Source organism: Periplaneta americana, chromosome 15 (assembly GCF_040183065.1).
Source record: "Periplaneta americana isolate PAMFEO1 chromosome 15, P.americana_PAMFEO1_priV1, whole genome shotgun sequence".
NCBI lineage: Eukaryota > Metazoa > Arthropoda > Insecta > Blattodea > Blattidae > Periplaneta > Periplaneta americana.
In genome coordinates this window covers 66,021,217-66,093,305 of record NC_091131.1, presented here as the reverse complement: position 1 = coordinate 66,093,305, position 72,089 = coordinate 66,021,217, and the positions used below count along the sequence as shown (strand labels likewise).

Genomic DNA, 72,089 nt, shown 5'->3' with positions numbered 1-72,089 from the left:
AGATCAATTTTACCTCTAACATGTGCAGCGCCGTCGTACGCCCGTCCAGACGAATGACGCGGCGGGGCTCTAAGCGGCGCGTCGCCCACTCCACCGCAGGCAGCGCTTCCTCACGGTAAGAGCGCAGATCGGCGGAGACCGGTGCAGACGTGTCGCGGCGGCGCAGTACCAGATCACGGCTCCAGAGCAGCTTGGAGTGCCGAAGGTCTAGATCCAGATCGTGCAACGCCGCCGCGATGTCGCCGTGCACAGGGAAGAGTGGCTGCACTCGACGCTCCACTCCTTCCAGCTCCAGACTTACTTCGTCTCCAGACTCCGCATCCAATCGCCGACGCCTCCGTTTCCACAGCGCATCCTGATCCGGACATGTGACGTACAGCACTACGTCTGGTTTTTGCGCCATATCCAGCACTGCTGCTAGTTGTCGCCTGGAGGAAGGTTCCGCTCCCGTGAACGGCAATCCGCTAAGGACGTACCCTCTGTGGGCCACGTCATTGTGTTGAAGCCGCTGCAACAATAGCTCGAACACTACGACACTCGGCACGAGGGCACCGGAGCGCAGGCGTGCGTCCATCCAGCGCCCTACCATAGAACCAGACGCCAGCTCTCGCTTCACCACGTCGCCCGTGTCAACAGACACACAGCCCCATACGGCGCACAGCTTATCTACTAGATTCTTGTAGTCAGGGCCTTCTTTTCCGATTACTAGGAAACAAGCGGGCTTCGATTTTAAATAACGTGACTGCGCCAACTCTTCATCGTAAGGATCATCTGCCACTAAGTGCGAGCTGTGCCCAAGAAGAGAGCTTCCTGGCACCGCTTCCAGCACATCTTCATCCTCGGTGTGAGCATAAAGCAACCTGGCTCGCTCGCAGGGCTCCTCCGTCATAGAAATGGGCCCCCGATCGAGGGAATGCCTTTCTAAATTGTATAACAACGATTGGTCTACCGCCAACTCTGTCTCGCTGCCCCTTTGGTTTTCGAATGCAAGGTCACTCACTTCGGCAGGTGTGCGTCGTGGGACGATTTCGGTCTTCAGGTAACTAGGGAGAACCATGATGTAATTGATATCCCAACGTCGCAGAGCCTGCATGTCAGTCGCTTCTGCAAGTTTTGCGCGCAATTCACTCTCAAACGAGTTCACGGTCTCTATGCGCTGCAGTAGACGGTCTAACATCACCCGATCTACGCACCTCTTCCCAGCGCAGAGATATGACACGATGTCCATGTCCAGAACGTCGCCCTCCACCGCGCGCACAAATAACTCACGTCCCACGCGTCTCATTACCGCGTCTATAACGTCTTTTTCTGGCACATAGTCGCCGAGCCCCCACTCTCTCGGAAGGTGTGCCGCGTCCAGATTCTCATACGACTCGTTGGACACCCGACGTGCCACTCCTTTCTCTGGTCTCTCAGTAGCCGCCGCCTCCATCGCTCCCTCAAGTTTCAGAGTGCGCAGCAACTGTCGCGCCTTGTTCAAAGCCATTTGTTCCTCATCTTGGCCTCTCGGTCGAGGTGCTTCCAGCACCGTCCTCTCGATAGGCCTCAAAGGATGTTCGATTCTGTCCACGGGACGAGGCTCCGCCCTCAGTACCGGCAGCCGCAGCAGTGACGACAACCCGTGCGTTTCGCCACCCTCCGCGGGCTTGAGATTGCTCTGCAGGGCTTCGCGCTCGGCGTCGGACGTTAGCATGCGGGTGTCAACGACATGTTCCGGGTGGTGCCAATCCCGTACGATGACGCTGGGTGCATTGAGCGGTGCCAAGCGCGGCCAGCTTACATGATACTTGAGGGCCTCCGGCACGCTCTCGGCAGCCAACCTCTGTTTGGGCTCGGGCTGCGCCGTGGTCTTACGTACTTCAAACTCCTCCCTCGACTGTAGCAGCACACCATCTGACTCGCCTCTGGATCCCAGCGTTTCATAGTCTGTGACTATCTTAGCCTTCTCTCGTTCTTCCTCGTTACTTTCCGCGTCTTGCCACTTAACTTTCCGTTCGCCGGTTACCTCACCCTCGAGGATTGTGGACATTCCCCGAGCGCGACGCGTTTTGGGCTCGGGTTTCGAAGTCCTGGCTAGCAGCGCTGAGAGCCGACGGTGTATAGTATCCTCCATGCCAATGTGTAACCTGTGTAGATTCTTGCGTTAGCAAAAGCAGTTTGAATTAATTCTTATTCCAACAATGTTTTGTTACTTGAATACAATGTATAATTTTCACGTGTTAAATAGAATACGTGAAAGTTAGACATCGTATTCAAGTGATATAATAGTATACATATATTCATATATGAGGTCTCGCCATCCTCATTGAACAATCAAGAATACTATTTTATGTTAGTAGTCAACATGTAGATACCTATTAATTTGAGAAAAATTCGTTCCAGTACCGGAAATCGAACCCGCTCTGAACGCTCTTTCCAACTTAGCTATGCCGGGACACGTGCCCTTTATTACTACCCTGTTCAATATCTATTTGGAAGAGTTGCTGAAGAACAACTTTCAGAACATGGGAGGAGTGATAGTAGGAGGAAGAAAAATAAAGTACATAAGATTTGGTGATGAGATGGCATTGTTAGCAGAAGAAGAGACTATACTAAGGGGGCCATGTTACTGGAGCTAAATGACAGCTGTGAGCAATATGGGATGAAGATAAATATAAACAAGACTAAATGATAAGCAGAAAAACGCCAATTTGTAGGACTTCATAAAAATATTTAGATAACCTAGATTCTAGAAGATGAAAGAAAACACTACAGAGAGCTTCACGATAAAACATTAATGTTTATTCCATTTGTATTACAGGCCTAGAGAAAATATTGGTATTTTACGAAAACACTCGTAAAATTATGAGCATTTTTTCTGGACCAAAAATACAGTAGGCGTACAAATGGAGTCAAAATTAGTAGGCCTATTTTAGGTGGACCAAATTAGCGATAAAACGTTTTTTAAGTACCCATTATACTTATATTTTCCGTTACAAAACAGATGATTCGGTAACTTACCGATAATTAATGCCAAACGGTACAAAGCAGTAGTACACAAATAAGAAGAATCGCAAAAATATTGCAATTCATCGTAATAAGGAAACCAGCCAAAGATTACAGATTTTGAGTACTTCTTCATAAATGAGATTTATAGCTTTGATAAACCGATTGAAATGGGAGACTGTCAATAAACCGAGAGCTACCGTTTATCACTTACCTTCAAAACTGATTCTATTTCTTGAGGTTCATAAACAATTTCAACAATGCTATTTTATCTATCGGTTCCAATTGCGACCTTGGACACAGCCAACTAGAACGTCATATAAACAGCCTGCTCATGTCGAAACTTCGTACATCATCAATATGGCGTTGGTTACTTGTTTGGCGTAGCTAAAATGGCAGTATATAACGGTTATAGTCATTGTGGTGTTACCAGCTGGTGTTACACCACAGTCTATCCTTCTATCCAATTTCACAAACAACGGCGAAAGTTTACCTACGTAGAGTATGACAGGATATGCCGAGGTGCATCATAGTAGAAGCATCAGTCTGCAAAAGGAAACAGAGTAACTGGATTCGAAAAAATGGACAAAGATGGAAGAGGAATCACTTTTTTTTTTTTTTTTTGGCTTCTCGAATTCATTGTCGCTACGAGTTCAATGACTCTAAAGGGGAGTTTGAAGATTTCACTTGCCCTTGGAAATCCCGAAATGTTGGTGGAATGGGTGGCTTGGGATTTTCAAGTGTTTCCTGGAAAACATCTCTATTGCCTCCTTATAATATCCGGACAGCCCGGTTCAGTCGTAGTTACAGTGGAAATCGTGTAAAATGCGAAAAATATGAAGATTTGTTTAATGAAATATGATAAAATCTGAAATTTTTTGGCGTTAATAGCATACATCGTGAATCTTGAAAATCACTATTCCCATATCGCAAACAAGAATGGTTTAGAATATGAAATTTCATATTTTGCCTCTTTCTAGTGATGACTCTGGGGAGTTAGGTAGGTCTAGATGACAAACACCCGATTCTGAAAACTAGCTATAACGGCTGGGGGGAATTATCGTGCTAAACACACGACACCCCCGTACTGGTTGACTGAATCATGTGGACGTGAGGCCAACAGTCGGTGGTCGGCCTTGGCTCTCTATGGGCTGTCGCGCCCAGGTGCAGGATCAGTTTTGCCAATTCAGCGGTTTTCCCCTAAATCTAGCTTTTTTGGATAACCGTCTAGCGGGTAAAATTATATTATCCCGCTTAGCGGGAATACTAGCGGTTTTTAATCTTTAAAGTTTCTGAAATGAAATTCATATTAGCATTAAAGCGGCCTTCATAATTACATTTAATTCGTTCAGTGTGTGTTTTGTGAAATAATGGGTGTGTCAATGTAGTGATAATTCCATATTATGTATGTTACCGTTAAAACCTGAAATCCGTCAAAACCAGTTTCAACTAGTAAAAACTAGTTTAAGCAAATAAAGATAGAAAGTGAGTTTTCGTATGACCTAGAGTCAATGTCAGGTTAGGTCTGGTTTGTTTAGGTTTTTGTTTGGTAAACTGGCTTTGTTGGATTTTGGGTTTTAACGGTAACATATATAGGCTAATGCAATAAAAATTTAAATATGTTGTGTCTGTGATAAAGTGTTTAAAATTGCTTTATAGCGCCACATTGGGAATGATAAAAGTGTGCAATATTCATTACATTGGAGGGCGGATGTCGTTACATTAGCGGGTGGATGCTCTATCTTGACCATTATTATTATTATTATTATTATTATTATTATTATTATTATTATTGAATAATAAGTATATATTAAAATCTAGAGATATTTGTTAGAAAATCGCGGGGTTTCGAAAGCTATCTAGCGGGATTATACGAACAACTGTTGGCAACACTGTGCTGGATTTCAAAAGAGCAGCTCGGACCAAGCCTTGCAGTGGACCTATGCGCCGAGTTGCAAAACGTAAGAGCCAGAAATTGGCAACAAAGATTTTTTTTTTAAATACCTACATGTTATAAAAACCAATTAAACCTGTTAAACGATGCAAAAATATATTATATTTTGTTTTCTTCTTCAGCTACATAGACAAGTTCCACGAGATGGAATACAAATATTCGATAATACTACCGAATTATAATGCTATATTATTGTATGAATGAAAATTCTTACAAGTTAGTGCTTTCTGCGACCAACATTAAGTGATAGGCTTACAGCTTACAGTTATACAGGGTGAAAGTGATATAACGGTGCAGATTTGTGGGAGCAATAGAAGTTAGTTAGTGGGGTTTAAGAAGGGCGCGTCGGCAACTATGGCTATTTGCGCCCTTATCTAAGATTGTATTGTTCACAATACATGGGAGCAATAGAATACTTTAAAATAAATAAAAAGGTTATTTATGCGTTTTCTAATTAAGTGCATGGAAAGTAAGATATAGTCGGTCGATCAATATTATTTCGGATGAGAAACTAAAGGATGTTTTAAGGGAAACCTTTGAATGAGGCAGTATTAACTAGGTGAGTCTTCATACTTTTTTTATTTGTGTTTGTGTCAAAAATCCGGAAAAACTGACACAATAAATTATAAGCCTACATAATAAATATGTTAGTAAATAAATAAAATAATATTGTTTTGTTTTGTAATGTAACGATACAGTGTTTATACTTATGTTTAATATCAAACAGTCCACACCTGTGGAGTAACGGTCAGCGCTTCTGGCCGCGAAACCAGGTGGCCCGAGTTCGAATCCCAGTCGGGGCAAGTCACCTGGTTGAGGTTTTTTCCTGGGTTTTCCCTCAACCCAATACGAGCAAATTCTGGGTAACTTTCGGTGCTTGACCCCGACCTCATTTCATCGGCATTATCACCTTAATTTCATTCAGACGCTAGATAACCTAGATGTTGATACAGCGTCGTAAAATAACCAAATAAAAAATATCAAACACAAATTAAACTTAATAACAATTGTGTATTACAGTTAGTAGACTATATTAAAACTTTTTTCAAATCGATCAAAGCTCGATTAATGGATTAAGTTCAAATCGTTAATCGATTAAATATTTTGATCGATCGACAACACTAAAAAATATAAATAAAAATCTGTCGACCGCCTATAACACGTTCTCTTAAATGCGAGATTTCTGATGTCTCATATGGGATGCATACGGGATAAGATTCTTTGGCCTCAAATACGGGACACGTGGCAACCATTTATTTCCGCACCTGGCAAGAATATTTATTGTAAGCGCCGCTTCATTATTGTCGGTCACTTGTATTTGTTGCACTTGTTTTCAAACATTGGAGTCATTGCTATCCTCCTTTTGACTTCTTGGCAGCAGCTCATGTTACTACCCCGATATCTTAATCTACTGCCTCATTTTATGATAAAAAAGAAATTAAATTCCACCGAAAACGAGCATTTATTTACCACACAGTGCAACACAAACAGTCCCAGTTTACAGTAGTCATGGAGGCGGGACCATACGGGGTGTTAGAACGAGAACCTACAACTTTTTTAATGAATCATATGGTGAATAGAAAATTTTGTCCATATGGAGCCATACGGTTGTGGTCGAGAGATTAAGTTTTGTACGTGGATCTTAGATTATCTCTCGCTGATGTTTATAAACATAAATGACCCACCTCTACAGCGCTGGAATTCTGAAGCGTATAAAAAGAATGGTCTAAAAACACCAAAGTGCTGCAGATACACGCTCCAGGCTTCATCAAGACAAGTGTGCATCTACTGTGAGAGCTTCAGTGGATATTCTTTAATTCAAGCTTGGTTTACAGTTATTAAAACGTAAAGCAAAACTATTTCTTTAGTCTACTTCCTCCTTAACATAAAGCATTCATCTTATGAAGGTTAGAGGGATCGATAGAGAGAAGTAAAATATATTTCATGGGAGAGAAGTAAGGGGTGAGGTGTGTGTTCAAGACAAAAATACAGTGACAGCACTGGTCCTTTAGATTTTTAGGTTATTTTTCAACTCTATTGTCCTTTCTTCTTTAGACATTGTTATCAAGACCGCATTACACTACAATATTTTTAAACCATCTGTACTGTTCTCTTCCTTCATCCCACACTCACATGCCACGGCACCACCGGCTGCATATCCTCCAGGTTAAGCAATTACATCTTTGGAGTCACGTACTATGTTCTCGTCCTTAAAATAATCGCCTAGAACAACCTTTCTTCCCTAAAAAAATTCTACACTTCTTTCTAAAACACTGTATTTTCTTTAAATATGTAATAAATAATAATAATAATAATAATAATAATAATAATTATTATTATTATTATTATTATTATTATTATTATTATTATTATTATTATTATTATTATTATTATTATGGACGGTCGGCGTAATAACTGAGATTTTTTGTGGTTGACGGAGTAACTGTGGGCAGATTTTCCAAAAGTAACTTATTCAGATTTGGCAGCCAATATAATTCCATTATTGCTCCATTACAGGAATAGCTTCTATAGAGTTTTACCCAAGAAAATAAATGAATAGAAAGTGTAAATGTATAAATTACAAAGTATTCATCTAAATATTATCAACTACAATACATTTGATTCATCAATTCATTTTATTCCTGCGTTTCGTGATTCACGACTTAGTCACGGCTTGGTTGGACACCAGTCCAGCAGCTGCAGAAACTCCTCCTTACAGAACTGCATGGCGCATGCGGCCTGAAGATGTGCCTGTAGAGAAGAAAAACAACACCTTCTGTTACAGGATTACACTTGTTTGTTATGACTCGAGTCTTGAAACATGTTCCGCAATAATTATTCTAATTTTATTTTATTTCTAATAATGATCAAGTTCACTTTTAAAGCAACCACATTGCAATAAAATTGAGGATTTCTTCCGCTATCGATTATTCGCAATTTACGTCATTTGTAGCTTTCGATACCTGGCAGACGACAAAGCGATTATGGAGTAGGTATTTCCAAAGTAGTTTGGATAACCATGAAATTCTTATTAATTATTGCTGTTCTTTCTCAGTATCATCCCATTCACTTCCTTTAAATAGCGTTTGTAGTTCAAAATGTTCGTAATATAAGGAACGTCGTGTCTATCAACAAGAATTCAAATTTCCTTGCAGTTAGCCCAAGAATGATAGAGACCTCTCTTAACTTCTTAACAACTTCGATGTTTCTAATAAAGTTAGCAGTACTGTTATCCTAAATAATAATTAAATGAAATAGAACTCTTTGTGTGCTTAGTGGCACGGGGCTAATTGTACGACTGTACGACTAACACGCCGGAGACCTGAGATTCTGTTCCGACATCGGTACTATCCTAGATCATATATGATCTAGGGTACTATGTTCATTTGTGTACAGTGCTTTCGCGACTTGGTGCATTTCCGTAGGAAACTGACATACTTAAAATTATTCATAGCACTCAATCATTTCTCAGCAAGAATAGCCTACATGATGCTGTCCACACCTGTGGAGTAACGGTCAGCGCGTCTGGCCGCGAAATCAGGTGGCCCGAGTTCGAATCCCGGTTGGGGCAAGTTACCTGGTTGAGGTTTTTTTCCAGGGTTTTCCCTCAACCCAATAACTTTCGGTGCTGGACTCACCGGGATTATCACCTTCATATCATTCAGACGCTAAATAACCTAGATGTTGATACAGCGTCATAAAATAACCCAATAAAATAAATAAAAAAAACCGTGATGCATAGGCGGAGAGAAAATCGTTTCCTTAGGGGGGGGGGGGGCAAATCAAAACCATAGAATCTCCATTTAACGGAGTTATGAGGGACGTCATTTACCTCCTCCCCCCGTTATAGCTTGACCGTGGTAGGCCTACAGTAACGGAATATGATAATTTAATAAAGGTATTTTCGGGGGTCATGTTTCTTACAATGTTACATCCATATTCGCGTTGTTTCGGACGGAGATGTATAGGGCTTGAATTGTAGGTCTACTATACAGAAACACATGCATACATCAATAAAACTATGTAACAGTGCTAACAGAAGCTTTTTTATATGAAGCTTAGCTTGCTGAAGATATCATATGAAATGTAAACTCTAATTATGTTATTTAATCTCGTCTTTAAGTTTACACATTAATCACATCATACCGGGATCACTTTTCTTTTTTCTGCATTGTTGTGCAATATGTTATTCATATTTCTCCAAGTGGCGGCCTGAACACCTGCAGACTTCTAACACATGAGTACAGGCTGTTACAAAAGAAACATTACAGTGCTTCCATTCCTCAAATTAGGTAATAAATTCTTATACATTCAGAAATTTAAAATAAATATTATAGTCCAGACACATGATCTGAAGACATTAATTCATCAATTTAAGCACAGAAACTTAATCATAAACAAAAGCAAAAAAGATCTTTTGAATTCAACATTTTCTAATGTTAATAGAAAAAAAAGAGTACAGATAAGTTTGGGAGAGCAGTGCCTCCAATGCTCCTCCATAACTCCGTCTATGCCCTGATGATGGAACCTGTATGTAATATCGAAACGTTGGAAATGTAAAGTTCCAGAAAACGGTGGAATATTCAAAAACCTAATCGTAATGGGTGCACCTCTGTACTTGTGGTTGGATATTGTGACTACTGTCACACATACTGTGACACGGTATACGAGGGTAGGCCAAAAAAAGGGAATATACGTAGGTAGAACTTAAAAATGAGAGGGATTCAATCCAGTATCGGAACTTGAATCTGATGTGGCTTAATGGATAAAGCGCGGGCACGTAAAACTGGAAACCCGGATTCAAGTTCCGGTGCCGGAGAGAATTTTTCTACGTTCTTCCGATTCTTCACCATTCGGACAATTTTCTAAAGAAAATAATGGCAATGTTTATTTTACCCATGTCCGCGAACAACGCTAAAATATGCAGCTTCTGAAGTCAAAAGGAAGGTTGCATTTACCTGACAAAAGGTTAGGAGCGTTACAAAGTATTGTTGTCACAAACATCGAGCCAGATTTTAATCGAATTTAGAAAATCGGAAAGGAAACTGAATACACAATGAGTGAACACATTTCTTAGGATATTCCATCACTGGAACAAAGAAACGCTGTTATAAAGTAAACACACAGATATAGGTACTCTGCTCGCTGCGTTGACAGTAGATGGCATGCATGGTTTCAAGATTCCAAATCCAATATGGGCATCACTGCCTTAAAGTAAATAATACATGTCACCTTAAATAATGTAATGTAGCCTATCTTTTTTTTTTTTTCATTTACACTTCATACACAACTTTTTAAGTTATTTTTTAATCTCCTTAAGGAAGGACAGCCCTCAAAGACAGCTGCAGGTAGGAAATTGCAATCATTTACAGTTAGATTTAAAAATGACAATTTACTACTACATCCGTTTTCTGTTTGCTACATATTATGCTGATCGTATGAATGGAACGGATATTTCTCTATTTACTGCACAACAACGAATGTTATATTTCTCTTATATTAACTCTGTTCGACAAAAGCAAAGAAGAGTCACAAAGAATTCTCCAAGTCTCAAAATTCTTAGTAGTCCTACGGTGCATAATAATGTTATAAAATTTAGAGACTGCCAGTGTAGGTATAGGCTACAGGACAAAAGAGTAGGAAGAGCTAATACGACATTTCGTTCAGAGCGTTTTTTAAAAGTCACGTATTTTATTTTTATTTTTAATGCAATAACAATATTATTAGTGGTAATGATGAATGACTGTCCAAGAGATTATTTTGCGGTTATCTTGAGTGGCGCATGGTGGTTGCCGCTCGGACAGCTTGAAATGTCGTTTGGTGGTAAGGAATAAAACCGGCATACTGCACTTATGCTACAAGTTAACTAATAGAAGACTTCCAACTAAATGAAAATTATATTACATTTTGAATAATTTCAAGGGAAAAATTGTTCCGGGGCCGGGTATCGATCCCGGGACCTCTTGAGACGGTGTCGGGTGGAGTTCCCGGGTAGCTGAGTTGGTAGAGCGCTGGTACGTTCAACCAGAGGTCCCGGGATCGATACCCGGCCCCGGAACAATTTTTCCCTTGAAATTATTCAAATCTGCTTTACAGGGAGCTTTACCTGAAAGACTAATTTTGGATAATATTACATTTTGTTTGGTATGAGGCTGTATTATGTTGGGCTGGATTGGTTTGCATTGATGTCCTCCAGTTTCCAGTTTTTTAATCGACCAGACAGAAAACAATTCTTTGGACGAAAGGTAGTTAGGCATATGTGCTACGCAGTGGGTACAGCGTTCACACATTGAGGGCATATACAGTACAACAACGCACTGGAATTCCCTGTGTAAAATGTCGTCTCTAAGTGCTAAATTGACAAAATGTTCTCGGATACTGTAGTAAATGGGATTCATATGTTGTTTTACGGACGTACTTCAATTACAGTCTTAAGATGCAGAACAAACGTTCAATCTTGACCCACTATGTTGCTTCCGGTTTAGTCGTCAAAAAGACTGAAAATAAGTATAGTCTGCTTTTTCCTGGCAGAAACATTTGGATTATAATGTCTCTGCCTGCAAGGTAGGCTACCTTCTGCTTCTTGAGATTGTCGATGAGTTGCAGCTGCTTCCTGAAGCCGTTCAGCAGCTCAGCTCGCTGCTTCTCCAGGCGCTTGACTGTAGCGACGGTCTCGTCGCCGCGCCTGCGCAGCTCTTTGTCGTCGCGATCATGAGCCTGCAGCACGCCGCGCAGCTTGTCCACCTCTTCGAGTGCTCGCTGCAGTCGTACTTCGTTGCTACGCGATGTCTGCAGTGCTGTGCGCAGCTCTTTTCGCAGCGCCTCTAATTCCTGCAACAGAACAGTAATAATAAAATTAATTATGAATACTCTAATTTTCTTTCATTAATATTTTTCTGCCCAAGGGCAGATAATTCATTGCAAATGTAGCATTCTCCAATATTTCCTCTTTTCCGCTTTCTCTTACTCTCGACATACTATCCATATACTATATTAATGTTGCCTTATCATCTGATATTTTCTTCTGTTCCTAACTTTTCTCTCGATCACCATTCCTTCCAGTGCATCCTCCAGTAGGCAGTTTCTTCTTAGCCAATGACCGAACCAATTTCTTTTTATCTTCCTGATTAGTTTCATCATCATTCTTTCTTCGCCCACTCTTTCTAGTACAGCTTCATTTCTTATTCTGTCTGTCCATTTTACACGCTCCATTCTTCTCCATACCTCCACATTTCAAATATTTCTCTTCACTTCGTCGCAATGTCCATGTTTCTGCCCCATACAATGCCACTCTCCACACAAAGCACTTTACTAGTCTCTTCCTTAGTTATTTTCCCAGAGGTCCGTAGAACATGCTTCTTTTGACTTCCTGGCAGCAGCTCATGTTACTACTACTTATAGTACACCCAAGTACTTGAAGCTGTTCACTTGCTCTACTGCCTCATTTCGAATTCGCACGTTTACCTTGTTTATTTTTCTTCCGATAACCACGGTCTTCGTCTTGTTTGCATTCATCTTCATCCCATACTACCCACAGTTGTCATTTAGCTCCAATAGCATAGCCCTAAGTATAATCTCTTCTGATAACAATGCCATGTCATCAGAAAATCTTATGCACTTTATTCTTCTTCCTCCTACTTTTACCACTTCCATGTTTTGAAGAGAGCTCTTCATTAAATCCTCCAAGTAGATGTTGAACAGGGTAATTGACAAGGACATCCTTGTCGTTTATCAATTATTACAGCTGTAATTTCTAGATGTTGCGTATTTCATGCTTTGTGACAACAGCTTTTCCTAAATGTGAAAATTACGGAAAATGAATTAAACTCATGGAAATTGAAAACAGAAAATATCGTGGACTTACAAGGAAAAGTTGGTAAGACTCACAGTTTTTCTATTTAAGACCAACTTTTTCCAGTAAGCCCACGATACTCATATCGGATGAAAAGGCAATATCGATGACAAATGAGTGTGAAGGAAATCTAACTAGAGAAAACTTGCTCCACGACCGCTCTAAGCTACTGTATTATCACACCTGACAACTTAGGTGTCGATGTCAAATCTAGAGATTACTAGATTCTTGTTCCTTAGAATCTTTTCTGTAGAATCCCAGGGTTTCTTATAAAATCACATGGGGCAATAGTTTCCCATTGCTTTCTGTACCTGTGGCACGGATAAATTGAGATTTGAGAGAATTTGTGAAAAAATGACTTGGAAATGCGAACATATCCGGAGGAGAATTGTCGCAAATTGTCTTTGTCCTTCATTATTTCGATTTGGATTCGTCGAGATTTGAGTTGGATATCCAATGTCGAAGACGGTGTTCAAATCGTTCCGCCGTTTTGTCCACACAAAATCTAAATTACTCCTGGTTCTGTGCCAGCTGCACCATCCATAAATTGCGTGGCAAGACAGCCCATAGAGGGCCAAAGCCAACCAATCCATTGTTGGCCTCAAGGTCACGTGCTTCAGCAGGAGTGAACGATCATCCAAACAGTACATAGGTAATATGTGGTTGACACGATGATCTCCCTCAGCTGTTATTCAATCTTCTGCGGGCCTCTGAAGAAAGAACTAAGAAAGAGACTAGTGAAGTGCTTTGTGTGGAGTGTAGCGAAGTGAAGAGAAGCGACTAGAAGCATTTGAAATGTGGATATGGAGAAGGATGGAGCGTGTGAAATGGATAAACAGAATACGAAACGAAGATATGTTGGAAAGAGTGGGTGAAGAAAGAATGATGCTGGAATTAATCAGGAAGAGGAAAAGGAATTGGCTGGATCACTGTTGAGAAGAAACGCCTACTAAAGGATGCACTGGAAGGAATGTGAACGGGAGAAGAGTTCGGGGTAGAAGAAAATATCAGATGATAGACGACATTAAGATATATGGATCATATTATGCGGAGACTAAGAGGAAGGCAGAAAATAGAAAAGACTGAAGAATGCTGGGTTTGCAGTGAAAGACCTGCTCTTGGGCAGAACACTATGAATGATTGTATTATGGTAATAAATTATTGAAATAATTTTAGTTTTGTCCTTTAAATGTGCAGAAATTCGATCCAAACAAATGTAACTTTTCGTTCTGAAAAAGAATTTTACAATGTTAAATTTGTTCGGATCAAATTTCTGCACACTTAAAGGACGAAACTAAAACTCTTTCAATTATAATACTCTGCACTCTTAAATTTACTGGCCATATTGGAAATTAAATCAACGTCTTTCTCAAAACACGTCATGAAATGTTTCATATAAAACAATTTAGGGCCTATATCTCGAAAAGGAAGCAAAAACGAGCAAAATTGTATCAAACCTTTTTTTTAATATTCGAAAGAATAACGCCCCTGAAATTAATGACATTACTTACGGTTCACCCTACATACCAAAAATAAGTGAAAGAAGTGCAGATGAATGCAGCAATAGGTGCCGATATAGACGATCTTATTATTTAAGAGGAGGAGAAAAAGAAGTTGGATGTCTTGATGAATCTCTTAATTCTCAAAGTCTCACCTTCTTGAGAGAGGCATTCTCGGCGTCCCTCTCCTCCAGCTTGGACACGTTAGTGGAATTCTGCGCTTCTTGTTTCTGCAGAGCATCCCGCAAGGCGCCCGCCTGCTGCTGCCATTTGGTTCGCTCTTCCTGCGTGGCCTTCAAGTCCCTTTGCAGCTGTCGCCACGCATCCGTCTGCGCACACGAAAGTAGACACTCGTAAACCCTCCCCCCCCCCATATATGCTGGGTAGTATTATTGGGAACGTGCTCGTAAAATGGCATAATTACGGAAATATTGATTTTGGTTCATTGCCTTTCCTGATAGTGGAGTCGCTCCAAACATCGGATGTTTCTGTATCATCTGTGACATTATTTTTTTTTTTAACTATTGCCACCAGGTTGCCTTTCGACAACAGTGGCTTACGTGTAACTCACTTCTGAGGTTGGAGCGCCTGGAAGGCGGAGTTATGTTCCTGTGCTCTAATCGGGAATCGAAGCCGGCACCTCATGAACTGTAGCCCGAAGCTCTGTTCACTAGAACCGGACCATGAGGCTTGTCTGTGACATGTAAACATGCAAAAAATCTCGCTGTATGTTGAACATACGTAAAAGTCTTATAGCCTACAGTATAATATTGTTGTCGAATTTTTAAAAGAAAACAGTATATATACAGAGTGCCGGCGAAATAACCTTGCAGATTGAAAGGGATGATAGGGTACGCTCAAATAAATAGAAAACCTATGTTACGTTTTGTGATTAAATGCACGGTTAATTATAAAATTAAAGTGGAAGTTCCAGGAGTCTGGTAACATCGCCGCTGAAAGTCTCCTTTCGTATCGCAATACAGATGTAAGAGGTCAACGAACTCAGCGTAACTTGTACTGCCTCGCGTTCCCTTCTCTAGCTACAATATTGCGATGTGGATTGCATAGTTCAGTGGTTTGAAATGAATTAATTAAATTTACACAAAAACCGCCCACGTTATTGAAATACGACAGAGGGATAAATGATTCTTTATTACATTTCCTATCGATATGGACAAAATATCATGCTCCAATTATTCGCAATAGTTACTGAATAAGAGGGTGGTAAGCATTTGGGAAAAACATTTTTTTCTGAGAAAACTATGAATTTTCCACCAATATGGTATTATAGTTGTTGTTACATACAATATGAGCTATTCGCTGTAAAAATCTGTAGGGTTATTTCACTTCCACCCTATATAAAAAATAAGTGTGGCTGTGTCCCCAACATAGCCGTGGGTTTTTACGTGAATACGTATCTATAGATCTAGATGAGGTGTATCGTTTGACACCAAAATCAGGGCGCTAGCACATTAGAGTCGTGAGATATAGACCTACTGCTCGGAAATTTTCGCACATGTCCAAAATGGCTACCAATTGCCGCGGGCCTCCATCAAGTTCATGCTCGCATCGTAGTAGTTTACCCGATCGAACGAGACCACATTTATTTCAGACGTGTTATTAGTCACGAAATTATGGTGTCGGAATTGATCACCCTGCAAACGTTACATCGAAGATTTGTCCTGGTGTATATCGGTCTGATTTTAAAGTGAATTATAAAGTGATAATAAAAGAGTTTCACTCCTCCCTCCCATTAATTCGATTTACTTTACAAGTTTGAATCCATCGTTTCTACTTTTTTTTGTGTCACTCAAGCTTAGTTTAATGTAACATATTTTAATATGTGAGGAAGAGGGGAGGAGGATGGCAAGCGTAAGTAAGAAATGATATTTTTTATATTTTGTCAGCATCAAGAAATGGCTTTGTGTGCTATCATTCATAAAGAAAGTAAGTTTGGAGAGGAGTGTGATCAGAAAACATTGCAGAGGCAACCCTGAACTTACAATGAGCCGTCTTTCATATGTACAGATACGGAAATAAAATTTGGAGCTCCCACATTGTATAAGTTTCGCTTACAACACACTGTGCATGTGCAGTAAACAAGAGCCCTATATAAATGCTACTTGTGGACAGTCGTGCGAAATTGTTCCCTACATAAGGGTGGACTCCCATCACAGTCTAGTATATACAATCACGAAGCTCGAGTTTAAGAGGTACTAGGAACAATAGGTCCCGCGCCATGGCGTCGCGGTCTAAGGCATCCTGCCTAGGACTCGCATTACGGAATGCGCGCTAGTTCGAGTCCTCATGGGGGAAGAAATTTTCTCATGAAATTTCGGCCAGTGTATGGGACCGGTGCCCACCCAGCATCGTAATGCACTTGGGGAACTACGATAGATAGCGAAATCCGGTTGCGAATGCCAGCTATAACGACTGGGGGGATCATCGTGCTAACCACACGATACCTCCATTCTGGTTGGATGGTCGTTCACCTCTGCTTCGACATGTGGGAGTGAGGTCAGCAGTCGGCTGGTCGATCTAACCCCTTCACGAGCTGTAACGCCACGGATTATTATTATTATTATTATTATTATTATTATTATTATTATTATTATATTATTCCATGATCATGTGCAATATATTTATACCCATTCATTAAGAATGCTTGGTCTAATTAGATCTATAACTTATTCTTTTTCTACTCCTATGTGTTTATTAATTTTATACTATACATTGGTCAGATCCAAGCTTGAATATGCATCTGTAGTATGGAACTCTATTACTTCCACTGACTCGGCTAAGCTAGAGAATATTCAAAGAAAATTTATTTCCCTGTGTTCTTATAGAGTTTTACCTAATTCTGATGATTATAAATATGAGATTAACTGTAAATATTTTAATTGTTGTAGTTTACTTGCTAGACGTCAAGATCTTGATTACTTATTTTTTTTGTAAAGTTCTTAAGGGTGATATTGATTGTGAATCTTTCCTAAGCAATATCAGTCTTCGTATTCCTGCTAAGGGTTTAAGATATAAAATGTTTTACAATAGAAATTCTAAATCTCTCTCTCCGGTCTGCAGATGTATAAAATATGCTAATTTGCATGGATCAAACTTGGATCCATTTAATGTGTAGTATATACTTTGAAATTTTATATCAGTTTCCATTTATATCCTTTGTTTAAACATGTATTTTAATATTATTCTCGCTATCTTTTATATCATTTTGTTATTTATTAATTTACTTGATTCCATCCTTTCATTTTCAAATACAATTACTTTTAATCTCATTTTGCTATGTAGTTTAGTCATCCATTTTATCCCGTCCATTCATTGTCATTATTGTCGTTGTATTATAATCTTGTATATCTTTGTAATACTATTTTATATGATTCCTTTCTTCATTTATGATTCCATTATTTCATTTGTAATTATCATTTTAATTAATTGTCATTAATTTAATTATTTCTTTGTACTTTTATTGTATATTATTGCCAATGTTTTTCTTATATTGTTTGTACTGAACTGTAATAATTGGCCTCTGGCTGTTGTACAGCACATTAAATATACGTAAATAAATAAATAAAATAAATTATTATTATTGTTATTATTATTATTATTATTATTATTATTATTATTATTATTATTATTATTAGGAACAATAGACTGTGCAGGTACCGGTACTATTTCGCATTGTATGTAATGAGGCGATAGCAGCGATCCTAGTGGTTAGCAACTATCTATAGATGCATATTTACTACGTATTGAGCTTCGTGACTATATATTAGACTGTGCTCCCACAAGACTCGCTTCAAATTTTAATTCCGTATCTGTGCATGTGAAGAGTGATATTCACTGTATTCATTATACCGGGTTGGCCACTATGAATGGGCAGTTTCTAGTCCTAGTAATGCATACAAAGTAACCTGTATGAGTGAAACCAACTTTATTATGCGTCATTTCTTCTCATTATGGCATTAACACCTCGAAGTCGAGCCTTAACCTCAATTTACAATTATTTCCATCTCTCACTATCATTCTGTGCAGATTATTTTTTTGAAAATGACCTAAGAGTTAGATGGACCCATCACATAAGTTGGCCACTGGGTATGGATGGATTTTCGTGGGTTGTGGAAGGAAAATTAATTTCATGTTGCTACGGTGTTGCGCAATTTAATGAACCACTGCATTTTTTCAGTAAATCAATGGATATTTTATGTGGAGCTGTTGGGGTTCTTCTCGGGGTGTTTTATTTTCAAACAAGCTTTAACTTCTTGATACCACACTTTATGAAAAAATATTTCAGCAAAAGTTACCCGGTTTCTTTTAGGAGAACCATAATATCCAAAAAAGATTTCCATCATTCCATTTAAAGTATCAGAGCTGTCCCCCATGCTCAATGAAGTGGGACCCAACGGAATGTTGTCCATGACGCACTCTTAAAGATCCACTCCTTTAATCAGATTTAGAAAAATCAGCATTTAATTTTACTGATACAGTTAAAAGAAAGTAACTTGTAACACTTCATGCGAGTCACCTTTTTTATATAATAGCAACTCACGTTATGAAATTAAATCCATACTGTAAGCATAAACGAAAGAAATGTTTTCAAATATTTTCACACCAAGGGTGGGGTCCCAAAGTTCCGGATGTACAGTAGCTGCCTCACACCTATTTTAAAAAGCCTAAATAATTAAAAACAATCGCTAAATAACGCATATGATTGTCATTCAATACAAATTTCATCTTGAGCTCACCGACTTGAAACATGGATCGATTAATGTGCAGAAGTCGAGGTGTTACATACCTATTTTATCATTTTTGCTCTGAAATAACTCTGGAAATAAGACACGAAAAAAATAAGCAAATAAAGTCCCTGGGACAAAAAAAATTGTACTTTCCCTTGCACTAAATAAAATCAGCGAATTAAGGGCAAGTATTTCCATTGTGTATCAACTCGGGTTCTCTACTTTTTATCCATGGATCTCCAACACGGAAAGACTCTTGACCGACCCACTATCATTTTACTCACCCGCTGTTTGTATTCATTCTGCATGGCTGACACCTCGTCCTGTAGTGCCCTGACCTTCGCCCGCAGACAGCGCACCAAACTAGCTTCCGGAAGCACATCGTCAGCAACAGACACTTGCACGCTGCAGAAATAATAATTGGGGTGTGAAATGGCAAGAAATGTAATTACAATTTCGCCGGAAACTGAAGTACTGGAAAAAAGTCTAGAAAATAGTTTTTGGTAAAGCTTCCAACAGATACTTACCCCTTTTCTGCTGTCCCTGAGCATGGAGCCGATCCGTAATTCTACCACAGTCTAGTATATACAGTCACGAAGCTCAATATGTAGTAAATATGCATCCATAAATAGTTGCTAATCACCAGGATCGCTACTATCGCCTCATTACAGACAATGCTAAGTAGTACCTGCACAGTCTATTGTTCCTAGCACCCTTACAACTCAAGCTTCGTGACTTTATATACTAGACTGTGGTTCTACATTCACGGCAGAGTGTTTAAATTTCGAACCAAGTTGAACACTGTGAAAATCTTAAATCATACTAGAAGAAAACCTTTTCTATGACAACTTTTTCTTATCTGTTCTGACCATAGGCGGAGAAAGAACAGTTTCCTTCGGGGGGAGGGGGGAAGCAAAACCATAGAATCCCGATATAACAAGGTTATGGGGAACATTATTTACTTTCTCCTCCCGTTATAGCTTGACCGTGGTATAGTATATCGGAATATGATCATTTAATAAAGGTATTTTCGGTGGGCATATTTCTTACAGTGCTACATCCATATCCGCGATGTTTCGGACCGAGTTGTATAGGGCTTGAACTGTACCCATAGATCTACTACAAATTATAATAGGGCATAACTTAAAACAATCTCCCTAGTTTTTTCTCTCATGCACAAACACATGCATACTTCAATAACACTATGTAACAGTGCTAACAGAAACTTTTTTATTTTAAGCTTACCTTCCTGAAGATATCATATGATATGTAAATTCTAATTATTTTACTTAATCTCTGGTCTTTAAGTTTACACATTATACCGGGATCACTTTATTTCTGCATTGTTATGCAGTTATATTATTCATATTTCTCCAAGTGGCGGCCTAAACATTTGCAGACTTCTAACACATGAGAATAGGCTGTTACAAAAGAAACATAATTTCTCAAATGAGGTACATTCAGAAATTTAAAATAAATAGCCTATTATAGTCCAAACACATGATCTGAAGATATGAATTCATCAAGTTAAGCACAGAAACTTAATCATAAACAAAGGCAAGAAAAGTCGTAATTACAATTAACAAACACGCCAAACGAATTATCTTTGCACCAAAAACTGATGTTCCCTGAACCAAATGATTATATTTTAATTGTCTGAATGCAACATAAGTCACAAGTCTTGGTACAGATGTTGTTGCTAAAGCGCTACGAAATAGAGTTCCTATGCTTATGATTTACCGAAAAATCTTTTGAATTCAATATTTTCTAACGTTAATAGAAAAAAAGACTTCGGACAAGTTTGGGGGGCAGTGCTTTCTCATGCCCCCCATAACTTCGTCTATGGTTCTGACAATATCTCTCTGCCGAATAATGAATAACAAATAGACACACAAACACATCACAAACTCTACAGAAAAAAAAAGTGTTTACAATATCTGCTTATTACGAGTTGTGTGTACTTGCCTGCTAATAGGATCCATGGATGTGGAATGTTGTGAAAATTCTTGTCTATTATTCTTTGTATCATGTTTAAATGGCTGGTTATCGAATCTGGAGCTTCCAGTTGAAGTTCGTTTAGCCGCTTCTTGTAATGATACAGTCTGTACCTTTGATAAGTCATCAGAACTGCCAAAATGGATGTTAGAACACGTCTCATATATTTTTCTCACTTTAATATCATTCCAATATAATTTATAAAAATAAACATACCTGGAGCTTGTTTGAAGACTGGCATATGAATTTTTGTTTCTCTTCGGAATTTTGTCTTGAATATTCTAGAAATCAAAGCAACTGTTATAAATGAGAAATGTTGATGGATTGTACAAATAGATGCAGTAAAAGAACATTACGTACATACCATGACTCCTTCTATCTCTTTGAGTAGCTCCTTTGTCTTCAGTTCTAATTCTGCGTTTAGTTTATGGAATTCTTGTTCTTTCTTCAATAGATTATTTTCCATTATGAAATTTCAAATTGTAATCACTTAAGAAGAAATTACAGGCATGAAACAAAGGCACTGCTTCTGCGTTACGCGTATTGTTGTTACACGACATCTTTCCCCAGCATTTTTCACGGTTCAATGATTTATGGGAACACCTGCTTTTTCAGTAACCCCTCTAAACAAAAACAAAACGTATGTGACTGCCATCTCGTAACATTCTAAGTAACCACTGTGAGTAAAGAAGTAGGCCTACAGTAGTTGTAAAATTTGAGTCGGTATGTGCAATAACGCGTAATATGTTAGATTTATATATTACTGTACGCCTGTATTCATACCGTAACGAGTGGGTGAACAGGGAAGCATGTCATAGGAATCTAAATGTTAAAATTTATATAGGCTACAGAAATACTAATTCCGCTAATTTGTTTTACTAGGTATTGTATCCTTATTAAAGTTCTCTTTGCAGAGAGAGAATTTCTATATATTATCCTTCCGTTTTGTTGTAATTATGATTATATTGGCAGTCACTGGCTGATATGAGTTAAACGATATTGTTGACGTTGTTGACATTTGTTATTATAAGTTTCTTATTGTTATAAAACAAATAACTGTATGAAAGTCTTAAGTCTTAACTCATTAACTTTATTATTATTATTATTATTATTATTATTATTATTATTATTATTATTATTATTATTATTATTATTAGCTCCGTACGTAGATGAAATTATTGGGGATCATCAGTGCGGTTTTAGGCGTAATAGATCCACTATTGATCAGATTTTTTGTATTCGACAGATAATGGAGAAAAAATGGGAGTATAAGGGTACAGTACATCAGTTATTCATAGATTTCAAAAAGGCATATGACTCGGTTAAGAGGGAAGTATTATATGATATTCTTATTGAATTTGGTATTCCCAAGAAACTAGTTCGATTAATTAAAATGTGTCTCAGTGAAACATACAGCAGAGTCCGTATAGGTCAGTTTCTATCTGATGCATTTCCAATTCACTGCGGGCTAAAGCAGTGAGATGCACTATCACCTTTACTTTTTAACTTCGCTTTAGAATATGCCATTAGGAAAGTTCAGGATAACAGAGAGGGTTTGGAATTGAACGAGTTAGGCCTACATCAGCTGCTTGTCTATGCGGATGACGTGAATATGTTAGGAGAAAATACACAAACGATTAGGGAAAACACAGAAATTTTACTTGAAGCAAGTAAAGCGATTGGTTTGGAAGTAAATCCCGAAAAGACAAAGTATATGATTATGTCTCGTGACCAGAATATTGTACGAAATGGAAGTATAAAAATTGGAGATTTATCCTTCGAAGGGGTGGAGCAACAGTAACAAATATAAATGACACTCGGGAGGAAATTAAACGCAGAATAAATATGGGAAATGCGTGTTATTATTCGATTGAGAAGCTTTTATCATCTAGTCTGCTGTCAAAAAATCTGAAAGTTAGAATTTATAAAACAGTTATATTACCGGTTGTTCTGTATGGTTGTGAAACTTGGACTCTCACTCTGAGAGAGGAACATAGGTTAAGGGTGTTTGAGAATAAGGTGCTTAGGAAAATATTTGGGGCTAAGCGGGTTGAAGTTACAGAAGAATGGAGAAAGTTACACAACGCAGAACTGCACGCATTGTATTCTTCACCTGACATAATTAGGAACATTAAATCCAGACGTTTGAGATGGGCAGAGCATGTAGCACGTATGGGCGAATCCAGAAATGCATATAGAGTGTTAGTTGGGAGACCGGAGGGAAAAAGACCTTTGGGGAGGCCGAGACGTAGATGGGAGGATAATATTAAAATGGATTTGAGGGAGGTGGGATAAGATGATAGAGACTGGATAAATCTTGCACAGGATAGGGACCGATGGCGAGCTTATGTGAGAGCGGCAATGAACCTTCGGGTTCCTTAAAAGCCATTTGTAAGTAAGTATTATTATTATTATTATTATTATTATTATTATTATTATTATTATTATTATTATTATTACTTACTTACTTACTTACTTACTTATGACTTTTAAGGAATCCGGAGGTTCACTGCCGCCCTCACATAAGCCCGCCATCGGTCCCTATCCTGAGCAATATTAATCCAATTTCTACAATCATGTCCCACCTCCCTCAAATCCATTTTAATATTATCCCCCCATCTATGTCCCTGGCTACCCAAAGGTCTTTTTCCCTCTGGCCTCCCAACTAACACTCTGTATGCGTTTCTGAATACGCCCATAAGTGCTACATGCCCTGCCCATCTCAAACGTCTGGATTTAACGTTCCTAATTATGCAGGTGAAGAATATAATGCGTGCAGTTCTGCGTTGTGTAACTTTCTGCATTCTCCCGTAAGTTCATCAATCTTAGCCCCAAATATTTTCTTAAGCACCTTATTCTCAAACACCCTTAATCTCTGTTCTTCTCTCAAAGAGAGAATCCAAGTTTCACAACCACACAGAACAACCGGTAATGTAACTGTTTTATAAATTCCAACTTTCAGCTTTTTTTGAGAGCAGACTGGATGGTAAAAGCTTCTCAACCGAATAATAACAGGCATTTCCCATTTTTATTCTGCTTTAAGTTCCTCCCGAGTGTCATTTGTTACTGTTACTCCAAGATATTTGAATTTTCCCACCTTTTTAAATTTTCGGGATTTACTTCCAAACCTATCTCTTTATTATTATTATTATTATTATTATTATTATTATTATTATTATTATTATTATTATTATTATTATTATTATTAAGAAGCACGTTTTGCATTCTATTAAAATAATTTATTTTTATCTCTGATTGAGGTTCTGGCTAATATGTACAGATACGCAATTAAAACTTGGAGCAAGTCTTTTGGGAGTTGACCTGTATATAGGCAACAATTTCGCACAACTGTCCACAATAGTATATATACAGGGGCTTTGTTTACTGTACATGCGCAATGTTTTGTAAGCGAAACTTAAATAATAAGAGATCTCTAAATTTTATTTCCGTGTCTGTACATCTATTATCAGGCAATACGCTACATCTCACTTGACTATATGTTTCAGAGGAAGAACAAAATTGTTTCTATAAATATGAAGTCTGATTAGTGTAATAAGTGTAATATGTAACTAATCCGCGATGTATGCAATGGAGGAGGAAAGGAGCTGGCCACCCTACCCCATTACTTCCTGATTTAGTTGCCTCATGAGTGATCCCTTATGGTGTCACTTAGGAGGTTCAGACCTGTCTTCGGACAGTTGACTAAACAACAAAAACAAATTATTCTGTAAATAATGTTTAAAAAATTAGTTAAAATAAAAGAGTTGCTAATGGAACCACGGTTCCGAGGGAACTCTTCAGTGAATATGTCTACTAAACTTAAGATGGGTTTAAGGAATGTGAAAGGACACTATGCATGTTTGTAAAAATGAGTGTACTGTACTGTTTCCATAACGCGGTAAGTGAGTTGGGCGACACTTTCAATGTTTCGTTTTAGAAATTCGGTGTCCATCATTCCACCATGGCTGTCTGTGGATCACTAGAAGAAAAAAATTTGCTTCAGCTATAAAAATTAGTTTCATTTTAACATCTCTTTAGTTAGTGCTTACGCAAGGTCAATATTTTTCTTCCCCTTTTACGACCCTGTCTTTCCGAGTACTCTATTCAACAAAACTCTTCCCCTTTTACGATCATGTATGCTACATAGCGGAGAAGAGATTTTCAATGTAAAGTTACAACGCATTAACTGACCAGTATAACTAAAAACTATCCTCTAAACAAGTCTCCGAACATATTACAGATATTCCTAAATGAAACAACATATTATTTTATTAATTAAAAGGATATAATAAATCACGGATTCCCTGGTAACTGTTGGCGGATCCCTGTTGATTCGCGGAGCACATTCTGGGAACCATTGACATAATGTAATATAATGTATAATATACAGGGTGTAACAGGACCTTACCGACAAATTTTGAGAAATGATAGGTCACACAGAGAGGATCGTTTTTTTGTTAAGAAACGTATGCTCGATGACACGTCCTTAGGAACTATGCATCCAAAAGTTAGATGGTCAGTATTCTTTTTTTACACAAATGAAATTTATTTTTCCACGCATGTTCTGACAATTTACAACAGCTATTAAAATTAAATACCCTGTTACATTTTTGACACCTTAGCAGCATTCAACATACAACTCTGTTAAGCATGTTGTTTTGGATTGTTGAATGGTAAGACGGATTGAAGATGCATCAGACAGACCAATAACAATCTACAGCAGAGTAACAGAGATGATAAGGACTTAAAGCGCACACTTATGCAACATACGTGATGCAGAATGCGCTTCTAAAAAGGATTCATAACTCATGAAGGACGTGTCATCGAGCATATGTTCTTCAACAAAAAGTGACCTTCTCTGTGTGATCTATCATTCCTCAAAGTTTGTCGGTGAGGTCCTGTTACACTCTGTATAATATGATATAATATAATATAATATAATATAATATAATATAATATAATATAATATTTGTGTAGTGTAATATAATGTAATAATATATAAGACAAATCAATATAATATAATATAATATATTACAATATATGTGATACATAATATGTAATATATTACATATCTTAATTATATTATTATATATGATATATAATTAAATAATAAAATACGTATTACAGCTCTCTTATTTTTCATAATATTTTCCATTTTAAATATCAGATGGGAAGCTGGCACTAACGAATTGGAAACCGGCACTGCAGAGGAATCTACATATGTATCCATTCCACCAGAAGAAAGATTCACAGCTGATGGAGCAGGCAATTATTGGTGTATACAAATCTGGCTTTCAGGTAGTAGCTCCCTGTAAAGCAGGTTTGAATAATTTCAAGGAAAAATTGTTCCGGGGCCGGAACAATTTTTCCTTGAAATTATTCAATTATTGGTGTGCTTCAACGCCAGCTTGATCCGATCAAAAGAAGTTAAACAAAGCCTTGAAAGAAAATGAGGGGTTAGATAAGTTTCTAAATTACGTATCATCAAATACATTTCCTGAAAAAGGATACAATAATACTTGCAGTAGGCCTACATTATATAGGATCTATATGACTATAAGATATCGGTAGTGTGTTTATGAAAATATATGTTGGCTAGATTGGAGAATGGGGTGATATCATGTGGTCGATGTATGTGAGAAGGTTAGTGGGTTAGTTGAGGTGATATCTCAGTAACATGAGGTCAACGTATGTGAGAAGGTTAGTGGGTTAGTTGAGTGATATCTCAGTGACATGAGGTCGACGTATGTGAGAAGGTTAGTGGGTTATTGAGGTGATATCTCAGTGAGTTTTATTTACTCGTCGTGTTGGTTTACGTCGGCCATGTTGTGACGTCAGTATTCTGACGTCATCGTTTGTCAAACTTGACGAAAATAAAGGGATATCCTATAATAAAAGAATCCCCATTATATATTTACTCTCTCTTCTTGCAAGAGCTAATACACAAATAACATGTACTTGCAATGCTTCTAATTGAGATATTGCATTTAAAAGTTCATAGCGTCATGCGTGAGACGGTGTTTTTTTGCAAATATCGTGATAAAGCGCTCCAAGCGGTTAGCAACTAGAAACAATAGACTGTCCATGGTCGACTTTGGACTGTGTCGTATTTCTATCGAGTGCTAGCTCGTTGCGTATTTCACATTGATGCTTGTGAAATGTTCGTTATTGGTTGTAATGAAAAATATGTTAATGGCTAAAATATAATAATTGGAATAATAATATGGGACAAGGAAAGTTCTGTCACTTAGGCTGCTAAATTTCCAGAGAAATAAAGGTTAGGTCTACTTTTTTTCAGAGGATATATTTTTAATTGTAGCTATTAATTTTGTTATTATTTTTTATGTTATTCAATACGTATAAAAATTAAGTTTGTTTTAATTAAATTTATTGATCACGTTTTATTTTCAATTCTGGTGGGATTATTATTGCTTAGGCCTACTTTTTTTTTTCAAGGATATGTTTTTAATTATAGCTGTTAATTTTGTTGTTATTTTTATTTGTTGCTTTACTAGAGACTTAGAAAAAGTCTGTTACAATAAAATTTATTGATCACGTTTTATTTCCAATTCTGGTGTGATTATTATTGCCTAACCTCATCCCACTTTGTTAACTACGTAAGCCTACACTACAAATACCGGTACACGTAAGTTACTCCATTAATTCATATTTCCATTATTATTGTTGTAAAGGGAAATGCAAATTAATATTTATTGGTTTCATAGTTAATTATCTCTATAATCTTGAATGAGTGAAGCTATTATAGTAAATTTCAGTTCGTTTTGCACAAACAAAAATAATATTAACTTATTTCTTGCAGGTATCTTCGAGTTTATGGTGGAATTTAATATACTTCATTAAAATAATAAATTAACTTTATGCATTTAATATTTCAATAATGGAAGGAAGATGTTAATTTTTCCAAAAGAACACGACAACGAAAGTGTAACATATTTTGTCGTCTGCTAGGAGAGAGATCTGCGATGATGAGGCGATAGTAGCGATCCTAGTGGTGGGCAACTACCCATGTTTGCATTTTTACTACATATTGAGTTCGCGACTGTATATAGTAGACTGTGGCAACTCTTTGCTGTACATAACGTCTTTGTGCTGTACATGGATTCGAGAATTCTATCGATATATACCGATTATCGACAAGGTACAACACCACGATATCGATACAGCATTACATGCCAGTCATTGTAATACGTTGGGTTGACTGTTGTAATTTATTGTTAATAAAGTAGTGGTTATTGTTTCAAATATATAACATAATTTTCTGTAATGGGTACTGTTCGAGTAATCAATGATGACAGCCATTTTCAAGGAGAAATGTCCTCATCCGGGACAAAATTAGTAGTTGTAGATTATACTGCTAGTTGGTGAGTATGTTTCTGGCTGGTGTTTCATCATTTAAATTTGAGGTTAACAGTGTTATTAATTCGATTTGTTGTTTAACTATCTTCGCAATAAGGTGCGGCCCGTGTCAAAGGATTGCTCCTGTGTTTGAACAACTAGCAAGAAAATATCCTCGTGCTATCTTCCTCAAAGTTGATGTTGACAAGTGTCAAGAAACTGCTGCTGGGCAAGGAGTATCTGCTATGCCTACGTTTATATTTTACAGAAATAAAGTAAGGTTAAACATTTAAGTGTTGTCTTTTATTTAGTAATTAAGTACACATTACAGTAACTTACATATTTCATTGTATTTATGTCAAGTGAATAGTGCAATGGATCAAATTCCATATCGACATCCCCGTGCTTTCTTGCATATGTATTTTTAAAAATGAACACTTTATTATCATTTGACTAGTGACGTGTGATGTTTCGTTAGTTTGAGAAACTAGCGCACGGGAAGTTTAGGTGATTATATTGTATTTTTGGTCGCCTTTTACGAAAATATTAACGTGGCTGACTTAAGTGTAGCATCCTTAAAATAAAACTCAGGCTTACAAAATAATCCCATAAATAAAATCGCCTATTCTTCCTGTGCTCTGGTTTAGCCGATGGTGCAGGTGTGGGTCTTTGTGGAATTTGCTCGCGAAAAGTAATGACCCCTAAATTGTAACGGTGAGTTCTGATTTTATATGTAATAATACACTGTCATAGTCACATACGTTTGTGAATTGTTCCAGACGAAAGTAGACCGAGTCCAAGGTGCAGATCCTACATCACTAGAGAATAAAATCCAGCAGTATTATGGCAGTGAGGATTCGGAGGATGGGGAGAGTTCCGTGCAAGGCCACGTGAGTGCATGTGTTAGTGAGTCTTAGTAGTCGCATTCTGCCTACAGTACTCGCGTAACCTATTGTGTTGCTGTTGCAGATGGACTTGACCACCTTCATCTACAAGCAGCAGTGCGAGTGCCTCAATGAGTCGGACGAACACCCGTTAGCTCACTGTTTGACAAGTGGGGGTGGCTATCTTGAGTCAGACTGTGACGAGCAACTAATTATCTCACTGACTTTCACACAGGCTGTGAAAGTGCATTCTCTCAAGATTAGGGGACCCCAAGACAAGGGCCCCCGCACTATAAAGCTCTTCATCAACCAGCCCCGCACATTGGACTTCGACATGGCAGATTCCTATCAGGCGGTCCAGGAACTCGAGTACGTAGCAATTTAAATACAAAACGAGCGAGCACCCTCTATGATCGCGAATTTACTGTTTTATGTTTTCTAAATATAGAATACCTCACTGATGCAATTGAGAATATTAGAATTAAGCCTACTGGCAGGCCAGTTCATGTTAAATAAGTCTGTTTTGGTGTTCCATATCATTTCGGCAATAGAAAGCAAAGTATGAATGTTAGAAACTGTTATTGGTGTACTTGTACGAGAGAAGTACTAAAGGTAGGCATGATTTATTTACCTCCTTGGCTTCTAGTTGAGTTATACATACTGGCATTGACAACAAAAGAAATATTGACGGTGACACCAATTTAGAACCGAAAGTCCAGTAGCTACTTCGTCTTCAGTCTTCTTGCCTAAAGACTCGTACAACCGCATATGGTATCCTGAGTATGCCATGTTTGCAACTGAATGACTCTTGAAATGCATTCCCTCCAGTTGTATGTTGCAGCATTAATATAATATGAATTCATCTGGCGATCCTCAGAGAATTCTCTTGGACCTTAAATACATTTGTACGAATAGCATTGCATTCAATTCAGATATTTTCCACTAAAAGTTTGTCTTCCTTTGATAGCAGTCTTGTACAGAATTACCCGTTATTGGCCCATATTGTCAATTGCAAGGACAGTATAAAATGCCTCTGCTAGGAAAAACAATTAAATAGCTGGGAATTTACGAGATATCAGAGAACTCCATATTGGAGTGACTACTGTCATTAAAAGACAACTATTTAATATAAACGAAGTCGATAAGGGGTGGTCCTCCAGCTTGGACTAACAACCCATTGACACCGTAAAAAACAGCTTGTTACGAATCCATACAATAAGCCTCGGAATGGGACTGATTCTCTGGCACGACCACAGCAAAGGAATAAAGTTATGAGATTTGGTACATGGAATGTAACTAGTCTTTATAGAACAGGAGGGGTAACATTAGTAGCAAAAGAACTAGCTAGATGTAGAATAGACTTCGTGGGAGTACAAGAGGTTAGGTTAGATGAGAATGGAATATCACAAATAGGAGATTACTTGTTGTATTATGGGGAAGGAAACAATAATCACCGATTAGGAACAGGATTCTTTGTTCATAAAAGAATAAAATCAGCAGTAAACCTTTGGGGAGGCCGAGACGTAGATGGGATGATAATATTAAAATGGATTTGAGGGAGGTAGGATATGATGATAGACTGGATTAATTTGTTCAGGATAGGGACCAATGGCGGGCTTATGTGAGGGCGGGAATGAACCTGCGGGTTCCTTAAAAGCCATTTACAAGTAAGTAAGTAAACAGCATTTGTCTATATCTAATAAATTATTGCACACTTATTCACAGGTCAACACCTCCACTACACATTACTATCCCCTGACTTGCACAAAGCAAACCGACTTTCTCTGCAACTTGTTAAGAGTGCCATTTCAAGGAAATAAAGTGAACTGAATGAGATTCGAACCTGCAGGTTCATGGCTTATTACTCTGCAAAGAAATTTTTATAACATGGTTTTTGTTTGACTCATAAATTAAAGTTGACATTGTTACAAAATTTGGTTGTTGCGGCTGCAGACAGAGGCCAAGTTGCACATTCCTGGATTCTGCTAATCTTGTAGTGTTAAATTAATTTTTTAAATTGGAAGCACTGCTAATAAGGGCCGAGTTAACTCATTCGTATTGATGGCTTGTACTGTTGCAGGTTAACTCCTGAGGATCTTGAAGGTACACCTGTAAACCTACGCTATGTTAAGTTCCAGAATGTCCAAAACATCCAATTGTTCGTAAAGGATAACCACAGTGGCAGTGACACAACGCAAATAGACCACCTTGCTGTTATCGGGTCTCCCATCTCGACCACGAACATGGGCGAGTTCAAGCGTGTTGCTGGCAAGAAGGGGGAGAGTCACTAGGGTCAAGTCTTCCAGACTGTGGAACTGGACATCAGAACAGCAGCCTCACTTTATGTTCTGCCTGCTATCTCTAGCAATTCTATGCCTCCATGTTTCATAGATTCTGACTTTAAATTAAATCAAAATGCAATATTATTGAAGTCTGCGGAATCGTGTTTCATATCTGCCCTTTTTTTCCAAGTCGTAAGTTTTCAGTGAATTCTTTGGGCAAGTGACACAACTGTTACTTAGCAAACTCGGAAGATTTGAAGCTTCAACTGTTTGGTCATTTCAGTAGACACAGATTGATGAAATTATTTCTGGCATGAATCGTCAAATAATTCTGTATTCTGAAGTAGTCAATAAAAGAATTTGAGTCAGATAATCCTGTAAATGAGGAAACACATATTTCAGCATGCCAACCGAATGGTGACAATATGCACTCGAGAATTCAGTGGATTTTGTCAGATATTCATAACACAAAATACTGTGTGGAGTTTCATTACAGTCTACAGACATAGCTGACAACAGCCAGATGGATATGTGCGATATAAAACTGCATCTCTTCATTGCGTCATTTATGATACTCGCCCGTTGGATATTAGGATGTGGTACATCACATAAAATGTATTTGCCTCAATGTTTTGACCATGTTCTAATCTAATGTAATTTTGAAAACATTTTCTCGTTTAATATACCATAGTATCTGTTCTTATTCGAAGGACCTATTTTACTGCAATATATTTTAGGAATCTCAAGACCATCAATTTTCAACATTTCCTGGATTGATTACTATCCGTGGACAAACTTCTTCAGAAGCAGCAGTGGGAAATCAAAGAAATAATAAAACTGCATAAAATATTTAAAGTGCACAGTTTGTTTTCCTGCAAACAACGTATAATGAAAGCAATTATTTATCTGTAGATTTCAATACTTCTTGATAAAGCAGACTGAGCCAGGCGACTTTCAAACTTATTTCATCTTTTGTTTACGAAAATAAACTAGACAAATTCCATTTGTAAATTGTTCCTGCAACAAGTGGGTATCTACTGTTTCCTTCTTTAGAAACTAATAAAATATGCAAGCTGTAGCTGCAGAACATCTCTGCCAAGGTAGTAGTAATAGCTACAGAATTTTTAAAATACGACGTGAACCAAGAAATTGAGCAGTTTTAAATATCAACTTTTTCTGCCTAAGCTCTGTTGGCTTCGACTGTAAACATTCTTGTTCTGTTTAGACTATTATGAGATACTGAAGTCGACCTGGTTGGCAAGTTGGTATAGTGCTGGCCTTCTATGCCCAAGGTTGCGGGTTCGATCCCGGGCCAGGTCGATGGCATTTAAGTGTGCTTAAATGCGACAGGCTCATGTCAGTAGATTTACTGGCATGTAAAAGAACTCCTGCGGGACAAAATTCCGGCACATCCGGCGACGCTGATATAACCTCTGCAGTTGCGAGCGTCGTTAAATGAAACATAACATTTAACATTTGAGATACTGAAGTAGCGCAAATTAATAATAGAAGATGAAATATTTTGTATCTATACCTTACAATAGGAAAAATTAACTTTGTATCAAAGAAATATTAAATCCAATTTTCTGCTTCAGGAAGCAATATTTTTTATCGTCAATTTTTTTTCAGTTCTGCCACTTCTTGTAGGAACCAAAATAAAATTGCTGAAACGTTATCAACACTAAAACTTCAAAACTGAATTTTTAGCTAAAGACAGAACATACAATAACAGACAGTTTTATCCTTTTTATCCTCACTTCTCTGCTAGGATTCTTACCTACGTCACGATATTATCCTCCATCATAACCTAGCTTGCTGATAAGGCACCTTAAGGAGGGTTTGAAGATGGCTGGAAGAAGAAGTAAAAGACATGAAATTAAGTAAACTAATTTAAAGTAATCGCTAATTCATTCTAACAATGTATCACTAAAAACACGTGAAGGATCAGAGGATTTAATACCAAATGAATTACACAACCGTGGACCACCTGATATTGTGCTGCAAAACATACAAGTGGTGGGTGAACCACATGTTGGGAACCATTAATTTAATACCTTGCAAAACCAACCATGCAATGCATCTCCCTGGAAGATGCTTCACTTTATGTTATTGGGTCATATTGGCTTGATTTGAAATATTTAGTATTGTAGACCACCTACCCATGGTGCATTGCAAGAAGTTCAGAATTTTTAAATTTATTGTACATATGGTCATTGTTGCGAGAAGATATGTGGCACAGAATAAAATGCTTTTTAGTGGTTCATATTGGTCATGCTTTATTCTTTTGAGTTTCTGACTTTGAATCTATAACAAGCTCATATTTCCTACATGTAACATTCCTTGTACTTTTTTTTCTATTAGCAGATACTCTACTGTTCGTCATTTCCCCATATGAAACCAGTTGTGGAGACCAATTTACTGACAGAATTGTTTTTATTGGAATGCTACAGGGGAACCAGAGTTCCCAGAGAAAAGCTGTATTACCTGGGCCAGAAAATAAATTGGGCTTACTCTGGAAATTGAATTCAGGACCACACGATTATGATTTCAGCACTATAGATTGGATTCCAGTGGTGGCTCTTCCTTTCACTTTCAATTGATGATTTTATTATTTCCCAATGATGAGTTGGTATGTCTCTTAGTTCTTAGGTAGAAAAGGTTGTATGTGTAAAAATAGTAGAATTTTCTCATGGTTAATATATTATAGGAAGGTGTTCAGGTTCAGTAAATCCATGTCTTACCTTAGAAATTAGAAGAAACTATGTCCAAAATCTTCATTTTGAGAGATGGCGAGATGAATGTTCTACTTCGCATACAGCTTTATGACTTACTTCCCTTGAATGCCGAAATACGAATATATAGGCAACTATCCATCCTGCAATTCGGGAATATCGACATCAAAACAAGTATAAAATACTATATGTGATTCAACCATAACCTGAAAATATGGTGCTTACTTTCTTTTGCCTTCTGAAGCAAGATGTGAACTACTTAAACTAAAAGTTACACAAAAGGTCCGGACCTAGTGCTTTCTATTCACAGTCATCTGGACATCCATATCGACATCTTCAACTCTAATTCCAAGTCCTGCCATCTCAATGCCAGCAGTTCGTTACCTTTAGGCACAGACTCTGTGACTGCCATAAGCTGCGGTCTAAATTTTGTATGCAGTTTTAACAGACACAGCATTTGTAGTGGCCCTGTCTCATGACTTGTGGCTGCATCCAACCACTGTTTGTCCTGCAAAAGCAGCCACTCGTGTCTGTCACGCCTACCCACTACCTGACATAATAATTCATTGCATGTTGTCAAACTCATTCAAAAACACTTAAAAAAAATTTATTTCTGTGTCTCTCTCTAGCTCCTCAAAAAGTGTAGCGAAATGTCTGTGTTCTCTGCAAGTTCTCAATATTGGATGTATAAAAAAACTGTGCTGTCTTTGTTATATTAGTATTGCGATCATATGAGTCCATTTTGCTACTGATGTGTGGTTGGAGAAAATGTCTGTGTAAGTGTGGGCCACTGGTAGTCGTGTTTAGCCACAGGTGGCTGAGAATAAGTGGTTTCATTTGCACCCAGCCTTATCTTGTAGAACTTTGCTGTGATCATGTGCAGTGAGGGAAGTGGGGAAAAAACTAGAGGTGGTATGCTATTTCAAAATTTTCCCCTGGCATACCTCGATTTAAAAAAAAGGCACATACGTGATGTATATAATAAATTGTTTCGGTGCAATCAGTAACGTGAATCTTTGAAGCTTACACAACACATAAATTTCTTAATAAAATAATTTCAAGTTATTTCATTTATTTACTAGATTATTTTTCAATGTCCACTGAGGCTTATAATTTAAAATAATAGCCTACTTGAAATACTACCATTGTAAGCATTCCAGGGGTTGACTTATCAAATAAACGTGTCTAAATACACGTTGAATACAATTCCAGAAGGCTGTGTTTTGGATTTACAAAGCAAATAGATAGTACTCTTTGCTGTGAAGTAATGTATAAATGTTTATGGATCATATTTTTTCAGCGATGGTATGTCATTCTTCACTAACAGTATGTTTTCTGGCCATTGAAACCAGTGGCAGTATTCCATATCGTCGCATACCGTCTCACTTCCCTCAGTGATCATGTGACCTTCGATGTTCCCATTGGTCCGAAGTTCCATAAGTGTCTCGTCTGTTCGCAGGATTTCTTGAGAAACAGTATTCCTGTTACAAAGATTCCTATAAAAACTTCTTGATTAAAATACTCTGATTTTTTGTTTTTATGTGTTCTCGTGGACACCTGGGGTACCAGGACAGAAAAGGTAATGTTTGCAGGGTGATCTATTCCAACACTATAACTTCGTGACTAATAACATGATTGAAATAAATGTGGTCTTGTTTCAATCGGGTATATGACTACAATGCGAGCATGACTTTCAGTTGGCGCCATGCATGTGTGAGTCATGGCAGGGGCCCTGCAGCGACTGGCGGACATTTTGGATGTGAGTAAAAATTTGCGGGCAGTACCAGTATATCTCGTGACTTCAATATGCTAGTGTGCTGATTTTGGTCGCAAATAAAAGATCTCGTCCACATCTGTCGATTTAAATGAGGCATTTTCACGTAAAACCCATTGCCATGGCCTTGACACAGCCACATCCATCTTTTTTTTTTTCTCTCTCTGCTGCATTATCTCAGAACCAATGGCTGATTAAATGGCTTTTTAAATTTGAATGTTAGAGAACATCACTCTCATTGCAAGCACTGTGTTAACAGCAGTATAAATTTACTACAAAGAACACTGTAGTTTCTAGAATGTCTTTTGAAGTTTATAAACACATTACACAACAAGAGCTTAAAGAGTAGCCGAGAGGGAATTAGAAGAATACTGCTAATGTTCCTGAGCAAGTTCTCGTTCACATCTAGTTTCAAGCTCCTTAACAATGTAATCTTTAATGAAGCCATAAGATGTTCATTTGTTGTTCTGAAACGATACTCAGTTTTCACCAACTTCATAAGTGAAAATAGTTGTCCACAGGCATAGGCTATTGTTGCCTTAGAAGAAGACCATCACAACTCAAAAATCTCCGTTTTTTTTTTTATTTTTCCATAAATTTTAACTCCCAAAGATGTAAACTTTTATGTGGAAAACCATCACAAATTAAACTCATTTACTTTCTGCAAAAAATAAAATAATTACATGCTAATAATGAAAGCTTTGCCATTAATTCACCTAAAATGATCACCCAATTATTGGGGAAAGACAGTCATAATACAAAACAGCCTTATAAAAGGAATTTATTATTATCATAATACTCACGGAATAAGGTCTAATACAGTACTGGTACATAGTATTTTCATTTCCTACATAAATCCGTTTTCTAGTATTTACTTTTTGGACTGAGATATCAGGGTTTATGTAATACCTAATTTTTAAAATGCTTCTCCTGAAAATTAACACATTTTGAAATGGGATGGTCTTCTTCCATGTTGAACCATACATAGCAAGTATTGGCAATTTACTTTTAGAGTCGTAGGAATTTGTCACGTGGTAAATGTGTTTAGAATTCCCTTGGGTCAATCTTAAATTTCTATCCTTTAGAATTGTATTACATTGGAGTTCAGCAAGTTCCATCTCGAGCTCCAACAGATCCACAGAATAGGGGATAGAAAAAACAGAAATTGTTTTCCAAATTTGCGAAATTCCTGAATCTGTGCTGAAATTTGTCTCTGTTCCTGCTGTTAAGTCAGAACACATTTTGTCGTATACCATAGCAAGACATTCTTTTACGAACTGGCCATCTGAAAACGACTTTCCATGTTTAGCTATATGTTCTACTACTCTGTAACTCGTCTGGATTTCTCTCACTGTCGCCTGAAAATTTGTGTAACATGTTTGTAAACTCGTCTTCACATCATTACGTATATGAGACAAAAAAAAAAAAAAGCAGCAAATTTTCTTATTCACATCTATCTCCTGGTCAGTTAACTAAACGACATTTCATACAAGTTGAGAGGATGCTAAGGTATTTCTTTCCCCTTCTACTGTCCCTGAGTCTGTCTGTAACAGACCAGTAGCTGTTACCTCTTATACCTGCACCCCCCAAGTTGTACACACAAGAAAATAAAATATTAAATAAAGTACATAAATGGACATAAAATACAGTGACACAGATGTTTGACAGTTACATGTTTGAGTATATTTTAGTGTCGTTCTTTTAATATTTTCAACTAATAATTAATTAAATTAAGGAATGTCAGTTTGTATTATGAAGTCAGGGGGAAGCGACACAGTGCAGATTGTCCCATTGTGTATGCTGTAGAGTAGCAACTAGCGGTGAAGAAAACTTTAACTTCTGCTGTTCAGTAGGTTTTTAATGTGCCAATTGATATAAACAGCAATGAAATGAAATACAAACACTTAGTATAGATTTTCGAAATATAGATTACCGGTAAACCTTTTCAATGATAAGGATTTTCACTAAGTTCAAAGTCAATTAGTCGAACGTTAGTAAGATAGACAGTAGCATCTCCCCCTTCACGGATGGTAAAGAGTGTGAGTAGAGGGGAAAGCCTATCAACCAAACTGAAATGGGGATTAGAAGAATTTTGAATGGGTAAATTATTTTGTTTACGGTTTTTTTTCTGTTTCCTTTTTCTTAAACTAATACCAACACAACAAACGTGCTTAAAGCAGGACTCGATCGAACTCACAACCTTTTGGACCAAGCGGTAAGACATTTCGTGCCTCTACCACTTGTGCAACCCAGGTCAGCTTATTCAGGATAATATATTACAAAACTTTGATTTTACTTTGCAAGATCACAAAGAAGCATTTTTACTTTAAATTTCCCATTCATATATCAAGTTTGTCCACACCTGTGGAGTAACAGCGCGTCTGGCTGTGAAATCAGGTGGCCAGGGTTCGATTCCCAGTCGGGGCAAGTTACCTGGTTGATGTTTTTTCCAGGGTTTTCCCTCAACCCAGTATGAGCAAATGCTGGGTAACTATCGGTGCTGGACCCCGGACTCATTTCACCGGCATTATCACTTTCATCTCATTCAGACGCTAAATAACAAGATGTTGATAAAGCATCGTAAAATAACCTACTAAAAATAAAAATAAATATATATATATATATATATATATATCATGTTCAGCATGTCGCAAAGCAATTACTACTTGATTGCCCATTGTGTTTTTTAAACCCTCTTTTTATGTTACCAATCCTGATTGACTTAGTAACCTGTTAATGAATGTTAATGTTTGTGCAGAAAGGAGAAGCATCAGGAGTCTAATGAAACTGCTTTGTACAAGTGTTAATTCCGTTTATTGCTTGTCAGATATTTCATATTTGTGTACTCTGGTCATAACTTATAAAATTGCAACGATTTCATAGTTCAGACGTATGAATTAAGAATCCATTCTGTTGACAGATGTCTTGACGAATACTAGTCTAGTAACAAAATTACTTAAACTGGAAAAACATCAATCAAGATACATAGTAAAACTCACACAAGTGTCATAAAATAAAAAGTTACAAAATAGCGAATATCAAAGAACTGCCATGCTAAAGAATTTCTTATAAAAAAGTTCATGATATCTGATGTTGCCCAATAAACAGATATAGTGTCACATAGCGTTTAACTTCATTTTTGCTATGTCTGATTCATGACAAAAATACAGTTTTTACATTTTGTATGTTTTTTAATATATACTGTTTTCACAAAGTTTCTCTGCAATTTTGTGGTTCCAAATCAGGTTTGAGATTTTAACATAGTACATCTCAACATAGATACTATCAATAGAAAAGAGGAGGTATGTTCAACCCTTGCTCTGTTCTGAGATGCATGTAAATATGGATAATCACAATTGCATTTATGATACGAGTCTCTTATAAACTTCAGTAATTGGTAACTAATAAAAAATATCTGATCTTGATGCAGCCACACAATAAGTCCAGTGAACAATGAGATGCTGGGATTGATCTTTGCCAGTCCAACTTCCTGGCAGTTTCTCTGTACAGACCCAGAAACAAAATTTGAGCCACCTGAAGTTTCCGAGTTCTAGTTAATAACATATTGTACATGCTCAGTAACCACTAGCACTGAGCATAAGTAGTATGTTATAACTGAAACTTATAAAATTCAGGTAGCCCAAATTTTGTTTCTGGGTCTGTACACTTACTATATATCGGTTAACTTCCTTGGTCTCTTCATTTATCAAACCATTGAACGTCTCCATATGGGGTTATGCCAAGCCTGTTATTTACCAATCACCAATTATTAATAGTGATGATCTAAAGATTCGTATGTTGGAAATGATCATGAATATTCAAGAGGGTTTTACAGTAAAGACACACTTGTCTAACTCCTTGTAATAAAACATGCCTCTCTCAAACCCAGAAAAACTTTGTGAGCTGATAGTATTTCAAATGGAACGTCAAACAAAAGTTTCAATTTCATGCAATTGACTTCAAACAATATAAGCTATACCTAATCATTACAAAAGAAAGATAACAAAATTAGGTTCTACACATTCTGAATATTATTATGGTACACTAGATTAATGATAGACAATTCTAGAACATGTAGACTAAAGTATAATTACGTCATAACATTTCAATCATATATTAGTCACGATATCAATGACAGTCAAAATTAATGCAGCACCTTGAGTTATGTACTGGTGAGGCAATGTATCCTTAGAAAACTCATGCACACGATGGCATTCTATGATGGAAATCCTGAATAAGTCACTTCGTTTATAAGAAGAAACTACATTGCACACTACACTCGAAAATCATCTATTGATCAGCATCATGTTTCTCATGTTAAAGTGTCAGGATTGTTTAAATAACTCCACTCTTTTTGATGCTATAAAAACTATTTTCAGAACACAGGAAGGGTGATAGTAGGAAGAAGAATAAAATGCATAAGATTTGCTGATGATATGGTGGTGTTAGCAGAAGAGAAGATGATACTAAATGACAGCTGTGAGAAGTATGGGATAAAGATAAATGCAAACAAGACAAAGACCATTGTTATATAAAGAAAGTTAAAGAAGGTAAACTTGCAAATTCGAAATGAGGCAGTAGAGCAAGTGGACAGCTTCAGATACTTGGGGTATGCTATAAGCAGTAACATGAGCTGGAAGCAAGTCAAAAGAAGGATAGCAATGGCAAAGGAAGCTTTTAATAGAAAAGGAACATCTTCTGCGGAGCCCTGAAAAAAGAATTGAGGAAGAGACTAGAGAAGTGCTTTGTCTAAAGTGTGGCATTGTATGGGAGCAGAAACATGGACAGTATGGCAAAGCAAAAAACGACTAGAAGCATTTGAAATGTGGATATGCAGAAGAATGGAGCGTGTGAAATGGACAGACAAAATAAGAAAAGAAACTGTAATAGAAAGAGTAATTGAGGAAAGAATTATACTGAAAGTGATCAGGAAGAGAAAATGAGATTGGCTAGACACTAGTTAAGAAGAAACTACCTACTGAAGAATGCAATGGAAGGAATGGTGAATGGAGGAAAAGTGTGGAGCAGAAGAAGATATCAGATGATACACGACATTAAGATATTATGGATCATATGTGGAGACTAAGAGCAAGGCATAAAATAGGAAAGATTTGAGAATGCTGGGTTTGAAGTGAAAGATCTCCCCTTGGGCAAAAAACACTGAATGAATGAATGAATGAATACTGATATAGTATTCAAAATACGTGAGCTGTAAATGAGATAATGACAACATTATCAGGAATGGAACCATGGCGTTAGTTGGTACCAATGTCGAGTGCCGGAAGCAGTCAGTACGGCGAGAGGTGATGTTGCTATGCATCATTGAAGCTAAGAGCATTGCTTGTACCGCCCTAAAGAATGTTTACAGAACTTGAACAGCGATCATGGATAAAAATTGGTCGCCAGGTCGCCCATCCATTCGTGATGAGCAGGTGGAGTTAGTGCGAGATCTCCTTTCCATTCACCATCGATGGACTGTCCAAGAATTATTCGCAGAAGTCATGTAACAGTGTCATACATCCTGAAGAAGCTATTCAAGTTTTGTGAACATGCTTTAGAGTGGTACAAAATATACTCCTAGCATCAACCTAGCAACAAGAACTCTCACTGTACTGCTGCTTCTGGCATTCCACACATCTACGTTGGCTCCATCACAGCTCACTGCCTTCTAGCACATGCACATGTTCATTGTCTCCTCCCGATAAATGTTATCACTACTTTATTTGCAGCCTTCGTAAATGCCATTAGAGAGGTATAGGTTGGTTTTTTTCATTACTGTTCATGAATAAGGAATTCACGATGTTTCGAAGATTTGTTGTGTCTTCAGGTGAAAAAATAAGAGTGATAAGGATATCCTACTTGTAATCTTTACAACTGCTGACCATCCTAATGAGCAGAATATCTTTCTTACCACATTTTTATCCTGGAGACGAAAGACAAAGATTGCTTATTCGTCAATAGCAATAGTAAAAGTCCAATCTATAAATCTTCTAAACATTGCACCATTTTTTCCTCTTTTAGATCAAAATAAATTCCTGTTAATTGATCTGGTATCTCTTCCAAAGTATTGTATGTCATATTGAGAATGTATAGTCTCTTAACAGAGATATCTCAAAGAAATTTAATAGAGAAACTCAGAAAAGTTTTGAAGCAAATAAAAAATAACCATCATAGAATCCATGTACGAAAGTAAAATAATCAGAAAGTGACACTTAAAAAAAGTAATTTCTAAATTGTCTTCACTATATATACATGTTCATAGTAAAAATATCTGAAGCCCATATCAATGAGAGCTTATACTGGATTATCTAGGAATGACTCCCACCTCAACTATAATATAATTTCATCATGACAGAGTCATGTCGAACAGCTGAATTGTATAGGAAATTGTCAGAATTTTATGACGTGTTTGTGTTAAACCTATACTGGTACTGGTACCGTAATAGTTTGTGTTAGGAAATAGATGTAAATATTTCTACTTATATACATTTTCCCTGATATGTATACATTTTCAAAACTGAAAATATAAGTTAAAATTTCTTTGTAGAATAATTATAAATATACAGGAAATTGTGTTACATAGCATGTAAGCACTGGTATAACACATTCAGTGTGTTCAGAATTTCTGTAATCATACACACAGCAGTGGATATTATAACTTTCTGAATTTGCTACATATTATGTTACTTTCAATTCTCACAGAATGCAGTGGATGTGCTATAAATTTCATACCATGAATAAAACTTGATCCATGGTTGCCCTGAATTTCTATAGTAGGGAGTCACTCTGAATTTCTGTATTTGAGAATCAACGTTTTTTTGTATGTTACTCGAAAGAAAATATTATGATTCAATTTTTCCTCTTCCTTTTTAACTAGCAATTATGCTGGAACCTAGTCAGTGCTAGCTTTGGAGGAGATTTGCTGACAGGTGTCTTGATGTTGCGTAACATACCATTTGCCTGTCGGCGTGTAGATTTGAGAGCAATGGTGGCAGATTTCACATTCCCTTCCAGCATGCGAATGCGTGGACAATAAGAGCGAGTATGTGCAAAGTCGCCGGTGGCATTGCATGACTCACAACGGTAAGCACGTAGTATGGGGCACTGCACTACCTTTGTTTCTGGATTATACAGGTTGTGGCTAGTAACCATGGCCTCTGTTTCTCCATTCTTTGCGCAGAAAGAGCATCTCTGTTGTCCTCCTCCTGTAAGAGTATTTACTACTGTCAGGTGTCATTTTAATAATGTTTAAATATAAGAAGTTACGACAGAAAAATTATAATATTTACTATGAACAACATAGAAGGAGAAGTTACATATTGTTGTTAAAACTTCGACTAAAACATATCCCAACAAATCAACACCATCATCTATTTCATCAGCATTAGTTAAAAAAAAAAAAATCACACTATAGATGTTCTGAACAAAATAAAGGATTTTTCTATAGCTCGCAACTCTGAAACTTCCAAGTTGCATTTGTCTACGTTCTACAATGCGGGAATCTGTGACAGGTTAGGTTAAGTTAGTTTAGACTTTCTGCATGCCTTGCATATACTAAATGAAGTGAAATGTGCGTTTCGCGTTCATTTTGAAATATTCTACCTCTTTATTTCATGTGTTAAATAATCGTTTTTAGTTTACCTACACCAATCAATTCTTTCCTATTTTTAGCCATTTTCTAATGTTTTCAACGTTCTATACGAATTCTTCACATTCAAAACTACCTTCCCTCTGAAAATTAGACCGTTTCTCTATTTTTTTTGTCGAAAAAAACCTTGAATGTCGCATGCTATAGTGTCTACTATTTTCGTCACAGAAACCTTGAGTGTTGCATCCTACAGAAAATCCAAATAAAGTTTCATTATTAGACCGAGGATTTATATGTACTAAAATTTTAAAATGAGCTGACTATGAACTCTTTAATACACTTTTAATGAGAGATTCATATAACTTCTATCTAGATATACTTTTATTTTCAAAAATGTCTGATAAATATCAAATAATTTCACTTGCGTTAATCCAACTACTTTCTCCGTTGTTTAAATGGCAATGGGTTTCTTTTCATCAGTGCTTTCTTTTCTGAAGGAACGCCTTTTTTAATTAATTTAATCTGAAAATTAACATTCAACATCACAGGATGTAACTGGGGAAAACTTAAAAATATCCCCACTAATAGTTCATCTGCCTCTTCAACACAGATGCCACTTTCTGCCAATGACTTAGTACGTTTGAGCAATAAGTTTATCATTGCAATCAAAATTGTTAATGACTTCGAGAGCATTTGCAGACTATCCATGCTGACACCTGTTCCTTTTTAAACTTCTTCAATGTCGCCATCCTCTGTTACATATAGCAGAATTGAAGATAACTGTAATTTCATGCTATGTCAAAGCTCTCATCCAGAATTAAAGCTACGAACGATGCTTTACAGTCCTCTTTCCTAATTTTATTATCCATGACTTCGCCCACTAAAAATATCAAGTCACTCTGAAATTTCTGAATTGAAGGTGAAATGAAACGAAACATAGTGCAGTATTCTAATTAAGTTTTCAGTAAACTGTAGTGCCTTGCAATCTCATTAAAAAAAATTGCCTTTATTTTCTTTAAGGATTTACTCTCGTCATGCTCTCTAATGCAAGACCTAATTTTCCAAGACCCTTATACAATAGTCAAGAATTGTTCTTTTCTGTTGAACAAGTTCGCTTTGCTTTTCAATATAAAGTCTATACTAATCACTTAATTCAATACTTAGGATTTTGCCAAAGAAATACAGTTGTTTTTCCTCACTTGTTGTGACTTGCAGAGTCTTTGTGTCGTTTCCTGGATCTGTAAATATTATTTAAATCACTATAATCTGTATCATTCCACACAGATTTTTCACGAGAAAATAATAAACAAAGGCCTAAAAAAGTTTACTCATCCCTACACATCTACAGCCAGTTTTATCATCATTAACAACACAGAAGTTCCCGGTTCGGCAATCTTACCTGCAGATGTTATTCTTAAATCACAGAGGCTAGGCTATTCTATCGTTTGAAAGTTGTGGCAAAATTGTACAGAATATTGTAGGTTAACTTAAAAAGCACTGTAAATAAAGTACAGCTCTCACAAATATTTTTTGAGAGTATTACGAAATATGTCATGCAGCAGATTTATAAAACACAGAAAAATTGAATGCGGAACGTAAATCACATCCCTCGCACGTGGTATAAGTGACTTTCTTTCACTTGGCAGTTGCCTGTTTTCATATAGCTCAACTGATGCGAGGGACACCATCACATCTTGCCACGCAGGTGCAGCACGGTTATGTGTAATCTACATCTCTGCACAGTGACATTCTTCCACTTAGCAGTTGAACATTGCCTCGCTCTGACATATTCCTACTGATGCGACATACACAGTCACATTTCTTGGGAGTAAGAACTCGCCTTAATTGGCAGGGGCGCGCGCCTTTGTCTCTTCGTGTAATGTATTTCCATTGCTGTAGCAGCGAGATTTAAAATTTGAAAGTAATCTTCAAATAATAATTATTATGTGTAACAAGTATAACATGATACACACAAAATAAAGTACCGGTAAATAACGATAAATATATTTTTTGTTCAGAAAAATTCAGGGGATGTGACACATCACCCTCATCAATGCACACTACGCTCCTGGTTTTTATGAAGGAAATCTTAAAACTTAAACATGATTCAATGTGTGCATACCCGTGACGTTATTTCGCAATACTTAAAGCTAGTCAGTGGCAAAAATAGTTGCTCTTACCACTTGATCCATCAAGAAGTGGAACATTTGGCTTCCCTACATCACTGCTAAAAGGGAGAGATTTCTTTTCATTTTGGACCAAGAAGGAAGCCGTCTGCAGCTGGACGGACATGAACGTAGACTTCTGGACCACCCTGTAACATAGAGTGGAAGACTGTGAAGCATGGCATTGAGCTCCCATATTAATTCAATCCATGACTGATTTCTTGAGATTTGTAGTGAATGAAGCAGCTATGGATTTGGTTTCCCAGTCTAATGTGACATTCTAACATCTATCTAGCTTCTATTATGAGAAAAAATATGAAACAATGGCCATTTATTGGAAAGACATTGTAACTAACGACAAAATATTCTAACTAGTTCCTAGTTTTAAATGTTTAGGATTTAGAATTTCAATTTTTAAAAATTACAAGCACTATAGAGAATATTTAGCGGAATATAAATTACTAAATGACAGTAATACCAATATTTTGAAAATTAACGAGTAGGCAACTGAAGACTATATAGTACAAAATAAAAACCTGCTTTAATGTATCATGGCGTCCAGGAAAATCATTTAGCTACAGACTATGGAAAGTTCTGGATTGAATCCCAAGTAATTGAGAGATTTTTCTCATTGCCAAACTTTCAGAATGGCCCCTGAGACCTACTCAGCCTCTTGTCCAGCTGACTGCCAGATCTTTTCCGAAGATAAATTGATCATACTGTTCTCCAACCAGGAGATCAACCGTGTAAGGAATGTGCTTACTATTGCATCATCTATTGGAGCGAAGTAGATAGATAATATTACCGTTATAACGTCAGCTTAAAAAACATGCGCTCTCCTGCATATGTTATTTTCTGTATGAAGGGATTAAAAGACCAGGAGATTAACAGTGATATAATTTTGTAACTAGGGTAGTATAAATATGTGTGTATCAATGTTATCATTTGTGCTGTGAGAGCTAGCCAATAGAGATACGAGTACCCATGTGTGTGATCTTATGGCATCTTATGACATCAACATTCATTCACAGCATTACCCCACTTCGTCTCATTCCCCAGAGACTTTCTCGTGGTTGGAGTACAGTATCTTATTATGGAGAAGAGATCATAAGCATTACAGTCTTAGAAAGAATGGAGTTCTGTGTTATGTCCCCCATACACCTTCATAGTGTCATAGTGACGAATTGTGGTCCCTCGGAAAGGGGACTGAGAATAAAACCGAACTTCTATAAAATATTAAGAATTAGAATTAGAAATGAAAATAAGTTGTTCTACCATATGTTTCCTTGCACCCCAAAATCTTTTAGGGATGGTATCTGTGCATCTGATGATATAGTCCAAATTCATTAGGAGCCTACTTCATTTGAATTGCACAGACTCCAGTTTGATGTGTTGTAAATTTCTATCCTTGAAGGTGGCCTGCTAAGTAGTCACGGCCTGTTCATAGTCTGAACATTGCAACTGTAGATCTTCATGGTTCCTGGGGTATTGTTGTTTAGTCAACTGTCTGAAGACAGGTCTGAACGTCACAAGTGATACCAAGAAGGCACCACTTATGAGGCAACTAGGCCAGGAGATAATGTGTTAGGGTGGCCAGTTTCTTTCCCCTTGGGATTATTCTTAGCGATATCTTCATTATGTCACTTCTGAATGAATCGAAAATTTGCTTTGAAGTGAATTATTTTACATAACTTTGGTTATAATTATGTAGAATTTTGATATCCTTTTTGCCAAGAAATAGAAATATTTCCGGAACAGTAACACCCAGAATTGTCGCACAGAATGCAATGAATATCATATTAAACTTGTATATTTTCCGAAACTAAGTACAGATTGCACTAGGCATTGAGATGTAGGACACCCCAGAAAGAAATAATGGAGAATGCAATTTTCTGTAACCTTAGAGTTGGGTCTGACAGTGTAATTCTATAGACATCGGGCAGAGAAAGAAGAAAAGCAAATTAGTTAATATATCAGATATAGTAGGCCTACTTAATTAAATTAGGCCCCATAGTATTATGAATGAAATGATACCTCTCATTTTTCACTCACCTCTCAGGCTCCTGCAACAGAATGTGATGAGAGACATGGCATTCCAGTGATTCACTCCGTTTGTCTTTATCTGAAATAATAGGAAATTGAATTAAAGTAAACTTACACAACATTCATAACTGTCGTCGTCGACAATACTTAAAGAATAGTTTATGAGGAGATCAATATTTTAGCTTCATAGGCCTATCAGGATTTCTCCTAAGCTTGCTCTTTTTCTATAGGCATAATACTCTTCTCTGCTAAGAAAGTCATTGCTGTTATTATTATTATTATTATTATTATTATTATTATTATTATTATTATTATTATTATCATCATCATCATCATCATCATCATCATCATCATCATCATCCGTTTTACAAGTTATATGAAACTCTTCGCTCCTTAGTTCACTTAAGTCTGTCTGGGTGGCGCAGTCGGTACAGTGCTGACCTTCTGTGTCCAAGGTTGCGGGTTCGATCCCGGCCCAAATCGATGGCATTTAAGTGTGCTTAAATGCGACAGGCTCATGTCAGTAGAATTACTAGCAGTTGCGAGCGTCGTTAAATAAAACATAAAGTTCACTTAAGGTTCACAGTTTCTCACCAGTCTTTGACTGACTATAGGTCCTTCCGTCCACGGAGCCGCTTAACTGTGATCGAACTGGTTAATTACTGAAGTTTCAAACTGATTAGTAAAACTGTAAAGTAAGTTATGTTTTATTTCTGATAATTTATTGACAACTTATACTGGTTTATGTCGATTTGATTTTTTTCTGTATGAATTATTGTAATGGGAGAAATACTTACGTTTTTTTTTTTTTTTTTTTCCAAGCGAGCAGCTGTTCCGTAAGTTGTCAATAAATTATCAAAAAAGGTTAGTGGAAACTGACTTATGTCACTTTTCCCAAGCACTGCAGATTTAACGACGCTCGCAACTACCGAGGTTATATCAGCGTCGCTAGTGTTCCAGAATTTTGTCCCACAGGAGTTCTTTTACATGCCAGTAAATCTACTGACATGAGCCTATCGCATTTAAGCACACTTAAATGCCATCGACTTGGGCCGGGATCGAACCCGCAACCTCGGCCACAGAAGGCAGACCAAACTGATTAGTAACTCGTGATTCGCACACGACACTATGCAAGAAACCCATATTTTGTTACTGGTACTCCCCAGGTGCATAACTTCATGACAATGGATTGGTATAGCGCTAGCCTTCTATGCTTAAGGTTGCAGGTTCGATTCCGGCCGATGTCGATGGCGTTTAAGTATGTTTAAATGCGACAGACTCATGTCAGTAGATGTACTGGCGTGTAAAAGAACTCCTGCGGGACAAAATTCTGGCACACCGGCGACGCTGATATAACCTCTGTAGTTGCGAGCGTCTTTAAATAAACCGTATTTCACCTATTTCATTTCATGGTAATGGAATCTCTCTGTAACATATTATATTATGCAATGTGAAACAGAAATATTATAATATAAATGTGAGAAATATTATTCAATTAACCAATTCTCAACATACCAGTCTCTGTTAATTATTTATATGCAATAAAAGTATAGAATATGATCTAGAGCTTTGTTACACAAGCATGCATACTTCCTAACTTTAATTCACAATAATCATGTACCCGTTTATTCAACTGAAAATACGCAGAAAACACAAGTTGTGAAGATGATTGTTGCAATCTAAATGCGAGTTTGCCAGCACCACCGTTCTACATTTGGCGTGAAAGAAACCTGTCCCATGGTCTACAAAAAAAAATGTTTGCCGAGATTGAGAATCAAACACTCCGCGACGCAGCGAAGATAGCGATCATCGCGTGCGTACGCAGCCCTATGTGACCAGTTCAACAAATATAGCTATATTTTGCGAGCATGGCTCTCTGTGTGGCCTCAGCATAATGAGGCATTCCACATCAAATCGAAGAGGCTTTGTCTTTGATGTTTCGAACATTTTTGTGTGTATTTACGGAGTTAAAAAAGGAACCCCATATATTTTTATTTTGGCCAATGTTTTTAAATATAAATCTAAATTGAAAAAATGATAGAGATAAACGCTTGTAACTTTGGTTCTATGTGTCGCAAAAAACTCACCTTGCTTTCAATTGAAAGCTTGAGAATTGCAGTTTTATTTCACATCATTAATATCGTTGTTTGAAGTAATTTATTATAAATACAACACTAATACATTTTTAAATTTGAATTTTCAACTCGTTTGCGAGAACAAAAAAAAAAATAAAAAACAATCAATTTATTCCCGTTTAATTTTCTCAGTGTGTGTGTGTGTGTATGTGTGATTTGAATATGAATATGTGGAAACTGAATAACAATTCTGTTGGGGAACACTTTCTTGCGTAAAATTACACTAATCCTCATTCCATACATGAAGACTCTGCATATGAGGAAAATGAGGCATGGGTGGACACGTGTGGAATAATGATAGACGACGTGATATAACAGTTAATTATTTTAAACTAACAACCTAACATAAAAAACATCGAATGCATGCAAGATTTTTACAAGAATGTACTTAGAGTATTAAGTGTCCACGTCAGGTAAGGGTTTGTCCTTATGACCCTATCATATTTTAGGCCTGAATTACCGATAACTGGCTAGCCTTTAGCACTTAACTGTCCCAGGACTTTAACACGCAATTTAACATTGCACAGCACCGACAAAATACGCGTATTATAGTAGGCCTACAGCACAAGCAGTAACAGAAACTAATTGACCGACCATCGTTTCCACATCTCTGGTTAGTGTTGTGAGTGGTGACGCACCATTACACGACCTCCTTGCTACAGTACTTTAAGCATCACACCTCATTGCAAAGGTTCGCTATGGAACCCTCCTACAGAACGCATTTCGTGACAATCTTAAATTAGTTTTCCAGCTGCTTCGATATCTTATTGCCTTCGCGTGTTTAGAAAAGCAGCAAGTTTGCCATTAATATTTTGCAAATGTGTAACAAATGTGCTTCCAAAAAGGGCCTTATTTAACAACTTGCAAGATCTTTATGAAGAAAACATTATTGAGAAAATTACCTACAAGCAATGGATGGCAATTGATAGAACAAATTTAGAAATTATAGTCACGAGATGAGGATTTTTTGTTTACAAAAGCTGTCCACAAAATCAGAATTCCTTGCGCCCCATGCATTTATTTCACAGCTGCAAACAAATTTCTCAGAGAACGAAAACGTACAGGAAGAAGAATGCCTAGTCATATGTGATTTTTCGGAAAATTATGCCTTTGTCATTCAAGATTCTGTACAGGGTGTTCACTGGAATAATGATCAGGCCACGGTGCATTCATTTGTAATATATTTCACGCAAGAATGTGAAGTGGGACATTGTAATATCTGAGCGCCTTAAACATGAAACCAATGCAGTGCATCTTTTTCGATGTTTTAATCACGTTTCTAAAGGAGAAAGTAGGGACTTTTAATATAATTATTTATTTTTTTGACGGCGCCAGTGCGGATTATCCGCAAAGTGACATTTTTTTTAACATCGCACGATAAAGGTCCTAGTGATGGCATTGGCGGCAACAGGAAAAGGCTTGCTACAAGGGCGAGTCTTCAGACACTTGAACATCCCATCACAACACCCAAGAAATTGTTCAATGGGTTGTAAGAAATATTAGTGACACTTCCTTCGAATTCCTCAGCAACGAGGATTATCAAAAAAAAAAAAAAGTATGAGAAAACTAAAACACTAGTAAAAAAGCAGTAATAAAACAATACTCTGTCTCACATGAAGAGAAAATAGTGTTACTTTGAACTTATTCTGTACCGTTTATTTTTCTGTAAATAACATTAGTTTAATGCAAGAGACGTGTGCTAATGCAATCTCTTGTGATTGATGTTCACCTAAACACGCACGCGGCGCAGCGGCTGCGCAACGTCTTGTTCGGTAATTGACTTACAATTAATTTCATATGAACTTCATAGAGTTCCATCCTGAAATTTTGTACGCATACTGAAAATTAATTGAAGAATATAACTATATTTTTTTACATTGTTTTAGAACAGCGAAATTCCTTGAATTTAAAATTTTAAAATATAATTATAGTTTACGAACTGCTACATTTTATCTATTCCAACGCATATGTGTCGAAAGCGTGTTTAATTAGATTTAAAACGAGCCTAAATCGATGCTCCTACTACAATTAGAATATGATACATTAAAGTTTATATGAAATAATGTGCAAGCTTTTATGGAAATTTATACGGGTATTTTGTAACTATTAAATTAAAGAAGTTTGGGGGCAATAAGAACAACTGTGTGTGTGATTTTACTCATAGTTTGTTGTTTAGTCAACTGTCGGAAGACAGGTCTGAATCTCACAAGTGATACTAAGAGAGCACCACTTATGAGACAACTAGGTCAGGAGATAATGGGGTAGGGTGGCCAGTTCCTTTCCTCTTCCATTGCATACATCGCCTACTTAGGGACCGGATTTGTAGGTTTTTACCTATTTTTTTCTTGCTTCTGAACTCCTAATTTCTTCAATACTTTTCCGAATCATGATCGTAGGAGTCGTATATGTGAATTCTGTTGAACCCAAAAAAACCTAAACTGGACCTTAGTACCTAAAAAAACATAAATCATTGTTTATAAGCGTTATCCTGTATTTACTGCGTTATATATTGATTTTTTTTTATTTTAAGAGAAATATCAATATATTTCGAATGAGAGAGGAAAGAACACTCTCGACGTGGAGGAGGCTGCCTCAATCCCTAAGGCAAAATCTGTACTTAGCAGTGACAACATCTATGGCTCCCTTGCTTTCCTCAAGGCACATTTCGGTGACCTTCCAAAATACATCGAGTACTTGGGATCTTAGCCGCTACAACTGAAAGATGCAATTGGTGTCATTGTTGACTCACTTCTACAGTACAAACAAATACCAGGACCCGTGGTCGAAGCAGTCACATTAAAACTGAAGGAAGTATTGCAGAGATAATTTGCTTAGTGGTATAAAAATATAAAATGCTGTGTATTACACTTCCTTGTTCAATTTAATGTAATGTAGCAATTGCCAGGTGGTTCTCAGTACTTTTATTGACATTATTGCAGTTCAATTTTTCTCTGTTAAGTTGCCTGAAACAAAGCCGAGAACTCGCCGCTCAACAATGACTGAGTTATTCACATTACTTTAACAAATACCTGATTACAATATTTGTCATTATTGAGATATATTAACTTTTACCAGTTTCAGTATCATAATACTCTGCATACCCGTGCAAGTTGTTCACAGTGAGTAGTTCATTTCATTGCTAGACCTACTACGGGATCTAGTAAAGAAGATGATAATCGGCCCGCAACATCAAAAAAGAAATCGATGCAACGTGGAGACGCTGCGAAATATGAAAGTCAAAAGCATTAAGTGTAGAATTTATTGGAAAAATGAAAGTGACTTCAAGGCCCGTTGTAAGCTGTGCAATTATTCGATGAGAACAGACATTTGTTTATATGCAAGCACATGAAATCAAACACTCAGTCATATCATCAATATTATTTTTTAGTCAACTGTCCGAAGACAGGTCTGAACCCCAGTGACACCAATAAGAAATCACTCTTGAGGCAACTAGGCCAGGAGACAATGGAGTAGGATGGCCAGTTCCTTTTCCCCTCCTCTCCGATTTGCTACATATTACACTAATCAGACATCAGATGCATACAAACAATTGCTCTTCCTCTGATACATACCGTCAAGTGAGATGTAATGCCTGATAATAGATGTACACTGACATTGAAGTCTACACCTGTGGAGTAACGGTTAGCGCGTCTGGCCGCGAAACCAGGTGGCCCGGGTTCGATTCCCGGTTGGGGCAAGTTACCTGGTTGAGGTTTTTCCGGGGTTTTCCCTCAACCCAAATATGAGCAAATGCTGGGTAACTTTAGGTGCTGGACCCCGGACTCATTTCATCGGCATTATCACCTTCATCTCATTCAGACGCTAAATAACCTCAGATGTTGATAAAGCGTCGTAAAATAACCTACTACTGACATTCAAAGGTATCTGAACCTACTAATCGATAGTGGTGATAATTTGTTGGTGTAAGTGTGGAATCTTTAGTTTTTAATTCTATGAATAGATGGCGAAGATAATCGCTGTTGTCAATTGTACATAAATATACCCGCATTATAGAATTCAATTTTTCATCCCACTCTACTGATTGTATAACAACATTGGGTTGAGCTGGAAACAGCTGATATTGTCAATGATGAAAATAATTTATGCTTAATCTTTTTTATTTTCAATTCAATTCAAATTTATTCACAATTTACATTTGAAATGATACATATGAATATATACCCGAAATGAGCATATGCTCGTGCTCACATAATCGTATCTCCTGATACTTTTTAACCCCCCCCCCCCAAACTAATTCCACTCTTTCAAAAATGTGTAAATTTTTTATATCTTTAGTTCTGACTTATCCCGTGGCTGGAAAGTTCCATATACGGGAATAGGCCTACGTTCACTTCAAAACATTTAATTTTATCAGGAAATTATAGACTGTTATAAAATAATAGCTATGGTACTCTTGTATCTGTTGTTCATAATAATTACATTAATGACATCATAAACTTCCCCCCTCCCATAATAGGTGAAACATTGTCGCACACAGTAAATGTCTGTTCTTATTTACTTTTATTTTTACCGTACCATAAAATACCATAATTTAGAAGTATTAGTACCATAATGAGTAGCTGACAGGTTGGCATCACTGTACATGACTTAGTAGGCTCACAGTCTAGTATATACAGTCGCGAAGCTCAATACGTAGTAAATATGCAAACATTAGGTAGTTGCTCACCACTGGGATCGCTAATATCGCCTCATTACAGGCAATGCAAAATAGTACCGTCACAGTCTATTGTTTCTAGCACCCTCAAAACTCAAGCTTCGTGACTGTATATAGTAGACTGTGGTAGGCTCGTGTGTTGAAGAAAAAAAATCCAGGTTTTTAGAGATGGATTCTCCTGTGCGTTTCGTTGAAGTGCGGATAAGGAGTAGTGCTGCATTAGATTTAAGAAATACTACATTAGATTATTTTTGAACTTATTAAAATTTTAACAATATTGTTAGAAAATTTTAAGTATCAAAATACGTTCAATAGTATCAAGCATTACGTCATTCAACTAGAACCTTTTTTTTATATTGAATTTATGACACAGTAGTCTTTTAAGTAGGCAGTAGTGTCGTTAAGCCGGAAGTGAAGTGAAGTGAAGTGAAGTGAAGGTTTTAGAGATGTTCGTACAACCGCAGGGATTGGCAGCAGCGTCAGTAAATAATCCCGAAGTGAAGTGATGTTCGTCTGAACAGAGTCATAGCTGTAAAAGTGAGGATTTTTGTGAAAGTGAAAAACAGTTTCATAAAAATTTATGAACAATGTACTGCAGCGAATTGGGGACACTTTGAGCAACGAACGTGAGCTAGGTGAGTACAAATTCTGCAACTCTTGTATGTGTAGTGTCAGTGCCTACGATACGAGCGCATACCTCGCGGTAACCAAGCCATAGCTCGGCGGGGACTGGCACCGCGTATCTCCGACCACGATAAATGCTCCTCACTGTAGTTCATTTCATATTTATAGAAGTGGAAATTTTAGTATTTTTGTAGTATCAAACTCATCTGTAAGAGACTGCATATAAAACACTACCGACGATTTAGACGGTGGTCATCAGGGACATCATTTACCTCCTCCCCCCGTTATAGCTTGACCGTGATACAGTATATCGGAATATGATTACTTAAAGGTATTTTCGAGGGCATGTTTCTTACAGTGTTACATCCACATCCATGATGTTTCGAACAGAGTTGTATAGGATTTGAACTGTAGGTCTACTCAGTGTTGCCATACCTACTGATTTAGCAGGAGAGTTCCTGTTTTTCCATGGACTCCACTGCTCTACTGATTTCTTTGTCAAAAGTCCGAATTTCTCCTGCCTTTTGGGCATGCTAAAGCCACCATGGTACTATGCTCGGATTCTCTCCCTCCCTCCCTCCATATCTCTCTCTCTCTCTCTCTCTCTCTCTCTCTCTCTCTCTCCCTGCACGGCCTGCACTCCTTACCTTACCCTCCTCCTCTGCTGTACTCAGTCAGTGACAAGCGGCAGAGTCCGCTGAGCTGAAAGATTTATTTAAACGATTTTCGCAATTATTCCATTTAATTCATGACTAAACGGTTTAATTTGTAAAAAAAAAAAAAAATCAATACCGTACAGTACTATTAAGATTATTTTTACGTATCTACTATTTTTTCCCTGCTTAAAGGTGCTCCATCGAAGGAAAATTGTATTAGAAGATTTGAGGTGTGTGTGTGTATATATATATATATATATATATATATATATATATATATATATATATGTATATTGCATGCGGAAACACAAAGCATTTGAAAAGATCAGACACTTTATGAAAAAAAAAAAAAAAAAAAACAATCGGGTTTTACGAGTGATTTTACAAAAATAAACACTATGGCGAGAGAAGCAGAAGTCAGGCCAATCTGTTTTTGTAGCAGAACATAATTTGTTGATCAATATTATGGAGCACTTAACAGCACTAATTAAGTCTATTTGTCCAGATTCAGAAACTGCAACAAAGGTAACTTGTGGGCGTACAAAAACTACAGCTACTGTCCAAAATATAATGGCAGTGGAAAATACAAAAAGATAATGCAAATTACCGATGAATCCACAGACAAAAGTTCTACCAAACATATTTTGTGTATTGTTGCACGTGTTGATGGACTTAATTACATAAATTGACTAGAGATGGCTGTAGTTACATTAGCAAAATTGTTCATTTCAGTGGTGGGGATGTATTGTGTAATAATACAAAAGTATCACCTTTTTATAGTATACATTGTTTTGTAATTAATATAATAGAATGATGAAATTAATCGGTAATTGATCTACTGTTATCTCCTGTTTTATTTCCATGATTTTTTCCTGATTTTCGTGAGTAGGTCGCGGCAACACTGGGTCTACTACAAATTATAATAGAACATAACTAAAACAATCTCCCTCTTTTTCTCTCTCGTATAGAAACGCAAGCATACATCAATAAAACTACGTAACAGTGCTAACAGAAACTTTTTAATATGAATTTTACCTTCCTGAAGATATCATATGAAATGTAAACTCTTTATTATTTTATTTAATCTCGTCTCTAAGTTTTTAGATTATACCGGGATCACTGTTACTTTTTCTGCATTGTTGTGCAGTACTTATGTTATTCATATTTCTCCAAATGGCGGCCTGAACACTTGCAATTTCTAACACATGAGTACAGGCTGTTACAAAAGAAACATTACACTGTTTCCATTCCTCAAATGAGTTATAGAAATTCTTATACATTCAGAAATTAAAAATAAATATTACAGTCCAGATACATGATCTGAAGACACTAATTCATCAATTTAAGCATAGGATCTTAACCATAAGCAAAAGCAAAAAAGATCTTTTGAATTCAATATTTTCTAACGTTAACAGAAAAAAAAAGAGTTCAGACGAGTTTGGAGGGGGCAGTGTCCCCCCATAACTCCGCCTATGGTGGTCATTATCTTTTCAAAATACTGTACTTGCAATGTTGCAAGACTATCAATGTATAAATGTGCTTGTGTGCGTCGTAGCATATAGTAAGAACCTTATGGTGGGGGTAAGCGAGCTCCTGGCTACCAGTAGGAGTATAGGGAGGGAGAAAAGCTTCTCAGTCCACTTTTTTCTTCCCCTGACGCGCAGAAAGGTTTCACGACGTAACGAATGACCTTTGTCCTACACTCTGCAGTTAAACGCATAGAACCCAATGGCTGGAACTGAAAGCAGAACACAATCATTATACAAAAAGTGAGAAATTAATTCGATCACGATGTCTTTCTTTCGTTGTTTCTCCAATCAAGCAACTGTCAAAACACTTTCTGAATGCGGTATATAGAAATAATGAAAAATGTTGCTAGACTAAGTCCCCGTGATGTTTTACAACAAATCGAGTTTTTCGTCATTCAATTCGTATAGGAATTTAACATAGCCCATTACCGAGTTCTCGCCGTCAGTGTTCCCTTGGTGAAATTCAGAAGTAGATTCAAATTATTATAATCAAACTCGAAACTAGAAACATAATGGAAATTACAATCAATTTTGAATTATGGTTGCACTAAGACGGCGTGGTGTATGTTGTTATAATTTTTAATTCCCTCAGCACAACCATATTAAAAATGAGGACAACGGAAACCTACAAAGCATCAACTGCAGGTGCTTCATCTTCTATCTGAAGAAACAGAAATACGGAATCACTACTTTTCTAGCTTCGTTAGTAAGTGTTTAGTAATTATTTAAATCATTACATCTTATCTGCGCATTATTTAATAACTAAGTAAAAACTTCTTTAGGAACGAAAATCTAGTGGGTTTTATGACATGTTTGCTGAGTTTCTGTAAATGTGTAGTGGGTTTACGCAAATTGGAATTGACAACGCTGGAACGGATCAGAGATGTTTGTCGCTTGACGATTTTGTGTTTCTAATCAAGATTATCCTCTGATTGAGGTTCTGGTTGATATGTATGTGCATCTAATAATCAGGCAGTACATCTCACTTGACGATATGTGTCAGAGAAAGAACAACTGTTTGTATGCATGTGAAGCCTGACTAGTATAATATGTAGCTAATGGGCGATGTATGCAATGGAGGGGGAAAGGAACTGGCCACCCTACCCCATTATCTCCTGGCCTAGTTGCCTCATAAGTGGTGCCTTCTTGGTATCACTTGTGGGTTCAGACCTGTCTTCTGACAGTTGACTAAACAGCAATAAACAAAATTCTTAAATCGTAACATGAACTAAGACAAATCGTACTGATATGGCTCATGTTATTAAGAACATTATCTTCCCAATAAATCAGTGGCGCGAACTTTTGAAAAACATTGGGTGAGCTCAAATACTTAAGTTATAAGTTAAATTGGTTAAATAAATGTCATAAATAATGATAATAATAATAATAATATGACACGTTAGCCATCGGCGTGGCTCAGTCGGTTAAGGCGCTTGCCTGCCGGTCTAAAGTTGCACTCGGGCGCGGGTTCGATCCCCGCTTGGGCTTATTGGGTTTTTTCCGAGGTTTTCTCCAACCGTACGGTTAGGGCTCAAATACTTAAGTTATAAGTTAAATTGGTTAAATAAATGTCATAAATAATGATGATGATGCTATAATAATAATAATAATAATAATAATAATAATAATATGACACGTTAGCCACCGGCGTGGCTCAGTCGGTTAAGGCGCTTGCCTGCCGGTCTGAAGTTGCGCTCGGGCACGGGTTCGATCCCCGCTTGGGCTTATTGGGTTTTTTCCGAGGTTTTCTCCAACCGTACGGTGAATGCCAGGTAATCTATGGTGAATCCTCGGCCTCATCTCGCCAAATACCATGTCGCTATCACCAATCTCATCGACGCTAAATAACCTAGTAGTTGATACAGCTTCGTTAAATAAACAACTAAAAAAATATATGACACGTCATTGGGTGGGCTCGGTGGCGCCACTGCCAATGATAGGGTTGCCAAGTGTTCCGTATTGTACGGAACATCCCGTATTTGAGACTATAAAAGCTTGTCCCTTATTGACCTCATACGAGGTGTCCAAAATCCCATATTTACAGACGAGTAAAAGAATTGCGATTTTTTCATAATTTTCTTTTAATATCCCATGCCTTTTAGTGTACGGATATCATGTCTTATGTTAAAATAATCGCATTAGAGATAAAATGTAAAAATTCCAAGTGTCAAATAATACACACTGCATTGTTTCTGTACACTTGTATGAGGCGTACAGAGCTAAAGTGGATCAAGTCCATGAGACGTAGTTTTGAAATAATAGGACTTAAAGTTAACTTGCTCTAGTGGATTATCTAATTTCACTAGCAATAATTGTATTGCTCCATTCTCAAAAATTATAGATTTATAAATTATAAACACTTGTGATGTTAATTGATGCAACGCTTTGGTGACTTGATCCACTATGGCTCAGAATATCGTGAACAAATAATATGACTTGAATAATTTCAAGGGAAAAATTGTTCCGGGGCCGGGTATCGATCCCGGGACCTCTGGTAGAACGTACCAGCGCTCTGCCAACTGAGCTACCCGGGAACTCCACCCGACACCGTCTCAACTTTTCCCTTTATATCCACACAACTCGCGTGGGCTGACGAAACGCCAGAGACCCACATAGAGTGCACACAATTTCTGTGTGACTTGGAATTGTGGTTTTCTGTTAACGTACACAGTGACGTATATATTATGCAAATCTAGTCTTTCAGGTAAAGCTCCCTGTAAAGCAGATTTGAATAATTTCAAGGGAAAAGTTGAGACGGTGTCGGGTGGAGTTCCCGGGTAGCTCAGTTGGCAGAGCGCTGGTACGTTCAACCAGAGGTCCCGGGATCGATACCCGGCCCCGGAACAATTTTTCCCTTGAAATTATTCAAATCTGCTTTACAGGGAGCTTTACCTGAAAGACTAGATTTGCATAATATATACGTCACTGTGTACGTTAACAGAAAACCACAATTCCAAGTCACACAGAGATTGTGTACACTCGATGTGGGTCTCTGGCGTTTCGTCAGCCCACGCGAGTTGTGTGGATATAAAGGGAAAAGTTGAGACGGTGTCGGGTGGAGTTCCCGGGTAGCTCAGTTGGCAGAGCGCTGGTACGTTCAACCAGAGGTCCCGGGATCGATACCCGGCCCCGGAACAATTTTTTCCTTGAAATTATTCAAATCTGCTTTACAGGGAGCTTTACCTGAAAGACTAGATTTGCAAATAATATGACTGCTGTCACCTACCGGCGAATGCTTGGAATTAAGACTTGATCCATTACTGCTCGGAAAAGATCCACCTTCAGATAATCCGAAAATGAATTAAACTGAATTTATGAAAATTTGTGACTTGATACACTTCAGCTCTGAACGTCAATTATGTCAGTTATGAAAAATACTGTAATTGGAAAGAATAGATATTCCACAGACCTCACGAAAATTGAGATCCAAGTTAACTTAAATTTTAATCACAGTTCTCATTAATTTTTAAAGCAACAAAGATGACTAAACTTTGCTAGCTAATGCTAAAAGAAAGAAAAGATATATCAATAAGTTAATCATAATAGGCCTATATTTTATGCATACAGTAATACGATACGTCTAAATTCAGTTTATAAAAATATATGTTTTTCACTAGAAATCAGTAATTCATTGGGTAATTTAAGAAGCACAAAACCATTTCAATTGTTTTTAATGTAAACTCCAAATAAGTTAATAACATTATAATAAAATAAACTGCTAATTATTAATTCAGTGTGAGTGGCTGTAATATGGCGTCGTTGTTCCTGCAATAACTCCTATGTGACATATTTATCGATTTTCAGATTTTTGATCTATTAAATAACTTAAATAGCGATACAGCAAATAATAAAATCTCCTATATGTAATTATATTTCTTTCTTTCGAAAATGTAAGAATTCACAATCCCCTGCCATAGAATGAATAAATGTGTTTTTTCCTCCTACTGAAAAATGTTATATTTTGCACATAAGAGTTGTTGCAGGAACAACGACGATGTACAAGTCTATGGCAATAATGTGGCATGGGTTCTCTCAAATTGTGTGTAATTTTTCTTACGATAAAGATCACACCTCGATGTTCGACCTCATCCCGTTCCGTATTGACATTCTGAAAACCTGGTAACCCTAGCCAATTACTGTATATTATTATTGGTGGAATTATTTGTGACAGACAAAGATGGTGTCGGGGCACTGCGCGTTTCCTTATTATTTCTGTTCTTCTGCCAATTCATAGCACACAGCAATCATCATCATCATCATCATCATCATAATCATATTCTTTCAGGGAAAACTCAAGTCACGATCAGGGTGCGAATTGACGGCGGGATGCCAGGGATCGTCCCCCCTGTAGAATCTGGTTCTGGTGTCCCTTGCTTAAAAGGTATTAATGGTGAATCTTTCTTATGTCTCAGCCACTATAGGAACTTGATCAAATACCTTCAAAATGTCTTGGATTTATAGTATTGGTTAATAGAAATTGATGTGATTACTGGAAGAGCTATAAGCCCACCAACCCGCCCTAAATACGTACCTTACTTATATACGAAAATCGTCGTGTGTGAAAGAAGAATACCGCCATATTTCTTTAATGTTACAGAGGGTTTCAGTGTTGTCAACATAGCAATAATACTACACACCTAATCAAACCTAACCTAACCTTTCTCATACTACTACACACCTAATCAAACCTAACCTAACCTGTCACATAATACTACACACCTGTAGTAACATTTCTCTCATTTAGTAGCTCTGCCAGTCGTGTCGGTTTCCATCTAGTGGAAGTGGATCGTATTAATACTACTAATTCGAAGAAGACGCCATGGCAATTTTCATAATAATTACATTTTACATGTTTCGTGATATACTAAATGTGTTAATGTAGTGATAATTCTATATGTATGGTACAATAAGATTTGAAATGTGTTGTGGTTGTGATAAAAGTATTGAAAATTGGTTTATGGCGCCAGATTGGCAGTGATAGAAGTGTGCAATATTCGTTCAGTAGCTGGTGGATGCTCTAGATCAGTGGTCGTCAGCACTCCCTGAAATGTGCAACGGGTACGCGGTGCCGTCCCATGTACACCGTCGTGCACTATGGTGCGCTGCGTTTTCAGCGGGTAAGAGATGCTAGCCCCAGCGTGCTCTGTGCTGACGACCCCTGCTCTAGATTGACCGTATTAATTTGTCCTTGCCAGGTACAACATTTATCTCCTTCAGGTGCCTAATGTATAGTCTCCATACTTTATTATATTTCATTAACGTAACACATGAAACTAAGAAAAAGAAACCGTGGTTTGATGAAGATTGTTGCATGGTAGTAGAAAGAAGGAAACAGGCAAAATTGAAATTCTTACAGGATCCAGTTGAGGAGAAGAGAGATCATTATTTCAATGAAAGACGGGAAGCAAGTCGTACACTTAGGAATAAAAAGAGAGGTTACTTGAAGGAAAAACTGAACGAGGGAGAAACAAATAGTAAGAATAAAAACATTCGAGATTTATATAAGGGTATAAAGGAATTTAGGAACGGATATCAGCCAAGGTAAACGTGATCAAGGATGAGAATGGTGACTTGCTTGCAGACTCTCCATCAATCCTAAACAGATGGAAAAACTATTTTGCGCAACTACTAAATGTACATAGGCCAAATAGAAATGATCGGGACGAAATTTAAATACAAACTGCTGAGCCATTTATACCCGAACCCATGCTTTCAGAAGTCGAAATTGCGATAGAAAATCTGAAAAAGTACAAGTCTCTAGGTATCGACCAAATTCCAGCAGAATTAATACAAGAGGGTGGAAGTGCATTATATAGCGAAATTTATAAACTTGTACTTGCTATTTGGGAAAAGGAAATTGTACCAGAACAATGGAAGGAGTCCATAATTGTACCTATTTTTAAAAAGGGGGACAAAACCAACTGTGGTAACTTTCGAGGAATATCACTTTTGTTGACGTCGTACAAAATTTTGTCCAATATTCTTTCGAGAAGATTAACTCCGTACGTAGATGAAATTATTGGGGATCATCAGTGCGGTTTTCGGCGTAATAGATCAACTATTGATCAGATTTTTTGTATTCGACAGATAATGGAGAAAAATGGGAGTATAAGGGTACAGTACATCAGTTATTCATAGATTTCAAAAATGCATATGACTCGGTTAAGAGGGAAGTATTATATGATATTCTTATTGAATTTGGTATTCCCAAGAAACTAGTTCGATTAATTAAAATGTGTCTCAGTGAAACATACAGCAGAGTCCGTATAGGTCAGTTTCTATCTGATGCTTTTCCAATTCACTGCGGCTAAAGCAGGGAGATGCACTATCACCTTTACTTTTTAACTTCGCTCTAGAATATGCCATTAGGAAAGTTCAGGATAACAGGCAGGGTTTGGAATTGAACGGGTTACATTAGCTTCTGTACGTACGTCTATGCAGATGACGTGAATATGTTAGGAGAAAATACACAAACGATTAGGGAAAACACGGAAATTTTACTTGAAGCAAGTAAAGCGATCGGTTTGGAAGTTAATCCCGAAAAGACAAAGTATATGATTATGTCTCGTGACCAGAATATTGTACGAAATGGAAATATAAAAATTGGAAATTTATCCTTCGAAGAGGTGGAAAAACTCAAATATCTTGGAGCAACAGTAACCAATATAAATGACACTCGGGAGGAAATTAAACGCAGAATAAATATGGGAAATGCGTGTTATTATTCGGTTGAGAAGCTCTTATCATCCAGTCTGCTGTCCAAAAATCTGGAAGTTAGAATTTATAAAACAGTTCTATTACCGGTTGTTCTGTATGGTTGTGAAACTTGGACTCTCACTCTGAGAGAGGAACATAGGTTAAGGGTGTTTGAGAATAAGGTGCTTAGAAAAATATTTGGGGCTAAGCGGGATGAAGTTACAGGAGAATGGAGAAAGTTACACTACACAGAACTTCACACATTGTATTCTTCACCTAACATAATTAGGAAATTAAAATCCAGACGTTTGAAATGGGCAGGGCATGTAGCACGTATGGGCGAATCCAGAAATGCATATAGAATGTTAGTTGGGAGAACGGAGGGAAAAAAACCTTTAGGGAGGCCGAGACGTAGATGGGAGGATAATATTAAAATGGATTTGAGGGAGTACGTTGTCGTTCCACCCTCTAGCTTGGAACGACAACGTACAAGACGAATACCAACTTGAACACTAAATAACCACTTGACTCTACACACAGACAAGTCTATTAATGCACTAATAATGTTATTTCTCTGTTTCAGAGTCATCACGTTATTGGCAGCATAGATGCATTGTTCTTATTGCAAACACTTTTTATGTACCTTTAATGTATTTGTACTTTGAATAATGATTAAACCAAAACCTTCCACCTGAACATACTCCGACCCCACTATAGCCAATTGGCTTGTCGTCAGCACGACATCTCATCCTGCTCTAGGTTTTTCCGTGGTTTCCCTTGAGCAATAGACAAATGTCGGGATGAGCCCTAAAAGAAATGGGCCACGGACCACTTCCCTTCCCCCACTCTTTCTCTTCTACTATCACAAAGAACTTGCTAATTTCTTAGATAACAACCCTGTATTATGATAATAGGGGAACATAATTATATTTTAAGTTCACAGGGCTAACGGCTTCGAAGCTGGGTACCTGGTTCTAATGAAGTGCACTGGTAGCAATCTAAAACATGGGGACATGAGATAGTTACTCTGCCTGCCATTAAAAATTCACTTCACTAAATCCCCAAGGTAAAAAAAAAAAAAAAAAAAAGTGGGGTGTGATGATAGGGACTGGATTAATCTTGCACAGGATAGGGACCGATGGCGGGCTTATGTGAGGGCGGCAATGAACCTTCGGGTTCCTTAAAAGCCATTTGTAAGTAACGTAACACAACTCTATGATTCTCCTTTCTTCTTTTAATAAGAGTTGAGCGCGACAACAATACTAGTCGGCCAACATTTATTATGGACTATATTTTAATCGACAATTAAAATTTTAAACCCCCTCCCTCCCGCGAGAAAATATTCAATACGCAACTTGATCACAGTAACTTGTCACTTCATGCTACTGGTAATAATACTTATTGCTTTGAACCACATAAAACTAGAACAAACACGAGGAATCTAATACATTTTCGCACTAATACATGCACACGTACGTACCTACAGTAGGTATATAAATTCCAACATATTACACTAACAGCAGTCGCTCCTTAAGAACTTGACTGTATAGGCCTAATGGTAGCGAAACGTGATGTATCTTGAAATCTAGATGGTTGCTGCGTTGCCACACTCACCGAGTCCCGGGAACAATCGTGCCAGTTCCTTCTGTAGCCATTCGGGGAATATGGCGTCGTCTATATCTTCGTACACCACGTTGAGACGCCTTCCCAAGAATGGTGTTTGGTCGAATGCGCGATTCTCTGGGAAGACTCGTTGCCAGTCCACGAAGTCAGGATTCAGGAAGCCGCAGACATCGCACTTCGCTGCTGAGTCCTCCATGGTACTGCACCACTCTCAAGTCGGTCGAGTCTCGACTGAGCTGCGATAAGATTCAGCGCTCGCGTGGGTAACAATCGGCAGTTGCATCTATTCTTCACATCACAGCTGGAGCTAACCAAGCTGAATACAAGTGTCAGTATAATCTCGAAATTTATCGATGCCAAGACACAAAATGTATTTTATAATAATAATAATAATAATAATAATAATAATAATAATAATAATAATAATAATAATAATAATCGTCATCATCTGCGTTCATAGCTCAGCAAAGCAATTCCATCGCTTACCAAGTCGTATATTTTTTTTTTTGTGATTCAGTTTTACTGATAGGGTTACCAGACGTTCGGATTTCGCCGGACATGTCCTGCTTTTTAGGTGTGTGTCCTACGTCCGGCCAGGCATTATAGGAAATCAGAAATTATCCTGCTTTTCTTTCTGGCCAATTCTCTATGGCGTATGGATCGTCACAAGTATTTATTTGCTGGATAAAAAAATAACATTCCCTGGTGAAACAAGATGGGTCATCAGAGGAGTATTAACAATCGGAAAATTAAACAAGGTTATTGAACTCTTCCTTTGAGAGAGGAACAGAGGCTAGCCTCGTTCACACTTTTCAAGTAACTTGAATTCAAGTCAAAGTTCAGACATATTACATTAATTACCTTTGTAATAAATTACGTAAAATAGTATATTATTTTGTTTTATTGAGGAATTACTTGTCAATAAGTTTATTACGCACAATATATTTAAATTTATTTCAATCGGTAATTATTTATGGAATTATAGGATGGGGTAGCTCATTTAAATCCAATTTTAATCCACTTCATTTATTACAGAAGAAAATAATTAAAATATGTCTTCATAAGCCTATTGATTTTTCATCTCAAAATTTGTTTTTAGAATTTAATGTACTTAACGTAAGACAAATTAATTATATTGTATTAATAGAATTCATACATAAAAATCGAAATAATTTTGAATTGTATTCTCATAGTTATGAAACAAAAAGTATGAATTCTTTAAGATCGTTTGAACCAAAATGCAACACTGTTACAGTATTTAATCATAGTAGTAATTTAGGCTCAAGAATATATAACAAATTTATATTTAAATATCCTAATCTTGTCAATTCTAATAGTTCTAGTATTAAATTTAAAAAGTTATGTATCGATTTTATAAAAATTGAAAAATTGTAAATTTAAATTTATATACTATAATTGCATAGTAGACATAAGACAAATTGTATTGTATACTTATTAATTTCAATTCAGGAATCCGCCCCTGAGCACGAGTTCTACTCTTTCAGGGGCGAGCTAAAGTTTTTTCTATATATAATATATGTTATAATTATTAGCAAAATAATAAATAAATAAATAAATATTAAAGTTATTTTGTTTACAAGTGGGATAAAATGGCGTCGATGAAAGTTGTGCAATTAGTAATTTCTGATGTAGCAAGCCTCCGTGCCAGGGAAATGATGAATATATTGAAGAAATTGAAGACACGTTGTTCGGTATGGGTTAGGAATTAGATTAGTAAGAGAAATGCACGGCCATTGACCATTACAAATAGAATAAATGAAATCTTCAAGCAGATTTAGTAATTATTAACGTTAATGTAATCAAATATAAGCGGGTCTCATTTTCCATAATTGAAAATGATTAACTTGAAGCTGTTACAGTCCCCCCCCCCAAAAAAAACCTATCAGCCACATAGAACTAGGCAAGTTTCGCCCGATAAATGTCATCCCTTCAAGCAACACTGTTCTTAATCCGTCCTATCTTCCTCACTTCTTCTCTATCTACAGTTTAAAGATTTTTAATTGTCTTTCATAGGCCTATATCATCTGTGTCCACGTTAAAATCTCTGCTGTTCAATTCTTCAATGAACTCTTCCTTCCTTGGCAGCCTTCTTTGCATTTGTCACGAAACTTTACAGGCCTTCGTTTTTATACAACTTCAGCAACTCAAATATTTGGTCATTATTTCACTTACTATTGTTTCCTATTACTTTTACGTTCCCAGTAGAACAGAAAAACAATCAGCTGTTAATTTAACGCTCTTAAAATACCTGTTAATTTAAATTTCCGGCTTTTCTCCTTGAAATCAAGTTATCAAGTGATGTTCACACTCTTCAAGCTTTATTTAAATTTCTTAAATTTTATAAAAGGTAAAGTTATACATATTACAAGTCAGGAAGGAAAATTAAGGGTGCCACCTGTAGAAACAATTGGCATTTAGTGCAGTAAATATCAGCCCTATACAAATCCTTAAGGGAAGGAGAATTTTTCTCGTTGCCAAACTTTCAGAACGGCCCCGAGGTTCACTCGCCTCCTGTAAAATTGAGTACCGGGTCTTTCCCGGGGGTAAAAGGCGGTCAGAGCGTGGTGCCGACCACACCACCTCATTCTAGTGCCGAGGTTATGGAAGGCATGGGGCTCTACCTCCATGCCCCCCAAGTGCCTTCATGGCATGTTACGGGGATACCTTTTTACATTTTATTATTAAATATCAGAAAACGAGAAGGATAATTTATTAACCTCCCTATACTGCAAAAACTCATAACAGGTGCAGAAAAACAGAGAAATTATAGTCAAACATAATCAGGTTGCGAATTAAGATTTCTGATGGGAAGGGGATAGAATCCTAGATAGAGAATACCGCTCATAACATTATTATTATTATTATTATTATTATTATTATTATTATTATTATATTATTATTATTATTATTATTATTATTATCATCATCATCATCATCATCCACTGAGTTGCTTGTCTTGCTAACAATTATATTAATGAGCAGGCTTAAGATAAGATGTGTAATTCCTAAGTTATTGATTGTTGTCAGCTTGCCGGTGATGATAATACATCAATGTTATTTTCTTTGCTTACTTTATACCTTTATAAAGTATACTCGTATTAAAACAATAAACTTATATTTTGTGAGGAGGGGATAGAAGTTATTCCTGGCAGGGATGTTAATTATGAATTTATGAGAGGGGGAATAACTTTCCAACAGGGGGGAAATTCCCCCATTACCCGTTAATTCGCACCCTGAACATAATAATAATAATAATAATAATAATAATAATAATAATAATAATAGACCCTAATAATAATGCTGGAATATTTTTAAGAATACTGTATGTGCTTGATGGAAAAGAAATTGTCAATCCTGGATGAAATAGGCTATGTATGAGCACAAAAGGAGGTATTTTTGCAGTGGTAGGAATTCCTCTCAAATCCCTCCTATATTTTACTGTATAAATTCGGCACCTGCTGTTTGGCTTAGTAACCACCACGGTAATTCTCAGCATGGCTTCCTTAGGGAGGGAAGTAAAGCTGCGAGTAATAATAATAATAATAATAATAATAATAATAATAATAATAATAATAATAGTTTTACTTTCCCTGGCAGAGTTAAGGCCATCAGGCCTTCTCTTCCATTCATGTTCCATGTTGTAGATTTAATAGGATGTATGTATGTATGTATGTATGTATGTATGTATGTATGTATGTATGTATGTATGTATGTATGTATGTATGTATGTATGTATGCGGGTTTTTTTATTCATTACTACATCTTCCGCACTTCAAATCTCCAAGCTTCCCTTTCCTCCCATATATTTTCAGGAATATCTCTACTCTTCTTTTCTTCATCTATGTCATTCTGCCATGTTTTCCGTGGTTGTCCTCTTCTTTTCCTTCCACTGGGTTTCCAGTTCATAACTCTCTTACGAAGTCGTCTGTCCTCCGCTCGCTTTACATGACCATACCGTAATTATGAGTTGCTTTGTCCTAATTACCTCCACTGTAGTTTGTGCTACTTTCATTTCTTCATGAATTATTTCATTTCTGATTCTTTTCATTCTTGATGCCCTGTTTGCTCTCTGCCAAAAGTCCATTTCCGTCGCCAATAACTTCCTCTCGTTCCTTTTTTTAATCTGCCACATGTCTGACCCATATGTATAATTTTTTCTAACAATTGCATTATACAAAATATTTTGTTTTCTTCTTTTTGGTAATGTTTTTACCCCATAGGACGCTATTTAGTAAAGATATTGCCTTCCTTCCTTAACATGTCGTAGATTTACGACACATCCATGACAACTCCTTCAAAATTTGTCGGCCATTTTTGCTCAATATGGACGCTGAATAATCTCTGCAATTGAAAACATTGCTAAATACTAATACACTGTACCCTTAGGAAACAGGATGGAAAAATCTAGAAAAAAAAGAGATCAAATAACATTATGAATCGGATTCATTAAGTCTCAGAATGCCACCACTTGTTATCGTAAATTCGAAGCAGAGAACTATTAAAAACTTCTGCAACAAATTGTTTCAGGATTATTTCATTAATTTTTAATATTTAATTTCATTCGTGAGATCAGCACAATGTGCTCATTTGGCCTGAATTGTCTGGAGTAATAGTTCTATAGTTAGTTTCCTATAGTGATGTTAGCTCTCGGTGCTTTAAATACGTCGTTACTTTCATAATAATTGCCTAACATTAATGGTAGAAGCAAAAGACTGTGAACTTTCGGAACTATTTACACATTGACTCTAAGCGAGTCATACACATTGTACTGGATATTACGATCAATGTGATTACCGAGGAAAGGAAAGAAAGGCTTTATTATCGTTGTACTTATCCGTGCCGCACTCCTCGCCTTTCGCCAATAAAAAATACTTCTGCTGCGTATCACAATCTACGGTACATAAAACAACTGTTAGTATAATCGTACTAGTAGCAATATGAACTTCAATCGGTAATCAAATGTTGAAGGCCAAATAATCCTTGATTCTATTGCATTACACCAGTCCCAGCAACTGTACTTTTTTAAAGTATCGCCTCCATCTTAAAGCACTCTTGATACGCTCATGTTCGATATGGTAGAATTTAGTAACTTAGAAAAAAAAAATAGCACTATAGAAATCAGATTGAGCATTTTATATAACTTTTAAAGTCAGAATTTACCGTTTTGTAGCGTTTTTGGATGGAATATTTTTTATGGAAAGTTTGGTAGTGGTAATTTAATGTCATCAACGTGTTACCAGGTGTACTGTCTAGATTTTCCAGCTAAAATTATTGAAAATAATGAACAAGTAAAGTCCACCGGCATAGCTCTGTCGGCTAAGGCGCTTGCCTGTCGATCCGGACTTGCGTTCGGGAGCGGGTTCGATTCCCGCTTGGCTGATTACCTGGTTGGGCTTTTCCGAGGTTTTCCTCAACCGTAAGGCAAATGTCTGGTAATCTATGGCGAATCCTCGGCCTCATCTCGCTAAATAGTATCTCGCCATCACCAATTCCATCGACGCTAAATAAACTCGTAATTGATACAGCTTCGTTAAATAACCAAGTAAAAAAAAAGTAACTAAGTAAAGGAACGTTCCGAAATCTGTGGAGCAAACCACAGATTTATACCTATCGTGATCGAAAGTATTTGAACAAATGGTTTTATTAACCGAACAACAGTTCCAGAATTAAATCTAATGATATCCCATTCAATAAAATAAATTATATCATTAATAATAAAATAAAAACCTATAAAAACCAAAATAATTCTAAATATAAATAAAAAAATAAATCTATATAAAGTATAGTGAAATTGTGAACATTAAGAAACATGCCAAAAGATAGGCTGTGATTTTATTCCGACTAATCTTGTTAATCAATCACAATCATCACATACAACTTATTTGTGAGTTGAACACTGGATCTAAAGACATCGCGTAATTCTACCCCTAGCACCAGACAGATTACACATTGAAAACTCTAAATAACGACACAGATATCAAAGAGGCTATCAGGTTGGTCACATTCCTGTGCTATTCATACTGTAAATCCAACAGGAGGTGTGACCAAACTATTTGAAAAAATTGTAAGAACCTGTATGTAACGATACCAGATCCTGATTTTTTTTTTTATAAAGAGCTTGGTAGGATGAAGAGAAAATTGAGAATGTGGAACATTTAAAGAACCGTATCATTGAAGTCTGTGCTAAAGTCACCCCGGAAGTGCTACAAAATGTTCTATCCACATTCTCAATTTTCTCTTCTTCAAGCTCTTTATGTAATCCCAAAAGAAAAA

General features: G+C 37.0%; 3 protein-coding genes across 3 annotated transcripts; 1 reads left to right on the top strand and 2 right to left on the bottom strand.

Moving 5' to 3' along the window:
• Window positions 1-6,946: 6,946 nt before the first annotated feature.
• Window positions 6,947-21,636, bottom strand: LOC138715640 (testis-expressed protein 9). Its single transcript, XM_069848716.1, has 7 exons — window positions 21,398-21,636; window positions 21,250-21,314; window positions 21,004-21,165; window positions 19,323-19,443; window positions 14,446-14,619; window positions 11,513-11,770; window positions 6,947-7,690 (listed from the first exon to the last, which is right to left on the bottom strand). The coding sequence occupies exons 1-7, from the start codon at window positions 21,497-21,499 to the stop codon at window positions 7,607-7,609; spliced, it is 966 nt and encodes a 321-aa protein (XP_069704817.1). The 5' UTR covers window positions 21,500-21,636; the 3' UTR covers window positions 6,947-7,606.
• Window positions 21,637-28,114: 6,478 nt separating this feature from the next.
• Window positions 28,115-33,818, top strand: Txl (Thioredoxin-like). The gene is made up of 5 exons (XM_069847497.1): window positions 28,115-28,415; window positions 28,508-28,664; window positions 29,169-29,279; window positions 29,359-29,642; window positions 31,354-33,818. The coding sequence occupies exons 1-5, from the start codon at window positions 28,318-28,320 to the stop codon at window positions 31,562-31,564; spliced, it is 861 nt and encodes a 286-aa protein (XP_069703598.1). The 5' UTR covers window positions 28,115-28,317; the 3' UTR covers window positions 31,565-33,818.
• Window positions 33,819-41,710: 7,892 nt separating this feature from the next.
• On the bottom strand, window positions 41,711-66,056 carry LOC138715050 (uncharacterized). Its single transcript, XM_069847496.1, has 4 exons — window positions 65,787-66,056; window positions 47,867-47,936; window positions 45,830-45,963; window positions 41,711-43,266 (listed from the first exon to the last, which is right to left on the bottom strand). The coding sequence occupies exons 1-4, from the start codon at window positions 65,989-65,991 to the stop codon at window positions 42,935-42,937; spliced, it is 741 nt and encodes a 246-aa protein (XP_069703597.1). The 5' UTR covers window positions 65,992-66,056; the 3' UTR covers window positions 41,711-42,934.
• Window positions 66,057-72,089: the final 6,033 nt, after the last annotated feature.

Bases quoted from the DNA above. Each gene is read 5' to 3' on its own strand.
- LOC138715640 (XM_069848716.1), bottom strand. From the start codon at position 21,499: ATGGAAAATAATCTATTGAAGAAAGAACAAGAATTCCATAAACTAAAC. The intron at 21,315-21,397 runs GTATGTACGTAA...TTTGATTTCTAG, and splicing joins AAGAGATAGAAGGAGTCATG to AATATTCAAGACAAAATTCC. The intron at 11,771-14,445 runs GTGAGACTTTGA...GTTCTGTTGCAG, and splicing joins AGAATGCCTCTCTCAAGAAG to GAATTAGAGGCGCTGCGAAA.
- LOC138715050 (XM_069847496.1), bottom strand. From the start codon at position 65,991: ATGGAGGACTCAGCAGCGAAGTGCGATGTCTGCGGCTTCCTGAATCCT. The intron at 45,964-47,866 runs GTGAGTGAAAAA...TCTATGTTACAG, and splicing joins CTGTTGCAGGAGCCTGAGAG to GGTGGTCCAGAAGTCTACGT. The intron at 43,267-45,829 runs GTAAGAGCAACT...ATACTCTTACAG, and splicing joins ACTTCTTGATGGATCAAGTG to GAGGAGGACAACAGAGATGC.
- Txl (XM_069847497.1), top strand. From the start codon at position 28,318: ATGGGTACTGTTCGAGTAATCAATGATGACAGCCATTTTCAAGGAGAA. The intron at 28,416-28,507 runs GTGAGTATGTTT...CTTCGCAATAAG, and splicing joins GTAGATTATACTGCTAGTTG to GTGCGGCCCGTGTCAAAGGA. The intron at 28,665-29,168 runs GTAAGGTTAAAC...GAATTGTTCCAG, and splicing joins TTATATTTTACAGAAATAAA to ACGAAAGTAGACCGAGTCCA.